The following is a 72,089-nucleotide window of genomic DNA, read 5'->3' as shown; positions in this document are numbered from 1 at the left end:
ATAATCTTGAGCAAATCATTTCCCCTCTCTGAGTCTCAGTTCCCTTACATATCCACTCTGAACACTTATCTCTATAGGCCCTCTCTCCTGGGGCTCTTGTGAATATCAAATTGAATAATGATTTTAAAAAGTACTTTAGAAGCTGTGAAGTTGTATTAGTCAGGTTAGGTTAGGTTGTGCTACAGTAACAAGCAAACCCTGAATTCTCAGTAGCTGAACACATAATTATTTCTTTCTTATGTCAATGTCTCTGGTTCCATCTTTTGACTTCACTCTCTCCATTCATGGCTCCCCAAGTCACCACAGTAGGGGTGTAAGATCAAGGGGGTCCACACCAACCTTTACATGATTTGGATCTGAAATGACACTTGTCACTTCTGCTCATAGCCTGTTGGTCAGAATTAGAATGTGGTTCTGCCTGGTAGCAAAGGGGCTGAGAAATGCAGGGGGCATATGTGTGTTTGGTGAGCTGTCAATGTCTCTGTTGCAAAAGAGTTTTATAATTCAGAAGAATTATTGTTTGCTGTTGGCTTTGTTTTGTTTTTTTGGGTTTTTTTGGCCACACTGCACAGCCTGTGGGATCTCAGTTCCCTGACAAGGGATGGAGCCCAGGCCATGGCAGTGAGTGCCGAATCCTAACCACTAGACCACCAGGGAACTCCCTGCATTACTGTTATTTGGAATGATGCTAGCAAGAGCAACTGTCTCTGACTCTGGCTCATTTATAATGGGAGCGGGAACAAGGATGGTGGAGGAGTAAAACTGCATATAGGATAGGATGAGGATCCTGAATGCTCAGAGCAAGAGGGAAGGAGCCAAAGAAAATACTTGCCCTGTTGTAGACTGGGCAAGTATGGGGTGCCAGGCAGCAACCCACCTGCAATGCCTTCTCTGCTACATGTAAGCCAGCCAGCACCAGGTCACCACAGTCCACTGGTTCTTGCCCAGGGTCTCACTAGTACCCCCAGGTCCCCATCAAAGTAAGCCAGGATCCCTTAGTTGTCAAACTCTCTGTGGCTAGAGACTGGTTTTGTTTTTAATCTCCAACCTGTCAAGGACTTTTGTAAGATATGATAAAAGAAAATTACTAGAGGAGTTAAGCAACCTAGAAATTAATCTAGAAAATAACATTGATAGCCTAGGGTGAAATACTGTAGAAAATAACCCAGCTAACACAAAGATAATTTTGAAAATTTTCTCAAAAATAATAAAATCCAAATAAAGTAATCTAGAAAATAATCTAGAAACTAAAGAAATGAAATAATTTGTTGTGAACATTTGCAAACTATAATTTAAAAAGAAGGATAAGGGGGCCTCCCTGGTGGCGCAAGTGGTTGAGAGTCCGCCTGCCGATGCAGGGGATACGGGTTCGTGCCCCGGTCCTGGAGGATCCCATATGCCGCGGAGCGGCTGGGTCCGTGAGCCATGGCCGCTGAGCCTGCGCGTCCGGTGCCTGTGCTCTGCAACGGGAGAGGCCACAACAGTGAGAGGCCCGCATACCGCAAAAAAAAAAAAAAAAAAAAAAAAAGAAGGATAAGGGAGGGAGGGATAAACTGGGAGATTGGAATTGATATATACACACTACTATATATAAAATAGATAACTAATCAGGACCTACTGTATAGCACAGGGAACTCTACTCAGTATTCTGTAATGGCCTATATGGGAAAAGAATCTAAAAGAGTAGATATATGTATATGTATAACTGATTCAATTTGCTGTACACCTGAAACTAACACAACACTGTAAATCACTATGGTTTAATAAAATTTTTTTTAAAAAAGGATTATTAGGAAAATGAAAAGAAGGGCATCCTGACTTGTCTGCCTCCTGTTCAGTGAGATGAGTCCATTGATCAAGGCCGCAGATGCTGTGCCTATATCACATTGCTATGGAAGTGAAGGGTTCCCTTTGATTTACATACTTATCTCGTGGTGGACCAGTTTCCAAGGTGTGTGGCTCATCACTGATCCCTGAACACACTTCAGGGGCCCTGCTAGATGCAAGCTCTTGGGGGGCAGAGCCTGCATTTCCCTAACAAGGAATGTGTGGGATCACCCAGCTCAGCAGCCCTCAATGTGGGAGATACAAGACCTTGGCAGATGAATCATGGAGACCCCCAGCCATGGCCAGGAACATGCCAAGGAAAATCTCCCCAAACTGTTAATGAAATGTTTACCCCCAAGTCAGAGCCTTGCCCCTGTGGAGGGGTGTGTTTTAAATTTTCCTCTCTCCAGATTCCATGTGTCCCCCTTTGCCATCCCACACCCACCCTCCTGAGTCACTCACACGCATTTATGGCTTTCGACTACTCGAGTCTGTGTTAATTAAAGAGCAGACTTGAGATAGGAGAGCCAAGTGTCTTATTTCATAACCTAGATAATGTTAGAGATTTTAATTTACAAGGAGAGCGGAGACCAGGGTCTGTCTGTAGCAGAAAGAGCCACAGAAAGCTTCTTAGTTTCTGAATCTGATATCTCAAGACTCTCTGAGTTGCCATAAATTCTGATAAAAATGTCTTCCCAGCGGCAAAAGATAATTTTTATAAGCTTTTGGAAGGGACTAATAAAGCAGTAATCTACCGTCTTCCATTATTTAAAGACCTGGCTTGAGGGATGTGATTTGTAAGGGTTTTCATATATAAATATATAGACGTACATTAATTATACATCTCAATCCATCACCCTCTCTGGAAAGGAACTGTGGCAGAGAGCTCTGGTTTTCCCAGGACCGGCCTCTTGCCTCAGCTGGAGCTGGAAAAATCTGTCTCTGAGACCTAGCCCCGCAGATCTCCATGCCTCCAGGAGAAGTGATCAAAGGTGATGGTGCAAACACTCTTCATCCCTCCCCTGGACCCGTGTGATAACCTTAGGGTTACGATTCATGTCTGACAAACATGATTCCACTGTAACAAGGCCTGGTGGCGATGAGGGAGGCTTAGTCATCATCTGACAACAGACTCACGTTGGGGATTTTCCCATCTACCCCTTGCCCGAGTATTCTAGCTCTGGGGTTATCATACAGACACCAGCCTGAGCATCCAATAACAACAAGCTTAAGCTCAGAGCCAGAGAAGGCAGCCCTTGCATCTGACTCCAGGAGGCCGGGACCCCTGCTGGGTAAGGCAGAGCAGATTTTTGAGACTGTGGGATTTGTGTGGCTTATTCTGTGAGAACACTCCATGCCCCTGTAAAGTACTTTAGATGCTACAGGGCAAATGTATGGTCCAAGTCCCTGTTCATCAGCCTCCTTGCCTCAGTCAAGCCAAGAGGCGTTTGGATGGTGGCAAAGAGCTGACTGAAGATGCTCCTTAAAGGGACAGAGGTTGTTCTGTATTGGCCACATTTCCCCCTTGTCTTTTTACAATCTGAGCGTACAAGGGGACCCAACACCAGGAAGATGCCGGTGGGAGCAGTGGTGTTTCGTCCCCGATCTCTTCTCCCTTCAACCTCATGATCTGTGACCCCCAATATACAGGCGAAGAAAGTACAGCACAGATTAGTGAGGTGCAGAGGCAGAACCGGGATTCAAATCTAGGTCTGGCTGACCCCGTATGTTGTGTGGTTTTATCTACAAATATTGACTTATAGATAAGGAGAATACATTTTTAAAAAGAAAAGAGGGAAGGAGGGAGGGCTTGGCAAATTTGAATTGGCCACCTGGATTAGTTGCAGATTGCTGTGTTAAAAAGGAGGAGAGAGGTTGGGGAAACAGCTCACACAAGTGAAGGGTAGCAGCGGAAGACCCTCTGAAGCCTGCAAAAACTCTGCAGGAGACCCTGGATAAGCAGCTGGCTGGAGATCCCAGGGCTGAAGCCAGGAAGATGAAATTAGAGAGAATGTCCGGCAGTCGGTTCCAAAGCAAGCGGTCTCCTCAGCTCCATGGGAGAGAAGCATCCTCCAGGGATGCCTGCTGGCCTCCTCCCAGCCAAGACTGGACCAAGAAATAGTTCCTATATGGCTGGACCTGGAGCCTGGACCAAGTTGCAGGCCTGGCCACTTTAGTTGCAGCCCCTGCTCCAGGAGCCATGTTACAGCTCCAAGGCTTGGGTATTGAGACCTTGAGGGGCATTAGGATCCCCTGAGTAAGATGAGAGAAGGGAGGCAAGGATTTTCTGGTTGTGAAACCAGCAGCAACCAGCTTCGCAGGATGTCCAGACCTCCTCCTGTAAAGCTCGCACGCTGGGGCCACATGCGGCTGAGGTCGCGGGCAGCAGCTTCCTCATGATTCGTGAACGTCTAGATTTCCTGAAAGTCAGGAGCAGCTTTCCCAACCCTTGCTTCCATCCGACCCCCACCACCTTTCAAGAATTGCACCATTTTCCAAGGCGCTGAATTAAAATCCTCCCTCTGGCAAATATCCAGAGCGACTCCTGGCTGCCTGGCCGAACCCTGAGTGAGACAGGAGACCAACTGGAACTGCCTGGCAGGAAGCGTCTATCACACAGAAGAACAGAAACTTAATCCAGTCTTGGAAAACGAAGAGACCTTTCCAAGCCTCTTTGCCCACCTGAGTATACGGACTGATAGTCATAACTTACTACATGTTTTTGAGGTAGTTGTGGTCCTCAGGGTGGTCAGCACCTCCTACCCCATCGCAGGCCTCGACATTTACAAGGGACTTTCTTGGCCACCACTGATCCCACCTGCAAGCCTGCAAGGTGGGCATGATCCCCATTTAGTGGATTAGAAACGTGGGTCTCTGGGACAGGAGCAAACAGAACCAAGGGCTTAGACCCTGCATTAGTCTGCTCGGGCTGCAAACAAAACAAAACAAAACAAAACAAAACAAAACAAAACACCCTGACAGGCTGGGTGCCTTAAACAACAGAGATTTATTTTTCCACGGCTCTGGAGGCTGGAAGTCCCAGATCGGGGCTCGGCACAGTTGGTTTCCAGGGAGAGTTCTCTTCCTGGTGTACAGATGGCATTTTCTCTCCTTGTCCTCACATGGCCCTGCCTCTGTGTGTGCACAGGGAGAGGGAGCAAGCTCTCTGGTGTCTCTTCTTATAAGGACACTAATCCTATAGATCAGGGCCCCAACCTTAGGACCTTACTTAACCTTAATTACTTCCTGAGAGGCTCTACTTCCAAAGACAGCCACACTGTGGGGGACAGGGCTTCAACACAGGAATCTGGGGTGTGGGGGACACAAACATTCAGTTCATACCATACCTCTAGCCTGGTGCTCTTACTATGACCCTAGGAAACTGAATGCATTAGGGAGAGGCATCCAAGGAGGGTGAAAAGAGAAGGAAAAAAAGGTGGAGGTGAAGGTCTTGGCCTAATTTCAGCCTAAATCAAAAAGTCACACTGATCTCCAAGCCTTGAAGCAGACACCCTCCAACATATTGAATCTGGAAAGGTTGTCCACAGGCAAACTGCAGAGGCTTTGGCTTGGCCTGCATAATATCTTTTAGAAATTAGAATTTGTTGCCCATATTTAAAGATTGGAAGACTTCCCATAAAAACCTGGTTTCTGGCTTCTCTTAAAAATCAGAAGGTGACTTCTCACTGGGGCTGCATGTCGGTATAGCAACCATTGGCCCGAGTTCCAGAGTGGCCACTCCTGATGGAGCATCTGACTTATTCCCTTGCTCACCCAGGTCCCCACCATTGGCCTGGGCCCCCCTGGCCCCTCTAGGCACACATTGGCCCCATGGCCCTGGGGAAGACGGGCCACCATGGAGCAGCCCAGCCTCCCTGAGCTTCTTTGCAGAGGTGACCGCACAGCGTGGGTCCTCTTTGACTCCAGGGCTGCTCATCCAATGTCCAGCTGCTCCTTCCCCCATGACAATATCGCATAATTCACATGAAAGCAGATTAATATATGGTCAGGAAATTCAGACACTTGATATAACTTCTAAGGGCCTCTTTATTTGTATGAAAAAAGGGAGCATCCCAAAATATTCACTTCTCCTCCCCTCTGGGGCTTGAAGATCGTTCCCCAAGACCCTGTCCCACCGACCGTTTGGACAATAACCAGAAAATCCTGTGGGCTGAAGGTGGGCGGATTCCTGGGTACCCCATGCTGGCTGCAGGCACCCCAAGCCTTCCATGTAAAGGGTCCGATCTTGGCGTTTATTTATTATTAAAAACACAATCTCTAGCTCTGAATCCTTTGCTGTTTTTTGGCTCTTGCCTGAAGCCTCTCCCACAACCCAGCTTCTCTGATCATTTGTGTCGGAAAGTTTCCTCTCTTGGCCCAGGATGAAGCAGGCCTGTTACCCTACCGTGCTGTTCAGCTCTGAAAAAAATGGGCTGAGGAAATGGTAATGGTTCCCCATCCTCCCACGCGGCTCCCCGCTCCTTAGCTGCGTGACCTTGGGCAAAACACTTTACCTCTCTGAGCTTTTGATCATTCTTCTGTTAAGTGGTGTTTTAAAATACCACTCAGGGAAAAGATCGTGGATGAGAAAAAAAATCTTTGAAAGATATAAAACACTATATAGAGCTTAACCCCAGTGAATTGTTCAGGACCACTGAAAGGAAACAGACAATGCTTCCAAACAGGGTAACAGAAGGCAAGGTTAATGAAAGGACTATTGACAAAGGAGTGGGGTGGTCTGAGGACACTGACAAGGGATGGGGCAGCACCCTGAGGATGTATCTGTGAAGATACAAGCAAAGGAGTAACTGTCCCAGAACCCAGGAGTGGGGCTGTATTAAGAGGGCTGCCTGGGAGGAGCAGTGGCCTTCAGTACAGGGTGCAGCCAACTCATGGTGACCTGGCGAGGGTGGGGGAGGTGGAGGAATAAATATCCCAGCATGCTTCACCCCTCACCCTCTACTGTCCTGTTGGGGTCTTCCATTGGTTAAACCCAACCAGAAGCAAGAGCGTGAGGGAGCTCCTTGCTACTGTCCTCGGGCATCAATCTCTCAAGCCCCAGAGCAGGGTGTGGAAGAGTGGAGTTTGGATCTGGAGGGGCAAACGGAAGATGTTTGGAATCACTTAGAGCAAACAGTCGCTGTGTTTATAAAGTGCACCAGACACCGTGGCAATGCTTTGTATCACCATATCACTGACTCTTCCTACCAGCCCTAGGAGGTGGAGACCCTATTATCCCCATTTGACAGATGAGCAAACTGAGGTTTGGGCAGGCAAATTGACCCCCTCAGGATCGCTCAGCTACTAACTGGTAGAGGCAGGAATTGAACCTAGGAGCCTGGAGGATGCTGCTGCGTGGTCTCTCAGGTAGAGAGAGAGATACTCATTGTATCATCATGCCGGATCACAGCACAGTACTGTATTGATGCTTTCTGCCTTGTTCAGTATTCAGGGGTCCTGTCCTCAGCACCATGGAGATTTGCTGTGTTGGCCTCAAGAGCTCATAACATAACCATGAGCCCTGTGAAGGCAGGAAGCACACCACGAATGCAAGCACATGGGGTGGATGGGATGGGCAATGCAGATGGAGAAGAACATAAGGCTCAGAGGATAATGAAATCAGGGGAGCAAGGAGACAGTCCCCTGATGACCCCAGGGCTCCCCCAGGTTGGAACCTCCTGTCGACAGAAGTAGGGGCGGTGGGGGGTGATGAAGATGAGGGGTTCTTTTTGAGGTGCCTGTAGAACATGCAACTGGACATGTCTAGCCAGCTGTTGGACATGTGTGGGGCTTTGAGCAGGTTATTCAGCTTCTATTTCCCAAGGAACCAAAGAAGCAGGGCTGCCTTCCCTTTTTTTGGTCATCCATGAATTAATATAGAGGACAGCAAGGCACTAGGGAGAGTGAAGCCAAAATATAGAAAGAGCTCAGGTCCCTAATCACTAAGGAGAAGTCATCTAGGTACCAGGCACTCCTGTCTTAGACTAATATGTGAGTCAGCAAATAAATTTTTATCATGTCAAGTCACTGACATTTTAGGGTTTGTTTGTTACAGCAGATACAATCAACTCGCCAATACATGGAGCTTTTCTGTGGATCACATCCTGTTTGTAGAAAGCCTCAGTAGGATGGGAAGCTCAGAACTGCCTCCAAAGGGAACCCTGGCTTCTAAGAGTGGCTTCTTCGGGCAAGATGTGTGACAGGAGAAGCACATCTTCCTCTAAGGAGCCAGCTTTAGCTAAGGTGAGGAGATCCCAGGCTACGAAGGCATTTATTCCCCAAAGCTGGGGGCACCCGAGGGATGGGCTTCTCTTAGGGGATCCGTGCAGCCGGGTCTCCGTTCAGCAGAGACCTGGAAGTGGTTGTGGTCCTGGGGCTCCACATATAACTGCTCTGGCTTTGACAACAGGCTTTGGGGTGCAATGAGGGTCTGTAGAACTCAGTCGGCAGGAAATTTATATCTCATCCCCTCACTTTCTTGTATATATTGATTGAAGCAGTTCTTATTTAGCTTAAAGCCTCCGATGACAGGGTGTTTTTTTCTTTTTTTGGTCTTGGTTTTTTTTTGGGGGGGGGAGTATTTTTTTCCAAAATGAAGCCACTTTCCGTTGAGTAACTGAGACCCATCTTGATTCCTCCCCCTCCACTGCTGGCCCCACCACTGCTCTCCCAGGAGCCCCAGAAGAACCAGTGGGGCGGCAGCCAGGGCTTCCCAAACCATGGCCTAATTCAGTGCTATTTGATATTCCTGCAAACCCAGGACCCACACGATGCTCTGGGACAGTTTGTTTGGAGAACACATTTCTGCCCTTTTGTACTGCAAGCCTGGGACCAAATGACATGCATGTCTTTTCTGCAAATCTGGAGTTTGCGAGCGTGCTGGAGGGAAGACATCTTGCGACCACGTAGACATGCTACAGTTTCTCTATCCATGATATGGGCCCGATGCTACATGGCCTGGCCACCTCAAAGGGTAGTTAAGGAATCGTGTGGGGAAAATGTCTTTGTCAGTCAGGAATGCCAGCTTCAAGGAACAGAAAAGTTTACGACTATGATCTAAATTAATAGGGGTTTCTTTTTTTCCCACTACATGCTATCTGGAGGGTGGCAGTTTGGGGCACTGGCTCGGTGGCTCTGTGATGTCATCAGGGTCTAAGGTCTGTTTCATCTTTCAGTTCCCTCATCTTTGCCATGTTGACTTTGGATCTCATGTGTTTGCTTCCTGGTCCCCAAATGGCGAGTGACTCTCTAGATCCCATGTCAGCATCCAAGGCAGAGAGAAGGAGTCAAGGCCAAGGCTGTCTTCTCATGAGGCCTTGTCTTTTTATTTGGTAAGGTAAGCCGTCCCTGGTAGATTGCCCGGTTACCTCTCACTGGCTGGAACTGGATTAGAGGAAGGAAGGAGGACTGAGTGACGGCTGCTGGGTGGGCAGTGGGTAGCGTCTGTGGCAGAACCACAGACCAAAGGCTAGAAGAGCTGGAGTTTAGGCCTGGTTCTGCGCTTGGGGTGAACTGTGTGTCTTTGGGTTCTGTCTCTGCCTTCTCTGGGCCCCAGTTTACCTTTGGTCCCAGGAGAGAGTTGAACTCAGTCATCTCCAGGGCACTTCCTGTGTCTGTGGTTCTGGGGCTGTGACCTGGACGTGGTGACTGGACTATGGCAACCTCAGCAGAGGAAGCCCCTCCCATCGCAGTGGAGAAGGCCCCACCCACCCCTCTGCCTATTTCTCCTCCTATACTGCAATGGCGCATTCGCCTGCTCTGGGGTTCTGCCTCCAGGATCAAATGAAATGTGGCTGAGAGTGTGCAGGGGCTGCCTGGGACCGAAGAGTCCCCACGTGCATGTTTGGGCTCCAGGAGTGCTGGATTCTGGTCCTAGTGATGCTTCTGATTGGCTGGCTGACCTTGGGCCGGTCTCTGACTTTCTCTGCGCCACGGAGTCCCATTTATTCTGGGAGGAAGCCAGACAAGATGTTCTGTGCTGGGCTTTACAGCTCTGAATTGCATCTGAGGGGTCAAGGAGGAAGATGGAAGGGAAAGCTGAGGTCTGGATTCCTGGGTCTGCAGCAAGCCCTGGAGGGAGAGGAGCAGTCGGGACTGCCGTAGAGAGGAGGCCCCCCTTAACGAGGGGCCAGAGCTTCCTCTGGGCTAATGTCCTAGTTCCAGCCAAGTCAAGACACTGATGGCTCTCAGAGCCTCGGGGAGGGACAGATTCTCTGGCTTAGTTTTTGTTTCACAGGCGTCTCAAAGCATGGCCCAGAGGTGACCCTGTTCTCCCAAACGTAACGTTTAAGGATTCATTATAAAAATACTTGGCAATGACCTGTCTCTCTATACTTCTCTTGTCCCTTGTTTGTCCCTCCCTCCTTCCTTCCTTCCTGGAGCACTTATTGAGCAACTACTATGTACCAGGTGCTAAAGATATAACAAGGAGCAAGGCAGACACAGTCCCCACCTTCCTGGAACTGACACTAATGGAGAGACAGGCACTGAATAAGCATTTACTACCTGTATGTTGGGGGTTCAAGCTATGAGTGCCTAGATAAGAATCAACAAACATAGCCAAAGAGAAGGAATCAAGGAAGGAATCCTGAAGGTTAAGGAGGGCTTAGCCAGGGGTAGTAAACGCTGGTGCACCCACTCTGGATGCTGTAAGCCGGACTCTTAATGGCCCACTACTGCCCCTCCTCCGGAGACTCATCAGCTGGGGGAGCCACTCACCTGGAAATGCCTAAGAGATTCCACGTTCCCCCCACTGCCCTCATGAGGGGGAGGACGCCAGTCAATAACCGATGTATGGGCACAAAAACTCAGACCCCTTGCCTTAAGGAGGGGTGTCCTCACCCTCTAGAGCTCCCCGTGGATCAAGCTGAGGATTGACTCTTGCAGAAGCCACAGCTTTGCCCAGTTTCTTCCCCTGCCCTCTCCTTTCATCACTCTCCTGTAGGGTTCTCCTGGGAACAAGTCCTCAAAAAGCCACTTGTATAAGAATCCCCATGTCAATCTGTTTCTAGGGAACTTATCCTAAGACATCAGGTGACCGACTACTCCAGCACAGAAAACAGCTTACATAAAGCTTTATATAAACCCTTAGTCTCTCCCAAAGCAGACTAAGGTTTGCAGAGCTCCAATCCAGCCTTCTTCCTCATCCTCTTCTCTCCTTTTGAATCAAGTTTATCTCCTCAAAGGTCTTTCATCATCGTTATCTTATGGCCTCAAGACACACCTGTGAAATAGCAGGTCAGAACTGTAACTGCTAACCCTATGTGACAGAAGGGTAAATTGCATCCAAAGAGGTTAAGTGATTTGGCTAAAGTCCCCCAGCCAGAACCCCAATCTCCAGATTCCCAGCCCTGAGCCTCCCGGGTTAGGACTATTAGGAAGTTTTGGGTACGAGGCCAAGAATTCCATATTCGCAGTCCAGGACTTGGCACATCAGCTCTTTGTCTTCTGCTGGAATCTCATTTGAGTTCAGCCTGATCTCAGACTGTCTAAATGAGACGCCCATTCTAATGCTCAGAGAGGCTTCTATGAATAACAATCAGCATTGGGGACATTTTTTTTAAAGTTGCTAATATTAATCTTACAGAAATAAAATCTAATTGAATTCCTCCTGGCTTTCCCCATTAACTTAATGTTATGGACTTTTAACGGATGCTTTAATTAGACATTCCTAGTAATGGGAATAGGGCTCAGTTTTCAAATGAGGGCCTAAGCTGCCAATACTCCCATTTGGACTTTTAATTAAGGTGAGAAAATATTAACCAATTATACCGGGTTATTGCCTGGGCTCTTTGTAGGATGGTGAGGTCACAATAGAGCAGGCACTGCAAGGGCCTTCGGGTAAAGGAGGATGGGTATTGGGGTTGGGACAGCAGGGAAGGGCAAGCCAGGACCTCTGGAGAAAGGAATCCTGTATCAGCTGTTTCTCCATGTGAAGATGCGGATGTGGAACCTGGTTTTAAATATTGATACTTCCCTGCATTTCTCTCTGATTTTTCTGGGTTCGTGGAATACTCAGTTGGCAAATGCATCAACTTGCTTTTGCTGTGTAACAAAACACCTCAAAATGTAGTGACTTTAAAAGCAACGTTTTATTATCTTACAATTCTGTATGACAGCATTTGGACTGAGTTTAACTGGGTATTTCTTCTGGTCTAGGCTGGATTTGGCTCATCTTGGCTGGGCTCATTCGTGTATCTGTGGTCAACTAATGGACCAGCTGGAGCTTGGCTGGATGATTCTGGTCTTGGCTGGGATAAGTGAGGCCTCTCTCCCAGTGGGTGCTCATCCTCCAGCAGGCTAGCCCAGATTACAGGGTTTTAAGAGCTACCAGAGGGTAAACCCCTATGCTCAAATGCTTTTCCAGTCTTTGCTTGAATCTCATTTGCCACTGTCCCACTGGCCAAAGCAAGTCGTGCGGAGAGCACAACCCAAGGATGAAGACTTTAAAAGAGGTATGAACAAATTGGGATGTTCCTGCAACTAAGCCACCACAGCAGGTTAGGTGAAAAGCAGCTGAGACACTAAACCAGAGGTCCCAAATACAAATGCCTGCAGGGCATGACACAAGAGTGAATGAAGCAGGCCTGGCAGTAGGCACTGAGGGTCACCATTGACCACATCCTGACTAAAGGGACTCTTCACTGCTAAGCCCCAGCTGATCACTGCCATGCAGGGACACCAGCCACCAGTGGCCAGAGAGTCTCTGTTCTCTGCTGTAACCAGATGTCTGTATTTTAGTATAGAGTCTCTCAATTTTTGAAAGTTAGAAACAAAATTTTTAAATGCTATACAGCTAGTAGAGAAATGAGAAGAAAGTTTAAACAGGAACTCTACAAGAGGAAATCAAAATGGCCAATAAATATACTAAGTGGTTGTTGACCTCATCAACCATCAAAGAAACACAAGTTAAACCCAGGATGAGGTATAATTCACACCACGATCTCAGACGCTGCTGGTGCGAGTGAAAGCTGGGGCAAGAAATTATGGATAAGAGTTGAAGATCTGCATAGACCGTACACAGAAATTCCACTCCTTGGCACATATTAAGAAGTGTGAGCCCATATTCACTAACTGACAGTTAACAGTGAGCATGGTGGGCTTCCCTGGTGGTGCAGTGGTTGAGAGTCCACCTGTTGATGCAGGGGACACAGGTTCATGCCCCAGTCCGGGAGGATCCCACATGCTGCGGAGCGGCTGGGCCCGTGAGCCATGGTCACTGAGCCTGCATGTCCGGAGCCTGTGCTCCGCAACGGGAGAGGCCACAACAGTGAGAGGCCCGCATACAGCAAAAAAAAAAAAATGAGCATGGTGGCATTGTACCAAACAGCCCAACATTGGAAACAACCCAAATGTCCATCGACAATAGAACTGATAAATACATTGTTGCATAGCAATACAATGAAGTACTTGTATACAGCAGTGAACATGACCCAGATACCAAGATATGCAACAAAGTGGCAGAATCTCACAGATGGGATACTGAGTGAAAGAAGTAGGGAACAAAAGAATGCATACTATAGATTCTCTTTCTAGAAAGTTCAGAAAGGAGTACAATTAAACACCATATTTACATAAGTATGCATAAATGCTAAAATACATTTTAAAAGACACGACAGCATTATGAAAAAGCCTAGACAGTGGTTATCTCCGGGGGCGAAGAAAGGGTGGTGATTGGCTAGGAGCACCCCAGGGGCTGTCGATATTCTCTTTCCTCACCTGGGGGGTGGTTTCATGAGTTGGGAGTATGAGTGGGACTTGGCTGGACAATTCTTTTGCTCCAAGTGGCCTTGCCTGGGGTCACTTGGGGGTATTCAGTGGGTGGCTGCGCTAGTTTGGAGGATCCAAGATGCCTTAAGTCACATTTTTTTTGAAAGACTGCACTTATCTGGACCCCTGTCCCTCCCCATGTGGTCTCTGCAGAAGGGTAGTTGGAATTCTTACATGACTGCTCAAGGATCTAAGAGTAAGTGGACCCAGAGACAGGAGGTGGAAGCTGCTGGTGTTGGAAGGCCTGGGCCTGGAAACTAGTGCTTCTACAATGTTCTATTCATCACAGCAGTCCCAGTGCACCCAGGTTCAAGAAGAGGGAACGTGGCCCCATCTCTCCATGGGAGGGTATCAAAGAATCTTTGGCCATCTTTAATCTGCCATCCTACAACTACATTACTATTATTACTATTATTAGTATTTATTAATTATTAGTATTATCCCAGGGTTAGAAATTTGAGGAGGTAGCAGCAGAACCAAGATCTTCCTACTTCTCTTGCTGAAGAAGCAGCCCTGAAAACCAGCTTCCTCCTTCATCTGGAGCAGGGGCCCTGGATCCTACCCACCCCTCTGTGACTGGTTAGATGGAGGGAGATGAGTGGGGTTTGGGCAGATTTGTGTCCCCCCCTCCAATTTCTCTCCCACTTCCTAGAGCCCACAGTTCCAGTGCCACCTTCCCTTCCCCCGTCCCCACGCCCACACGTTGGGGGTCCTGGCCTGCCCCACTCCCTATTCCCCGGGCAACGGTGCGTGAGTCTCATGGTGAGTCTGCCAAAGGCTCTGCAGCCAAGCGGAGGCTATGTGTGACTCAGCGTCATATCCGTTCCCTTTTCCACCCCAGGATGCGTCTTTTTCATTTCTTATTTATCAAATAGCTTTTTATAGGGTGGCAGGTTCATAAAGAGGTGATACGTCTGCCCTTCGGAGCTGAGCTATCAGGGTTTGATTTTTAGTTCTGCCATTTACTGACTGTGTGACGTTTAGCAGGTTATTTAATGTTTCAATGCCTCAGTCTCCTTGTCTGTCCAATGGGGATACTACTACTAATATACCCCTGGAGTGGGGCAACTATGAGGATGAAGTGAGTTATCATAAAAAGCACCAAGAACAGTACCTGCTTGTAGTAAGGACTACGTAAATGTTTGCCCTGATTTTTATTATTGCAGAGCGAAAAGACACCTAGTAAAAATTATATAGAAGAGCATACAATGAAAAGTCAGTCTGCCCACAATTGTGTATCTTCTGCCTTTCTCCTCAGAGGCAACCTCTGCTAGTAGTTTCTTGGGTCCACAGCCAAAAATGTTCATCCAAGTGTGTGTGTGTGTGTGTGTGTGAGATTTTAAATATCATATATATATATATATATATACCCATACACATACACAGATATATATTTTGCAGAATACTGAATACTTTTAGACACTTGTCTATACTTTGCTTTCTTTCCTTAACTCCGTATCAAGAAGATTTTTACTGGCACATCTGGACTCAAGGACTAGAGCTCTAATGGTAGAAGTTCAGGATATCGGGCCCGTAGGGAAGAAATCCATGGAAGAAAACATCCTTTAGAGGTACCCCCAAATTCTACCATGTATGTAGTTCCTGATCCTGGTTATGGCTTTTAAAGATTTTGTCTCAAATTGACTGTGTAACCTCAGAAAGTCCCTTCTCTCTGGCCTCAGTTTTCCTATCTGTTAAATAGGTACTGGACAAGACTAGCTCCAAACCCTTCTGGAGCAGGACGTCCAGGGCTTCCAGGGTACGAGAAGGCTCTGCCTTGGCGGGAACCCAGAGCCTTCAGGGTGTCAGCCTTCTTTTGAAGCCTAAGTGTTGCCTGGCCCCATTTCATACAGCCTCTGTGAAGGGACTGGGGATGTGTGTCACTGAGGCGTGGAGAGTCGGGTAACGAGGCCAGAGCGGGAACAAGGCAAATGTCCTGGGACTGCCTGAACCGAACCCAGGGCATCTGGAGACGCCAGGCGGGCGGCCTCGGTTTGTGTTGGACGCCTCACAGCCCGCCCGTGGTAACCGAACCGGCTTTTGTTTGTTTGTCTAAATAGGAAGACAGAGGCTCGGGGCTGCCTGGGATGGCTCCACAAACAGCCCCGCGGCCAGAGTGGGCGGCCGTGGGCTGAGCTGGGCAGCCAGAGGCCTCCGGGACTGAGGAGGGGGCGCCTGGAGGCCAGGCTAACCGAGTCTGTGAGGGGATAGTGTGACAGACAGGCAGGGCCGGGGGAGCGGGACGGTCATGTTTCGCTCCCCTTGCAGAAGTGGGAGGACAGGACAGGAGACTCTGGACTGGCCCAGAGTGAGGCCTAGGCTAGGCTGCCCTCCCTCCGCCCGGGCTCTGCGCTGCAGCTTCTGACCTCACCCCAGGGGATGCAGACCTGGGGCCCAAGCCCTGTGTGTGCCTCCGCCTTGCCCATCAACTGCAAGTTAGTGTCAGAGGGTCCACTCATCTCTCCCTTCTGCCGCTGAGGGGATGGTGGCTGGTGAATTAGGGCCTCCCCTTGGTCAGCAGAGGGAGTGGAGGGGACCAGCTCACTCTGAGGCCAGGAGAGCTGGACAGCTATCCGGCGGCCTCCTTGACCCTCGGGTCCCCGAGGCCTTGCTTCCTCTCCATCTCTGGGCAGCCAGGCTCCTAGTTGGGGTGTGGGGTGGGGGAGCAGTACTCCCAGATTCAGAATTAGAGGAATGTTTGTGGGTTTTTTTGTGTGTGAAAGAGAAGGAAATATAGATCTAGATTATAGAGATTCAGTATAGGTATAGAGCTGAGCCATTTCAAAGAGCCATTTTTTATAGCTCAAAAATGGTCTAGGGCTTCCCTGGTGGCGCAGTGGTTGAGAGTCTGCCTGCCGATGCAGGGGACACGGGTTCGTGCCCCGGTCCGGGAAGATCCCACATGCCGCGGAGCAGCTGGGCCCATGAGCCATGGCCACTGAGCCTGCACGTCTGGAGCCTGTTTTCCGCAACGGGAGAGGCCATAGCAGTGAGAGGCCCGCGTACCGCAAAAAAAAATAAAAAAAAAAAGATACACTAGTCATTGTTTTTATCAGACACAGAGAAACCTCACTGACCTCTGCTTTGCCCTCTGTGCTCCCCACTCCACCCCCCAAGCATGAAGATCTTGATACAGTCTCGGGGCCCTCATAGTATAAGGGCTCACTTCAACAGTGGTCAGCGCTCCGGGGGTTGCTGACCAGGACTTCGCCTTGTTCACTCGCTGCAGGGCTGGGCAGCAAAAAGAGAGCTTTGGCATCAGGAGAATCTGGGGCCGAATCCCCACCTTGTAACTTACTACTGGTGTGACCTTAGTTAAGGTGTCATTTCCTGGAGCCTGTGCTCCACAACGGGAGCTCCTTGTCTGTGAATGGGGGCATACAAAGAGGACCGACGTGGCAGAGCCTTTATGAAAACAAAATAGGATGATGTACATCGTGAACTGACCACTGACACGTGGAACCATCTTATCAGGTATTGATCTTCTCACCACCTCTTACCCTTTCCTTACTGGGCCCTTCTTTTTTTTTTTTTTTAAAGAGTTTTCTTTTTTTTTTTTAATTTATTTATTTATTTTTGGCTGTGTTGGGTCTTCGTTTCTGTGCGAGGGCTTTCTTCAGTTGCAGCGAGTGGAGGCCACTCTTCATCGCGGTGCGCGGGCCTCTCACTGTCACGGCCTCTCCCGTTGTGGAGCACAGGCTCCAGACGCGCAGGCTCAGTAGTTGTGGCTCACAGGCTTAGTTGCTCTGCGGCATGTGGGATCTTCCCAGACCAGGGCCCGAACCTGTGTCCCCTGCATTGGCAGGCAGATTCTTAACCACTGTGCCACCAGGGAAGCCCCTTACTGGGCCCTTCTTAGCCAACAGGAGGGAAAAATTGCTTTGGCCCCTGTGCATGGCAGAAACACATGAATATTTTTTATATAAAACTTTTTTTAAATTATGAAAGTAATCCAAGTTCATTTTATGAAATTCAGAGTAGTAAAATAAAAGAAGAAACTAAGAGCCCCTGAATTCCACACTCTGAGACTACCAGTGTTAATATCGTATAATTACGGGGAATTCTTAATTTACATTTTGCAAGTAAAGAAAACTGGAGTCAAACCGGCTTAAGACAAAAGGTAATTGATGAGCTCATGTGACTGAAGTGTTTAGAGGAAGCTTTGTCAGATGGCAGGCACAGGTGGCCTAGGTGTTAAATGATGTCATCAGGTATATTAGTCAGCTTGGGCTACCATAGCCAATACCACAGACTGCGTGGCTTAAATGAGAGAAATTTATTTTCTCACCATTCTAGAGGCTGAAAGTTCATGATCAAGGGGCCGGCAGGGTTGGTTTCTCCTGAGGTTTCTCTCCTCAGCGTGCAGATGGCCTCCTTCTTGCTGTGTCCTCACATGGCCTTTTCCTCTGTGCATATACACTTCTGGTGTCTCTACTTCTTCTCATATGGACATCGGTCCTATCGAGTTAGGAATCCCCCCCCACTCGTGACCTCATTTAAATTTAATTACCTCTTTAAAGGCCCCAACTCCAACTACAGTCACACCAGGTGTTAGGACTTCAACATATGAATTTTTTTTTTTTTTTTTTTTTTTTTTTTTTTGTGGTACGTGGGCCTCTCACTGTTGTGGCCTCTCCCGTTGCAGAGCACAGGCTCCAGACGTGCAGGCTCAGCAGCCATGGCTCATGGGCCCAGCCGCTCCACGGCATGTGGGATCTTCCCGGACCAGGGCACGAACCCACGTCCCCTGCATCATCAGGCGGACTCTTAACCACTGTGCTACCAGGGAAGCCCCAACATATGAATTTTTGAGGGGACACAATTCAGTCCATATCATTAGGGAGCTACCGTTCTCCATCTTTAGCCTGTTTTCCTCTGACTGGCTTCATCCTTTGGCAGGAATGATATCCATCAGCAACTCTAGGCCGACTTCCTAGTTCTTTATCTACAACAGAAGGAGCATCTCTGTCTCTACTGCTCCTACAAAGTTCCATTTGTTTGGTCCAGACTGGGTTATGTGCCCACTCCTGAGCCAATTGCTGTGTTCTGATTGGGCAGGCTGGTGCCACATGTTCACGCGGGTTCTTGGGGATCAAGTCAGCCACATGTGAGCATGTGGCCTGAAAGTGGGGGAAGGGCAGTTCCCCAAAGGAAACTGGGGTGCTATTTTCAGCAGGAGGGTACAAGGATGCCAGGTAGACAAAACAACTCATGTCCACCACACACATGGAATATAATCATATACAAATACATTTTCCTCAAAACAATATGGCCAAAGCTTTGGGGAGCTTGGAGAGGCACAGGTGCTAACCACCTACCCAAATGCCAGCTTTACAGCTATTTCACAGTTTTACAGTTTTACAAGCTATACCTTGGGATTTCTCCCACAGGTGGTTTTGCCTTTATGTCCTTATACAACTACTCCTCATCAGCCCCATCACATGGGCCACCCCTGAATATCAAATTTCCCAACAGACATGCTTCCTCTAGAAAGAATCAAGGTGACTTCAGACCCTGACAAGGCGGAAGGCTCAGGAAAGAGAGACTGGGCCTCAAAGATTTTGAAAAGGAAAATGGCTTCCAATTCCATCTGTCACCAAACAGAAGGTGATCACTGCAACCGTGGGAAGATCAGGATCCAGTTCCGCCTCTTTTCTTACTTCCTCTTTCTGATCCCCAGTGGGCCCACCTGCAGAGGAAGAGCTCTGATCTCAGTAACAGACTCTTTGTGTCCCAGTACACCAGCTCCTGAAGTCAGCATCCTGACTTCCTTCTGGAGACTCACCCGCCTCCCTCAGAGGCATAATTTGGGTGGGATGACAAACTCCTGAGCAGTACCATGCTGTGTGGAAGCCACAGGGCAAGCGCAGTCCTCTCCCCTCCCCTCTGCAGACGGAGGTCGGTCAGGTGTGGGATCTAGGTGTGGCCAGCCAGGTGTTCTCACAGGGACTTTGTTTACGAAACCAGTGACACAAGGCTGAAGACATGGGTGGCCTGCCTCGTGACCAGGTCATTCCTATTGTGACCCCATGGCTGTGCTGGCTGCTCCCCAGGCTCCCCTACCATATCCCAAGCTGGTGATTCCTTCATGTCCTGACCATAAATTTCCTAATGCTAATTTCTTTCTGTTGCTTACAACCCAAGGACCTAAACCAATCAGTGCTTTCAGGGCCCTTTCAGTGCTGAAGTTGTGTGAGGGAACGGCTGTGACAGAGACCGCTCTGGAGCACTCAGATCCACCCTCTCCTCTTGCTCCAACCTGCACCGCCAGCTTGATTTCCCAGCCTCCCTTGCAGCTAAGCAAGACCACGTGACTACATTCTGGCCAATGGGGTGTGAGCATCCTGTGATGTGTGTCACTTCCTGCCCCCGCCCACAGAGCTGCACTGCAATTCTCCACGGCGAGGACTCTGAGATCAGAGGGACGGGTGCTGCCACAGGATGGAAGGGCTTTCCTCATCTTCACTCCCTGCCACCGTTTCGGCGTCACACGAGTGAGAAATGGCGTGTCAGAGTCTCAAACCATAGAGACTTTGAGGTGCTGGTATGGGCCCTATCCATATCTACCTTAATTCTCCTGGTAAGCGGTCTGATGCCTTCAAGTTAGCAATGAAGTCACCCAGCAAAGCCGAGAAGTGACCGCCAGCTGCTGCTTCCCTTGTCAGCCAGAGGGGCAAGCTCCCCTGGACCAGGGCCCAGACCCTGCCTCCTGTAACACAGAAAGGCTTGATTCGGAAGGAGATGCAGCTTGAGGTGGGTCACGCTGGGGCTGCTCCTTTATTGCTCCTTCAAGTATAACTGCCAATTACATGAAGAGTGAATTTCCGTCAGGGACCCAGGGATTTTGAAGCGACTTTCAGTTGTTCTGGAGCCTTCCCCTCAGAGTTCACTGGGTTGGGCTCCTTTCCCCAGAGCACTCTGGGAGGATCCTTTCCTCAGTAGAGGAGCAGATGTTGATTTGCATATATGCATGTTTCTGGTCTCTGATGAGATTAGGAGGTGCATATTTAATCAAAGCCTCCAGCGAGGCTGGGCCCTGGTAGGCAGACTCAAGGGGGGAAGAGGAAATGTCACAGCAAAGAGGGTGGGGTCCTGGGAGAAAGAGACTCTCAGAGCTGAGGCTTGTTTACAAAATCGGAGAGGGGCTGGCTGGGCTCTGTGGCTGGCAAACAGGGCTGAAGATGGAGGCAGACTTGGAAGTGAGGTCATGTGCCCCAGCCCCTGCAGTAGCTCTCTATAAACCCTTGGACAAGTCCTGGCTTCTCCTTGAGGCTCAGTTGACCCTGTAAAATGGAGGGTTGGGGTGAGGCCATTGGACCCACTAAGGGATGGGCTGCAGATCCAAGTCCAGGGGGTCAAGGGTTCTGTCTTACAGGGAAGTACCCTTTTCCCACCAAGATGCCCAGCTTAAGTAGAGGCCGGTGTGGGGTGGAAACTGCTATTGCCCTTCTGATGAATAGGGATGCCTTGCTTTTTCTGGAGGAGAATGCCTAGAAATGATTCCAGGGTGAGACCTGTGCTCCTTGAGGTGTCTATTTCCCAAAGCGGAATACCCTGAAGGGTGAGTTATGTCTACATGTGTTCCTTGAACGCATCAAGTATTTTGCCCCCTCAGAACCTTTGCACTGGCTGTTCCTCTGCCTGAAATGCTCTTCCCTTGTCGTTTACTCCTCAATTTCATTCATGTCTCTGCCGAAATGTTACCTCTTTGAATGGACGTAACATCTGAGGAGGCAACCTGATCATCCTGGCTTCCCACACCATCCCGGTTTCAATACCTCTTGTCCGTGACTCTCTCCCCTACCCCATGGTTTCTCAATCTCTGAACTGTTGATATTTTGCACTGGATAATTCTTTGCCGTGGAGGCCCTCCTGTGCATTTTAGAACATTTAGCAGCATTTCTTGACCCTGCCCATTAGATGCCAGTAGCATCCACCCTCCAAAGGTCGTGACGATCAAAAATGTCTCCAAACATGTGTCCTGGGGGCAAAGTCTTTCTAGCTGAGAACCCTAGTCCGACCTGTTTCATTTTTCTGTATGGGACTTGGCAATACCTGAAATGTATTTTGCAGGTTTTTCGGATCATTTGTTTATCATCCATTTCCACTGCTGGAATGTGAGGTCTGCTCAGGCAGGCACCCTGTCTTACCTTGTTCACCAGGGTGGCCCTAGCCTCAGAGTAGCACCTCACATGTCAAGGAGCCCAGTGAATGCTTGTTAAATAAATAAGCAAGTGAGAAAAAAAGTAGCTTCAGCGAGAGTGTGTTTTAAGATCCCTTTAATGTCTGTGTGCACGTGTGTAACAAGATGCAGAGAGCTGTGCTCCTGTGGCATCTGGTGCAAAAAGCCTTCCAGGGAGAGGCCAGTCTGCACCTGAACGGCACCATTCTTCATAAAGCCACTCTGAGCAGAGCTCCCCGAGGCTTCTCAAGGCCAGCTCCCACCTGGGTGTTTGAAAGGGGTTGAAATTGCTCTGGGTGAGACAGATACAGAACCCTCTGCTGGTTCTGACCACATTCAGAACACAAACTAATGTGTGTAGAATGAAATGCAGAGATCCTACAGGATCTACATCCCATACCTCTCTGTGTCTCATCTCCTTTATTCTCCCCTTTGTGAACTCTGCCCCTGCCACACTGGCCTCCTTGGTATTCCTGGAACGCTGCAAGCCTATGCTGCCTCAGGGCCTTTGCACTTGCTGCTGCCTCTCCCTGGAATACTCTTAAACTTCTCACATGGGTTATTTTCATGGCTTGCTTCCTTCCCAACTCCTTTAAGTATCTACTCAAAAGTTGCCTTTGCAGGGAGACCCTTCCTGTCCACCTCATTTATTTAATGCTCGTGTTGTCTGTCTTCCCCAGGAGAGTATCTGCTCCTCCAGGCGGGAGCTCTTGATGGTTTCATTCTCTGCTGCATCCCCAGCACCCAGATTATTGCTTGGCATGTTCTTGGTCATGTGTGGGTGTGCATGGGTGCATGGGTGTGACTTATTTAACATTGTGACACCAGGGCGGAAAGCAATGGCTGGCACACAGGTGGGTGTTAAGGCTGGGTTCCCCAAGGCAGACCCTGAGATGGAGTCAGGTGAAAGTGATGCATTAGGAAGCATTTCTGGGAACAATCCACAGGGAGTGGAGAAGTGGGACAGGGAAGGGAAGGAGGCCAAGAGAGGGTGTGTATCAAGCAAAGTCCTACAGAGGGGACCTGGGGCTGGAGATAGCATGGGTCATACATCTGAGTTGTCCCTCTCGGGGACAGGTGAGGCAAAACCTTTCAACCCACATCCTTCAAGCTGCTCTAGAAGGATGTACTTTTCCAGGTGCTTCCAGGTCTCTGTGCATGCAGGCAAAGTGTGTTCCAGCAGTTTGAGGGCAGCCCACTGACAAAAAGACTCAGGTGTTGGCTCTTGGGAAAGATAGCACACCCAGAGCTGGCCTCCCGTGTGCAGCAAGGTGGGAGAAGGATCCCAGGGGACTGTGGGAGGAACTCTGACAGCGTCTGCTACAATAGGCCTGCTCCGTATTGTTGAGTAAACGCTCCAGCCTAGCTCAATTGCAACCGGAACATTCTTGTAGCTAAAGAAATGACATCATTTCATGCCCACACCTTTATCCCTTGCAACTCACAACTCACACGAAAATGAGGATACTAGGACCTGCCTGCAGAGCTCGGCCTGGGCTAAATGAGTGGCGTGTGCCCTGCACCCACATTCCTGCTCCCTGAGGCTCAGGCAGAGCTGCTCTAGCTCAGGGCTGGTTTGTGTGCTTTGCATCCTGAGGTGGAGTCCACAGAGACCCTGTCACCGGAACAGACCTCACTTTCATCTGCTTCCTCTGCTTCAACTCCAGTACATTTCTGATTTGTCCTCTCACCCCTCCCTGCCTTTACAGAGGCCGGGCCTCTGCCTGGAACATCCTCCTCGTCATTTTCAACCTTGAAATGCATTTTCCTTCCTTCCCTCCTTCCTTTCTGCCTTCCTTCCTTCCTTCTGCTCAAATATCACTTCTGAAGTGAGTGAACCCACCCTGCCCTCAGCTTCTATCACACAGGGCTGCTTTTGTTGGTCTCCTTGTGTGGGCAGCAACCATGGCTCTGTGTCTCTGGCCTCTGGTGCTTGCCAGGTGCCTGGCTTCCAGAACATGAGCAGCCTTTGCTTAATGAGTGAACCCAGCGTCCAACCACCAAAAAAAGACAAACGGAAGGAGAGATGCCACCTAAACCTGAGTCCTTCTCCATGGCACCTTCTCCGACCCCACGTGGACCTGGGATCAAGCATTGGAAGGCTGCTCTGGCCTTTGAGATTGCCACCGGGGACCCTCCTTTCCAGGGTCCCTCCTCTCCGGCACCTATATTCTGTTCTGTTCCCCCCACCCCAGGTTCCTTCCTTTCAGCTCTCCCGTTCCCCGGTTCCCCTTCCTCCCAAGGGGTCCGCCCAGGTCTCCCTCCCATCCCTAGGGCCTCAGTGACCTCACTCCACTTGATTTCCTGTGCCAGAAACTTCTGGAACCAGATCAGACTCCAGTGCCCCAAGAGTTAACTACCTCAAACTCAGCTCGCACTGTTCATTGTCAAGTGGATTTCTCAGGCCAGCCAGAGTGCCGGGGAGCCCGGGCCGAGCTGGGTCGAGTGGAGGTTTATTTTTCTGCTGACTACCATCTCCCAGTCGAGTATCTTTCCCAGGACAAATCTCAGGCCCCGTTTTCCCTGGCTCTCTCTCCCCGTATAAAAACAACTTTATCTCTAAAGAGCAAATAACACCCAGCACTCATAACAGATGCCAAGAACTGTTTCTGTTTTGATTTTTGAAAATAAAAATTCAACTGTGTTCAATAAAATTCAGAAGCCGCTTCCCTCTGTGGAAATTAAAGGAATCCAAGACGCCGGAGAAGCCACCGACCTTCCTAATTAAAGCTGCAGCAACGGCGGGAATCTGCTTCCTACAACCAGCCCGCTCTTGCTGAGCAGAGAACAAAGCCGACCCCCATCAATATTTCATTCTCTCTTTTCTTCCACGATAACAATGCTGTGTGTTCTGAGTGCGCCCCCCAAAAAAGACATGCAGAGCTATGTTAATTAGGGTTTAAATAATTCACGTCCGAGATCTCACTCTGTTTCCGGAAGTGTGCAAGATGGGTTGTTGGCTCAGCTCATAATTGCATCTGTTCGAAGTCACAGCCTCTGTCTGTCTGTCCAATTTGACAGGTACAGACTTAGGGAAAGACTAGTCCCGGTTCCTAGAAATTGCTTCCATGCTGAGGTTTTGGCTGGTTTTTTGCTTTGAGTTGTAGACTGGAGTCTGATAAGATGTGTTAAGTTGGGGCCTACTCAGACGAGGGGAGGTCTGCACCTTTTCCCGTCCGGGCCACCCCCAGGCCTCTGACCCCATTCTGGGCACCCACTCTGGGTGCCTGACATGCAGGAAAGTCATAGCAAACAGTCTTTCAGTGGAAGAAAGGAGAGAAGAGAGGGAGGGAGAATGAAAGGGAAGGATAGAGAGAAGGAGGGAGAAAGGATAAATGGATGGATGGATTCATGGATAGCTGGATGGATGCATGGATGCATGGATGCATGGGTGGATGGGTGGATGAGTCTTTCCCGTGGGCCCATGGTGATTTATCTCCTCCTAGATGGGAAATTTAAAACATGGTAGATAGTCTATCCATAGGTCCTTACGTGCAGATAGTACCTTAGTACCTTGTTCTATAAACACTGATGAGAGGAGCTGTGGTGTGGTGGTTAAGAGCATGAACTCTGGGCCAGACTATCAAGGTTGGAATCCCAGCTCTGCCACTTACTAGCTGTGTACCTTGGACAAGGTTCTTGGCCTCTCTGTGCCTCAGTTTCCTCATCTGTAAAATGAGGATAATAATAGATAGTACCTACCTCCTAGGGTTAGATGTGTTTACATCAAGTATAAACCACTATCGCTATTCCAGTTGTTCAGTACGAAGGATTGAATTTCAGGCAGCAAAGCAAAGAGCTGTAGGGGAGAAACCTCTGGAGGGACTTCCAGGGACTGCAATACATAAAGGCATAAAGACAGCCAAGGCACAGAGTTTCGGTGGGTAGAGAGGGGACTAAGGCTGCGAATCACTGTGCTAAAGACGTATCGAGCAAGGCTCTTTTGGCTGCTGGGAGGACTAGCAACGGCCCCCTGTGTGGATGGCCGTTCTTTGTGGGGCTCTGCATCTGTTCCCTCTTCTCTGGGTAACTGTTCTTTTTGAAGAAGTACCCGACCCTACCCATCTCCATGTGGTCCTTGTTGGATTAACTCCTCTCAAGCCAGGTCCCATGACCCCAGAAAAGGGAAAAGGGGGAAGGGCCCTCTTTGTGCACTGAGGTTCAGAAACCCCTCGTGGCTGTCACCTTGTTACCCATGGGGAGAGCCTGCCAATGGGTGAGGCCAGCACAGAGTAGAGCAGGAGTCACTGTTGTTAAATGTGCTCCACTGTCCCAAAGCTCAGGCTTCTTCTCTACCTATAATTGAAGAGCCCTGAAGGATGCGCCCACCTTCCTTCCACCTTCCCCAGCGCTGGCCCTGGCTGAACCTCCCCGGGTCCACCCCACACATCTGCTGGTACCAGTGTGACTAACCTCCAGGAACCTGGCCTTTCTTGATCCCTTGCAATGTCCATTAAACATTCATCTTTGGGCCCAGAACAGCAGATAGAGGATAAACATGGTGCCTGGGTCTAAGATGTACACTAGCCTAGCCCAGGAGATTGACACACTCGAGGTCCTACCCCAGGGCCTTTGCCCATGCTGAGCCTCAAGCAGGAATCTCATCTCCCATGTGCCCAATGAAACCTTCCCTATTGCTTCAGGTCCAGCTGAGATGTCACTTCCTCCAGCAGCCCTACTGTGATGCCCCCTTGTGGAGTTCCCCCTCCTCTGGTCTGTCCTTTCCTGAGACACTTAGCTGGTCGTCTTGGTGCTGTCTATGTCTGTCTGTCTGTTTCCTCTGCCAACCCTCCCAGCTGCTCCCCAGGGGTTGCCACTCTATAAAACACAGTTATCACCCACTCTGTGAGACACCTATCCCCAGTTTGAGGTCCCTACATCTTCCTGTCTCGGTTTCGTTGTCCGGCCTCTGGGGGCACATCAGGTGGGACTATTCTCTCATTTCTGTACATTGTCCCAGGACTTCTGATCAGACCTGTCTTTGACACCATTGTGAGGCTGGGAGAGCTGCCACAGGTCATGGAGTCCATCCCCCAAGCCCATTCTATAGATGAGGAAACTGAGACCCAGAGAGGGACAGTGACTTATACAAAGACACTCAGCAAGTCAGGGATGCAGCTGGGCCCTGAACCCAGGGCTCCTGATGTTCAGGGCGAGGCTTTCATTCTCCACGTGGCAGCTGCAGGTGTCACGGCCTCTGGCTTCTCCTGTCATGGCCACTGCTCTCTCCAAGGTCACCTGGAAGTGGCCTTTTTGTTCCTAAATCTAATAAGTACATCAGTCCTTAGTTGGTTTGGAGCCTTGATGGCATGTGGCAGTGTTAATCCCTAGGTCCTCCCTCAAGCATGCCCTTCCCTGACACCTTGCTTTGTGGTGTCCCCACTTCTCTGGCTGATCCTTCTCAGTATCCTTCAAGGTACCTCTTTCTCAGCCCAGGCCCCAATCATCAAAGTTCCTCAGGGCTTGGTCCTTTCTTTTGCTCTGTTCTCCCCTCCCCTCCCCTCTCTTCCTTCCACTGAACCCTCTCCTTCTGGACACCAGCATGGACTCCCACGGGCCCACTAACCTTTTCTAGACCTTCAGTAGAGGTTAAGACCCCTCATCTAAGCCTCAGGCTTGTCTGTCCCACTGCTCACCTGGCAGCACCAACCAGGCTTCTGTCCTACAACCACTTCAACTCAGCACATCACAAGCGGAACAATGCGAAGTGGTCCAGACCACAAACTCTGGAGCCAGACTGGCTGTATTCAGATCCTGGCCCTGACACTTGCTGGCTGTGCAGCCTTGGGCCAGGTGCTTAACTACTCTGTGCCTCACTTTCTCTCTGTAAAGTGGGAATAATGACAGTACCTGGCTCATTACGTTGTAGGGAGGATTAATGACTTCATGTCGGTAAAGCACCTTAGAACAGCCCTGGATCAGAGTAAATGTTACATGGATTTTTCTATTGTTCCTGATATTGCCTCCTCTTCCCTGCAACTTGTCCCTTCCTCAACTTTCCCATCTCAGCAAATGGCACCACCATCCACCCTGGAAACGGGCTGTCTTCCTGGTATCTTGTCCCTTCCTTACGGCCGCGTATGTCATCATCCGATGCAGTGCATTCCCCCTGCTGAATACTTTTCAAAAACGTCCACTTCTCACCTTCCACTGCCACCTGCCTGGCCCTCACCCCCTCCTCTCTCTCCTGGGCTGGCAGCAGTCTCCTAACTGGTCTCTCGGTCTCTACCATTGGCCTCCTTCAATCTGCCCTCCACCCAGAGGCAGATTTATGCCCTCCAGGGTAAAGTCCCAGTGTCTGAGCGTGGCCTCCGAAGCCCCTCGCCATCAGGCTCTGCTGATGCCCCCTCCTCGCCTCCTCCTATTCTATCAGCCACCAGCCGAACTGCTTAATGCGGGCCTTTGGACCTGCTGCTCCATCCACCTGAAATCCACTTTCTCCTCCCATTCTCTCCCCTCCCCTTCTTCCTTCCCATCTCCTCCTCCCCCTCGTCCCCTCCAGAGCCTTCCTGACCCCCCACGACTCCTCTGCCAGGACTGCACTGGAACATCCACAGCCTCCTGGCTCATGCCTGTGCTGGTCCCAGCCCTACTAGGCTGGAGTCGTCTGTCAGCCCCACCAGACTCTGAGAACCACAAGAGCCATGTATTAATTATCTATCACCGCTTTAAAAGTTACCACAACTCAGCAGCTTAAAACAACACACACTTGTTACCTCATAGTTTCCCTGGGTCGGGAGACCGGGCACAGCCTAGCTGGTCCTCCGCCCAGGGTCTCACAAGTCTGCATTTAAGACGGCGAGCAGGCTCCACGATGCCGTTGGTTGTTGGCCGGACTCAGATGCTTGAAGTTGTGGCCCTGAGGTCCTTGCTTTTTCGCTGGCTGTCAGCTAGGGGTTGGGGAGGGGGTAATCAGGGGATACTCGCAGCTTCAAGTGGTCGCCCACAGTTCCCTGTCACATGGCCTTTTCGTAGCCCCTCCCACACACGGCAGCTTACTTCTTCAAAGCAGAGGAGAAATTCTTTCTCTTCAAGAAGGGCCCAGTCACTCTTTTAAAGACTTTTCACCTGATTCAGTCAGGCCCACCAGGATAATCTCCCTTTTGATTAACTCAAAATTAACTAAAAATCCACTGATTTGAGACTTTAATTACATCTGAAAAAAATCCCTTCACCTTTGCCATATAATAAAACCTGATCACAGAGTGAAATCCCATCCTATTCTCAAGGTCTGCCCATGCTCAAGGGGAGGGCATTATACAGACCATGTATGCAGGGGGCAGGAATCCTGGCTGCCAGCTTAGAATTCTGTCTCCCACAAGGGGGAACTTGGCTACCCTATCCACACCATGTTTCTAGCCCCTGGCACATGGCAGGTGCTCATAACCTTCTTTGAACATGTGAATGAATGAATGAATGAATGAATGGATGAGTCAGATGGCTGTGAGGCTCAGACCTTCTTCTTTGGGAAGGAAAGGTAGGATAGAATTACAGATTAGCCTGGAAGGTGACCCCGATTCACCACCTAATCAACTGCTTTGAAGAGACCTTCAGTTGGCATTTGTCCTGGCACAGACCAGGCTGGACACAGGGAGACACAATCCCTTTCACTCCTCAGAGATGAGCTGGTGGAGGTCTCTTGAGTGTAGCCAAGCTACAGAAGCTTGTCCCCCAGGCCACCCCAAAGTGAGAAGAGACCTCCCCTTTGCCAGGAACCAGCTTGCTTGTTTCTTTGTGCCCCCATGTTGGCACACATGGTGTCCAGCTAGAGCCAGTGAAGGATCCCAGGGGACACCCTGACTTTGGGCAGGAATCAGGGATTGTGTGCAGTGAGCTGCGAGGAGCCGCTCGCTGAGAGGCCCGTGGTATCCTTTATTTATTTGCATTGAAATATTTATTGAGGTGTGAGGCATCTATAATAGATTTGTCAGCCACTCGGGCGGGCCTGCTGGGGGACAAATCTGGGTGGCCTCTCTCCTAGGCATCACTATTCATTCAGTGAATAACTCACCTGGAAAACAATTTCTGGGGATCCACTGCAGACCAGGCACTGTGCTATGGAATCAGATTGGGTCACTGCCTTTGCGGAGGAGAGGGAGACGAAGAGGGGGCAGGGGAGAAGCTCGTGTCCATTGAATGCCTACTGTGTGCTAGGCATTTTATACATATCATCTCACTGACAGCAGCCCCATGATGTAGGTGGCATAATTATGTCTCCTGTAGAGATGAAGAAGGTGAGGTCCAGAGAGGTTAAGTAACTTGCCAAAGGTCCCAGTCTCACTTAAAAGTTCAAGGTCTTTCCATCAAGCCATGCTTCCTGAGACCTGAATTGAGAGCTCTTTATAAATTTCAACGACTAAAATAAGTTTGGGGGTGGGGTGTAAAGATAGACAGTGGACTTGGGGTGGAGCACAGGGAGGAGATGAGGGGACCAAACCCCAGAGGAGAAGCTAGTGATGGGAAAATCACTGTGGTCCTCATTGGCTGAACCCTCACTCAGTGCCAGCTGCTGTTCAAAGCAGTTTAGTTCATTCCACCCTCCCAACAACCCTCCAGGGTGGCTATTATAACCTTCATTTTATGGGTAAGGAAATGGAGCTCAAGTTGGCAAAGCAACTTGCCCCAGCTCACCAGGTACAAAGTGGCTGAGCTGGGATTCGAAGCCAGGGTTCTGTTTCTGGGTGCATCTGGGAAATGGTTCATGGAAACAACAAGGCTTCCTGGGTCCTGTCTCTGACCAGGCAGCTGCTCAGAGACCTTTATATGCATTGGTTCAGCCTGTCCTTACAAGCACCCCTGTGAGTGGTGCATTGTAAGTAGCCCCATTTTATGGAGGGGGAAATTAAACGATGGAGCAGTAAAGTCCATCACACGGCCAGGGAGGGACAGAGATGGGATTTGAATCCAGGCAGTTTGGAGCCCAGAGCCAATCCTTGTGCTACCCTACTAAGTGTCGGGGCTTGGCAGTGGCCTGTAGACCAGGGCAAGCACCCCTAGGGAGGGGACAGGGCTTTCCCATAAGCTGGGGCCAGGGGGCACAGGCCCAGCCCCTTGTGCTTCCTGGGATCCCTGCACCTCTGATCCCCTGGCTTCCTGGGATCCTGCCGTTTTCGCTATGCCCACTCTCTGGGATGCCATCGTTTCTGCCGTGCCCTTGACTTTCTTTGGTAAGCCTCTAATATGGGACTCTGCAGAGCCCCAGAAAGATCTTTCCAGGTCCTTCCAGGCTCCTGCTCTCCACACAACACCAAACCTCTGTCCTTTAGTGCTGCTTCCCTGTCCAGAGTCTGGTGGACAGTGATCTGGATGAATATGTCACTCAGGGGCAAACAAACACAGGCACAGCTGCAGACGGCCCAGAGGAGGAATAACACAGGCTTAACCTCTTCGGGGGACTGGCCTGCTTCAGAAAGGAGGGGTATGTGTGTGTGTGTGTGTGTGACTTTATTTTTTTTTTTAATTAAGAAAAAGTATCGGGCCTCCCTGGTGGCGCAGTGGTTGAGAGTCCGCCTGCCGATGCAGGGGACACGGGTTCGTGCCCCGATCCCGGAGGATCCCACATGCCGCGGAGCGGCTGGGCCCGCGAGCCATGGCCGCGGGGCCTGTGTGTCCGGAGCCTGTGCTCCGCAACGGGAGAGGCCACAGCAGTGAGAGGCCCGCGTACAGCAAAAAAAAAAAAAAAAAAAAAAAAGAAAAAGTATCAATGTAATAAATATATGTGGCTTTTAAAGGCAGATGATTTTATGAGGTTTAGTGAAAAACAGGAGTCTTCTGCATCTCCCTCCCCTTTCCTCACCTGCAATTCCCACTCCCCCAAAGCATCCTCTTTCAGCTCTTCAAATTCTTTCTTCTACTATTTACCATACTTCTATATAATATTCAGCTATTTTTGAATTTAACAGCTTTCTTGGGATATAATTGACATACCATAAACTGTACATATTTACAGTACATAATTTGATAAACTTTGACATGTGCTTATACCCATGAAACCATCACTAGTCAAGATAATGAGCCTGTCCATCATCTCCCCAGATCTCCTCTTGCTCCTTGGCCACCCCTCTCTTGTCTCCCTAACTCCCCTTTCCCGCTCATCCCCAAGTCACCCATGATCTTTCTGTGACTGCCAATTGTTTGCATTTTCTAAAACTGTATACAAATAGAATCACACCATATGTACTCTTTTTTGTTTGGCTTCTTTCATTTAGCATAATTATTTTGAGATTTGTCCATGTTGTTGCAGTAACAAGCAATTAACAAGTTTTACTGCTGAGTTGTGTACCATCTTATGGATATATGACTGTTTATCCATTAACTTGTTGGACGTTGAGACTGCTTCCAGTTTTCAGTAATTATAAATAAAGCTGCTATGGGCACCTATGTACAAATGCCTTTATTTCTCTTGGACGAATACCTAGGAGTGGAATAATTCCATGATATGATATGCCTAGGTATAACTTTTTAAAGAAACTACCGAACTCTTTTCCAAATGGTCAAGCCATTTTACTTTCCCATCAGCAGTGTATGAGAGTCCAAGTTGTTTTCTACTCTCGCCAGCACTGGCATGCTTAGTCTTTTTAAGCCATTGTAACAGCTGTGTATCTAATAGGAGTTAGTGGTATCTCATTGTGGTGTTAATTTTCATTTACCTAATGACTAATGATGTTTCATGATGTTTTCATGTGCTTATTTGCTATCTATAAATTTTCTTTAGTAAAGTATTTGTTCAAATCATTGGCTCATTTTTAAGTTGGGTTTTCCATGTTCCTATTATTAAGTTTTGAGTGTTCTTTACATATTCTGGATACAAGTCCTTTATCAGAGGATTTGCAAATATTTTCTCACAGTCTGTGGCTTGCCTTTTCATTCTCTAAACAGTACCTTTCAAAGAGTGGAAGTCCTTAATTTTGATGATGCTCAATTGATCTTTTATGGAGCATGTTTTTGATGCCTTTTCCAAGAAATCTATGCCTTAAGCCAAGGTCACAAAGCTTCCCCCCCTTTTTTTCTATAATTCTATAGTTTTAAGTTTTATATTTTATGTTTATGATCCATTTTGAGGTCTGTGATTAATTTTTATACTTATGGAGAAGTATGGATCGAGACTCAATTATTTGCATATGGATATCCAATTATTCTCCATCATTTGTTAAAAAGACTGTCCTTTCCTCCTTGATTTCTCTTTGTACCTTTGTTGAAAATTGTTTGTCTATATATGTGTGGGTCTATTTGTACACTCTCTGTTCTGTTTCATTGATCTTTTTGTCTGTCTTAACACCAATACCACACTGTATTGATTACCATATTGATTACTTGGTGTCAGATAGCATTAGTCCTCCCACTTTGATCTTCATTTTCAAAAGTGTTTTGGCTATTCCAGGTCCTTTGCGTTTCTATATGAAATTCAGAATCAGCTTGTCAATTTCCACAAAGAAACCTTCCTTCTGATTGAGACTGCATCAAATTGGTAGATCAATTTGGGAAGAATTGTTATCGTAACAATGTTGAACTTTCCAATGCATGAATATGATATATCTCTCCATTTATTGAGGTCTTTTAACACCTTTCATCAGTGTTTTGTAGTTTTTGGGGCACAGATCTTGCACATCTTTTGTCAGGTTTATTCTTAAGTATTTCATATTTTCTAGTACATGGTATATTTTATTCCAATTTTCAATTATTCAGTGATAGCATATAGAAATATAATTGATTTTGGTATAGGGATCTTGAATATTGCAACCTTATTACATTTGCTTATTAAATCTGGTAGTGTTTTTGTGGATGCCATTGGATTTTCTACATTAGACAATCATGGACAATCATGTCATCCACGAACAAAGACAGTTTTATTTTTTCTTTCCCGATATGGGTGTTTTTAAGTTGTTTTTCTTGCCTTATCACACTGGCTAGACCTTCTAGAACAATATTAAATAGAAATGGGAAGAGTGGACATGCTGGTCTTGTTCTTGATCTTAAAGGGAAAACAATCAGTGTTTCACCATTAAGTATGATGTTACCTGTGGGTTGTCATATAAGCCTTTATCAAGTAAAGGTAGTTTCCTTCTCTTCATAGTTTGCTGCAATTTTTAAAAAATCAAGACTCAATGTTGGATTTTGTTGAATGCCTTGCATGTATCTATTGAAATATCCATACATGTTTTTTGTTTTCAGTTTGTTAATATAGTGAATTGCATGGAGTGATTCTCAAATGTTAAACCAACCTTGCATTCATGGGATAACCCCTACTTGGTCATGATGTAGTATCTTTTTATAAATTGTTGGATGCAAATTGCTAAAATGTTGTTAAGAAGTTTTGCCTCTATATTCAAGAGGGATATTGGTTTGTAGTTTTCAAGTAATGTCGCTGTATGGTTTTGGTATCAGGGTAATGCTGGTCTATGAAAGTTGGGAAATAGTTCATCCTCTTCAATTTTCTGGTACAGTTTTTATAGAACTGGTATTATTTCTTTATTACATACTTAGTGGAATTCATCAGTGAAGACTTCTTGGCTTAGAGTTTTCTTTATGAGGAGATTTTATCTGTACTAAAATTTAATTTCTTTAATAAATTTGGCTATTCAGAATATCCATTTGTTTTTGAATGAGCTTTGTAGTTTTTTTCCCAAGAATTTGTTTATTTGATGAAAGCTATTGAATTTATTGGTATAAACTTGTCATAATAGTCCCTTATTATCTTTTAAATATCTGTAGAACCTATAGTGATTTCACCTCTCTCAATGCTCGTACTGATAATCTGTGTCTTCTCTTTATCTAGGTCAACCTGGTTAATGATTTATTAATTTTATTGGTCTCAAAATACCATCTTTTAGTATCAGTAATTCACTCCATTGTTTTCAGCTTTCTATTTCCTTGATTTTCACTTTGATCTTTATTGTTCTTTTTTTTCCCTGCTTACTTTGGTTTCAATTTGCTCCTTTTATTTACTTTTTCCTAGTTTCTTAAGATGGAAGTGGATGTCATTGGTGTAGACTCTTATTCTTTTGTAATATGCATGCTTAGTGCTCTAAATTTCCCTTTATACTTTTTAGATGTATCTCATGCACTTTTATATTTTGGTTTTTTATTTATATTCATTTCAGAAAAATCTAATTTTCCTTTGATTTCTTCTTTGACCCATGGTTTATTTAGAAGTGTGTCATTTAGTTTCCAAATATTTGGAGGTTTTCCACATATTTTTCTGTGATTGAGTTCAAACGTAATTCCATATGGTCAGAGAACATATTTTGAATCTGTTTAAATTTATTGAGACTTGTTTTATGGCCCAGAATATGGTCTATCTTGGTAAATGTTCTGTGTGCACTTGTGAAGAATGTGTGTCCCGCTATTGTTGGGTGGGGTGTTCTGTAAATGCCAATCAGGTCAAGTTGATTGATACTCCTGTACAAATCTTGTATAGCCTTACTGATTTTCTGTCTACTTCCTCTATTAATTATTGAAAAAAGGACATTGAAATTTCCAACTGTAATTGTGGATTTATCTGTTTTTCCTTGCAATTCCATCAGGTTTTTTTTTTTTTTTTTTTTTTTTTTTTTTTTTTTGTGGTACCCGGGCCTCTCACTGCTGTGGCCTCTCCCGTTGTGGAGCACAGCCTCCGGATGCACAAGCTCAGCGGCCGTGGCTCACAGGCCCAGCCACTCCGCGGCATGTGGGATCCTCCCGAACCAGGGCACGAACCCGTGTCCCCTGCATCGGCAGGCGGACTCCCAACCACTGCGCCACCAGGGAAGCCCCTCCATCAGATTTTGCTTCGTGTATTTGGAAGCTCAGTTATTAAGTGCATAAATGTTTAGGATTACTATATCCTCTTGATGAATAGACCCCATTATCTTTATGAAACGAACTTCTTTGTCTCTGGCAGGATCAGAGCAGTGTTTAGTCTAGGGCTCATTATTCCCTGCTATTGAGGCAAGACCCTTCTGAATACGCTACTCCATCCTCTGAGTTATGAGGGGTTTCCACTCTGGCTGGTGGGAATAGGTATCACTGCAGGCCCTGTGTGAATGCCAAATACTATGCTCTTTAATCCTTCTGGGTGGTTCTTTCCCCACTCAGGAAGCTTCCTCGCATGCCTGTGTTGATCAGCACCCTGTGACTCCTCCAGGGGACTGTCTGCAGGTCTCTGTGCAGCTCCCTCCTTTCCTGTACTCTTCCCTATACACTTCAGCTGCCTGGTCTCCCTATATTCTTCACTCCGTCTCCTCACCCAGGGAATCCACCCTGTCTCACCTGGGTTTCCTCTCCCTATGCCATGGTCTAGAAACTCTAGTCAGTAAGCTGGGCTGTAGGCTTACCTCATTTGCTGTCCATCTCTCAGGGATCTGTGTCCTTCATTAAGCCATGTGCAATGTCTTAAAAACCATTGCTTCATATATTTTATCCAGTTTTATCATTGTTTGAGGTGGATTTTTATCATTGTTAAATCTAGTTCTTGCAATTCCATTTTGTCTGGAAGTGGAAGTCTTTAGCTATTTTTTAATCTGTTCATTTTTAGGTATCTGTTTTGACCCATGGCTGTGAAATCTGAGAGCTTAGGTTTCTTACAAAAGATTCTCCACCTTCACCTGCACACCTTTTCCCTTCCCCCAGCCTCCCAATATAGATTTGGTTAAAATAGCATTAAATATTCACATTATGATGACTTTGAAAATATTACTCACATCTAACTCATCTGGTATGCTGGGGCTAAGGTCCTTTCTTTTATTTTAGTTGTCGATAGAGTTAATATTTATCTTTTTAAAAAGCTTGCTTTCTTATCTAATGGCTTATTCTTTTAGTTTAAGAGTTTCATACTCAAATAACAGGAAAGCCACCTGAGTCTGGAGGAAGGACATTACTGAAGGATCTGGGCTACATGGACTGAGGCCATTTTTATGTCTCTGGCATGACAGAGGGGTAGGGCAGGGACTCAGGCTTTGACACACAGTCCTGGCCCTCTTCACCCACCCTACATGTCCCTGGCATATTCTGGGAAGGAAGGAAAACATGGGAATTGGAGTCAATAGAGAAGGTAAGAAGCATGAACACAGAACTGATCATGGGATTCCAGTCTTACCTGTGTTGCTAGTGTTCTGTGTGACCTCAAGTGAACATCTTCTCTGTTGAGACCCCAGCAACATATCTGTGACATGGGCATGAGGTTGAATGATTGCAAAAGTCTCTTCTAGATCTCCAAGGTCATGAAGAGATGGGGGTGTCCATGGAGATATTGGGAGCCTGAGAAGTTCCCCAGGGACCTGCATCAATTCAACCAACACTCAGGCAATTCTTTGCATATAAAAGAGAGCAGACATGGTTGTTTGGAGTCACCAACAGATCTAATGATGGGAGCCACAAGGAGTGGGTTTCAGACCAAGATGGTGATGGATTGAGGAAAGATAAGGCCTCTGTAGGTAATGAGCTCCCCATCACTGGAGTGTGTGAGCAGAGCTTGGACCAGCCTTAGGCAAAGTCCTGCATTCCTCCATTACAATCATCATACTGTATTGTCATTGGCTATTTCCTTCACTGGCTCCCTGACTGGACCACAAGATGCCTGAGTGTCTAGTCCAGTGGTTCTCAACCAGGGCATTTTTCCCCCAGGTAACACTTGGCAATGACTGGAGACATTTTTGGTTGTCCCAACTTAGGGTGGGGGTGGGGAAGGTACTCCTGGCATCTAGTGGATAGAGGTCAGAGATGCTGCTAAACATGCTACAAAGGATAAGACAACACACGGCAAAGAATTATCTGGTAGGAAATGTTAGTGGCACCGAGGTTGAGGAGCCCTGGGCTGGTCTACCACCTCAGCCCACACGCAGCTTGGGATCTGGCACATGGGAGGCGATCAGTACATGTAGGAAGAATGAACAACAATGCTGGGCAGGGGCTCTGCTCGCCCGATGTCCCCTGTTCCTACCCAGGGCCCTGAGGGGAGTGTTGCCCAGTGTGGCTTAGGGGAAGGTCCCCACTCCAAAGCACAGCGGGTGGACTTCTGGTCTGATCTTCCCTTCCCCTGGATTGTGAGCTATCCTGGCCAGACAGGAACTGGGCTGCAGCCCCAGCCCTTCCTTGATCCTTGGCATTAACTCTTCCACTGTCAGCTGAATGAGTCAAGACTCGGGTTTTCTCTCTATGTCACAGGGAATTGCTGGAGCCCATCAGGAGCCGAAGGGCAGAGGGTAGTGGTAGTTCATGGGGGAGTGGCAGAGTTTTGCCTTCCTAGACTCTTCAGAGTGCAACCAGTGGGATGATAGTGCCAGAGGGAGAAATTCCCTCATCCATCTATGCAACAAATATTTATTGAATATCTACTATGTGCGAGGCCTAGGTGTTGGGAATACAGCACTGAATCAAACAGAAATTCCTGCTCTCATGGAACTTACGTTTTAGTGGAAGAGATAGACAATTCAAAACATTATGATAGAAAGAGAGAAAGAGAGAAAAAGGGAAAGGAAGGAAGGAGGAAAGAATGAAAGGAAACAATAGGGCATACACATCCAAATTTTCCAAGTTTGTTAAATTGAATAAAATTTACTGTTATACTATAGGCAATTTTAATATGTTGAAGAAATTCTCCAATTCATCACTTTCGAAAGATCCATTTTACCTCCCTATTCCTCTCGTGTCCTCATACATTTCCAGAAATCATTTTGGTATCAACTTCACTGAAATCCCCTCTATTTATTTATTTATTTATTTATTTATTTATTTATTTATTTTGCGGTATGCGGGCCTCTCACTGTTGTGGCCTCTCCCGTTGCAGAGCACAGGCTCCGGACGCGCAGGCTCAGCAGCCATGGCTCACGGGCCCAGCCGCTCTGTGGTATGTGGGATCCTCCCGGACCGGGGCACGAACCCATGTCCTCTGCATCGGCAGGCGGACTCTCAATCACTGCACCACCAGGGAAGCCCCCCGACTCTAATTTTGACCATTTAACAGATTTCATATACTGTGTTAAATGCTGGAGATAATGAAATCGATGACATAGTCTCTGCTGAAAAACAAATATGATAAGTAAATTATAGAAGATGACACATTATGATATAAAAGAAAAAAAATCAAAACAAGGCCCAGGGGATCAGGAGTGAGTGGGGTGAAGAGGGGATGAGCCCTGTAATTTTAAGTGGGGTAGACACAGTAGGCCTCGTTGAGAAGGTGACATCTGATCAGAGGCCTGAATGAGGAGACAGAGGTGGGAAGGTGGATATGTGGGAAAGAGTGTCCAGGTGGAGGGAACAGCCAAGTGCAAAGACCCTGGTGGGAAAAGGTAGCTGGTGTGCTTGAGGAACAGCAGGGAGGCCCGTGTGGCTGGAGCAGAGTGAGTGAGGCTGGCAGCTGAGACTCAAAGGTGAGGCCAGGAGGGAACAGGAACACACAGCACACCGGGCCTTGTGGACGCCCTGGCTTTGGCTCTGCACTGGAGAGCCATGGAAGGGCCTTGAGCAGAGGAGTGGTCTGGTCACACTTGGAGCTGTATGACTTTCCTATTGCTGTTGTAGCAACTCACCACAAACTTAATGGCCTACACCCTCGTGAATGTATTCTTTTATGGTTCTGGAGACCAGAAGTCCAAAGTCAGTTTCACTGGGCTAAGGTCAAGGTGTCTCCAGGCTGGTTCCTTCTTGAGGGTCCAGGAGAGAATCATTTCCTTATCTTTTCTAGCTTCTGGAAGCCACTTGGCCCCCTTGGCCCATGAATTTGGCTCACATCACTGTGCCTTTTCTCCCCTTGCTCTGTGGATACATCACTTTCTTCTTCTTCTGTAGTTGTGTTTCCCTCTGCCTCCGTCTTAGAAGGATGCTTGTGATTACACCAGCCGCACTAGCCTTCTTGATGTTTCTTAAGCACACCAAACATTAGCACCTTTTCCTTGTCATGGTAAAGGGGCCGTGGAGAGCATGAGTGGGTGAGGTTGACCTTGAACCCCCAGCGGGTCAAATCTCCAGGATCCCCTGCCAGCTCTGGGTGCTGCCCCCATGGTACATCCCCTGCCAAGCTGCAAGATGTGAAGTGCTTGTTTAAGGAAACTTTAGACCTGCTCTGGTCAGGTACACCCAAGTGGGTCATCCCAGCTTCTCCCCTTACAGAACCATAAGGATTTTTAGACCCATGGTCCCGTAATTGAGAAGGGTGGCTATCATGTTGCAATTTCAGGTCTGGTGGCAATGCAAGGGAAGTGAATTATGGCTGGGTGGCTCCGCCACGACAGAGGGGCTTCCCTAGGCCATGGGAATGGATGCTGAGGACCTGGGATGCTGAGGTCCATCCCGGGCCACACCGGAGTCTGGCCCTGATATGACCTAGCCCTGGGGTAGAGTGGCTTAGGAGAAAGAAGTCTAGCAGGTTGTGGCCTCCGTGGGCCTGGGGTTCAAATCCCAGAGCCGCCTCTTCCTATCCCTGAGACTTCCTGTGCATAAATCAGGTCTCACACTTTCTTTGTGCGACTGTTCTGAGGATTAAATAAATCAGGAAGTCCCACCAAGTGCCTGGCACACAGTGGGCACCCCAAGCCCCTCCCTGTTCTGGCCTTTTCTTCTTACGAGCCGCCCCGAGACCCTGTCTTCACTGTCACAGGGATAGTAGCCTGACCAGCCGGCCCATCCTCTACCCGGATCAGCCTCTCTGCGTTTGAAAACTTTCAAGGCAGGAAAACTTCGTTTCCCAGGCCGGCCCAGTCTCTGCTGCCACCATGAAAGCCCCTCCGCCTTCCCCCCACGCGCCTGCCGCCGTCGTAAGAAAAACCCTCATCCCCTCTGCCGGGTGCGAAATCGTCGCCAGGAAAGGAGGGAGCCGAGGGGGACGCACTAATGGGGGACGCGTCGGCAGAGGAGAAGACACAATGGATAAAAGAAGAAAGCGCATCCAAACACGAGTTCTTGTTCTCGAGAAGAAGGGCCAAGTCTGACTTTATAGCAACAGCTTTGAGAGCAGCAGCGGTGGGATTTCATGGCAGAGGTTCCGCGGGAAAATCAATAAGCGGGGCCGCTGTTTGGAGAGGCAGCAAGAAAGGCCACTAACGAGGCCAGATTGTAACAGTTCTGCGAGCAGCCACAATGCTCACCTTACACGGCGCGGCCGCGCGTTAGTAAATAATAAATCACAGCGGCCGGCGGCCGGCGGCGGCGGCGGCGCCGGACAGAAAGCAGCGCGTTTGACTGCAAAGCAGACCCGGGGCCATGAATTATTCACCGCCGCGCGGAGATAAAACACGGCAGCGGGAGGAGGCGCAGCCCTGCAAACAGGTGCCCGGCGCGGAAATCTACATTTTGATTACGAGCCTGGGCTGGGGCTGGGCCGGCCGGGCCGCAGTTCGGGGGCGTCGGCGCTCAGGGCGCGGGAAAAGCTGGGATTAATCAGGGGCGGCAGCCGCCGCCCAGCAAGAGCGATTTGCCAGACTCCGGAGCTGGGAGCAATTATAGGCGGGCGCGGCAGGGCTGGCGGGAGGGCCCGCGAGGGCTGGCCTGTGTGTGTGTGTGTGTGTGTGTGTGTGTGTGTGTGTATGTGTGCGCTTGCCTGCGTGCACGCATGTTCGGGTGGTTAAGCGTGCAGGTACGCTTAAGCGTATGTACACCATGCCTTTGGGTGTGCGTGTGCATATGTGCTGTGTGTGTGTGGTTATGCATGCACGTATGTTCCATTTGTGCACTGTGTGCACAGGTGCCGTGATCCACGTGCATGTGTGCACATATGTGAATTCTGATTATGTGTACCTGCAGTGTCTGGCTATGCAGACATGCATGCACACTTGTGCAAATGTGGTGCATTTGCCTCTGCATACAAGGTGTGTGTGGGTATATGTGAGATTACATATTCATGTGGGCATGCCTGCGCAGTGCATGTGTGATTAATGTGCTATATGTGTGTGTGCGTAAGCAAATCTGCGGGGTTATTTCTGCATATACAGCATATGCAGACATGCGTGTGGGCATATGCAGGGTATGCGTTTGTATTAGCTCATACCTGCACGTGAGGTGTTCGTGCATGCATACAGGGTGCCTGTGTGTGCCTGTGTAGTATGTGTGGCAGGCATCTGATTGTACAAATGTGGTGCACATGTGCATGTGTGAATGTGTGTGGTTGTACACACATGTGACCCTGCACAGGGCACTTGTATGTGTGCATGGTGCATGTGTGTATTCATCCGTGCTTTGTGAAGTTTTAAAGGTTTATGGTGTGCATACATTGTACATGTGTGTGCTAGTGGATAATTATGCACACACACGTAGGTGTGTGGCAGCATGTGTGCAGAGGTGCTCAAGTGCACTGTGAGTACTTATACGATGTGGTCTTGCATAGCTGTTTGCTGGCGCCAGTGTACATGCACGTGGCTGTGTCTACAGTGTGCAGATGGGCACATGGGCCTCAAGGTGTATGTTTGTGCACACGTACATCTCATTGAAACTGGGTCAGCTACGTGTTTGAGGCAGCCACGTTCTCTCCTCAGTGCTCCCCTACAAGGAAGTCTTAAATGTCATTGCATCCACAAAGCAAAGCCCATCACAGAGACATCTGCAAAGCACTGATGAATAATGTGCATTCTACTCTAGGTTGCCTGGGGAGATTGAGAGAAGCTTTATACCTTGCATTGCACTTAGAAATTCTTTGAAAGCCACCTTAAATGACTCTATCTTTTTCCAAAGTGCACCATGGAGCTGTCTCATCTTTTCCTTCCCTCAACTCCCTTCTCCTGGGAGCCTGGGAAAATAATGTATGTGAGACCTGTACACCAGCCCCTAGGACACACAGTAGGAAGTAGTTGGTGCCCTAATACAAGGAAAGTGTCAGAAAGCTCACAGAAGGGAGAGATACCTCACTGCTGGAGAACCCAGAGGTCTTCCTGGAGGAAGTGGCACCAAGACTCAGAAGAGTGGAGAGGATTTAGCTGTACCAAGACAGAGATGTGGATGGGGGTTGAGACTGAGCTCCTGGTGGAGATGAAGGGAAAATAAAGGCCTCAGGGATATGTCTCAGTCAGGATCCAGTTAGGAAACAGAAACCACTCCAGATATTTGAACAGAAAGAATTCAATATAAAGAATTATTAGCCAGGTATTAGAGAACTGAAAACGTAAAAAGAAGACTAAGTTTTCATGGAGTTTGCAACTGCGGGAAATGACTGCCAGCCCTAGAGCCAGGAAAACAAAGAGAGGAGATTGGAATTATTAACATTTAGAAGCTTAGAAGGGGAGCCCTTTGGGCCTGGGATCTAGATCTCTGAGGAGGGGACACCAGTTGGCTGGAGTTAGTGTCTCTGGGGGAGGGCCTCCAGGCGTCAAGGATCCAGCCTGCTGGAAAGGGGGCACTGTCACCTGGTGCTGATATCTCCGAGGGGCTGGTTCTACAAGAATTAGAAAAATTGTAAACTGGGCTCAGCCATTGCCTGGGAAGGGAACTGCTGCAGCCAGGGTGAAGAAGCATCCCTGGATGATGCTCGCATGGACCACTAGCGGACAGGAAGTAATCCGGAAGGAGCCAATCCCTTCCTCCTCCTCCAGCCTTGCAGTCTCCCTCTAGCGACCCTATTGGCAGAGCTAACATGAAGCCAGAAGTGTGGCTTGCAGAGCCCCAGCGCCTGCGTCACAAAGCTGAGGATGGAAGGGCCTCTTGGAGCTGAGAGGCAGTAATCTAATTAATCGACACAGCCTGCCCCTGTGGTTACCTGGCAGGGGTAGGCACCCTTTATACCGATTTGAAATCCCACACAATAACAAAACAACTTTGTGTTTCTGCCTAACTCGGGTTTTATTTGTGTAAATATAAACCTGTTCAGCTTCTCCCCGAAATAAGGAGGCGCATTCTCAACGGACATTGTATCCATCTCTGCAAGATAGTGAGAGGGTGGGAAAAGAGGGGTCATCGTGGGAACAATGAGAAATCCAGACTGACCTTCCTGACTTGAATCCCACACAGAGGCCTTGGGGAGGGGTCAGCAGATGGCTTAGAGAGGGGTCTGTCCACCCAGTGGGACAGAAAGCTAAAGCCAGCTCCGTGGACCCTAGAGTCTATTAGTGTTCTGGGTCCTACAAGTTTTGTCAAGCCATTTCCCCACGTTGACTCTCAGCTTTGTCTTCTGTTAAAGGGACTGTCTGCCTGCAGTGAGAGCCCGAGAAGGGTGTCAGCCGTAAGAGCAACCTGTGGGTAGTGGGATGGTGGGTTCCAAGGCCGGACTTCCTGTCCACTCCTCTACCGTTGATGTCTTGTGTTCTGACCCCAATGGCTCCAATTTAAAATGGGCTTAGTAAGGGTGTCCATGGGTCCCACTGTGGGGAGTAGACCAGGTCTGGTGGGTCTGGGACCCTGAGCCAGAAGAGGGATACCACCCTAGCCAGCACAGACACACCCACGCCTTGCAGGAGGGAAGCAGAGAGACTGATCCCCTCTCTACTGGGTTGAAGAGGGTCTCCTGCGTGTGTCCTCAGAGCCGGGGCACAGAAGCAGAACAGGGCCGTGGAGAGTAGAAGTGGTCGCCCCTTGCCATCTCCTCCCTCATCCTCTGCCTGTGCCCAGCTTCATTCTAATGATGCCCCTATGAAGCATGGTCAGATCTGTTGTGCCTTCCCCACCCCGAGGATGACTGCCTTCTTATAGCTACTCCAGAGCCTGCTATGCTTATTATCCCAAGGAACAGGGGGCTGAGGGTAGAATGTCAGGCATCTGCAGGGCTGCCATGTGCAGTTGTGCAGGCTGTGCACTGCCAAAAGGCTCCTGGCCAAGGAGGCAAGTGGGGGCTGAAACCCATTCTGAAATCCTTTCTGAAGGTAGGGGAGCCGTTATGTAATTGGTACAAAAGCACTTTCCGGACTAGTACTGGAGGTGGATATTGAGGTACCCGGGACAAAGGAAATCGCCAGAGTTTTTCTGCACGTGACTAGGCTCCCAGGCACTGAGCAGTCCTCACCCACTAGCAGATCTCCGAGCAGGAACGATTCACAGCTGTTATCACAGCCATCTGTCCATCTGCCTGCACATAGCAGCACTGAGGCCCCAGAGGCTCAGAAAGTAAGAGTGAATCTCAGGCTAAAGGCAGAGCTGAGACCAGACCCCAGTGGGAAGCCCTGCCCACTCCCTCAGCTCCCAGGTGACTTTGAACTCACAAGGAAGAAAGACTTTCTTATCTTCACAGGATACGGGCAGTCCTGGCAGTCAAGCCCAGCCACCTCTGTGCAACTTTGGGCAAATGGCCTAACTTCTCAGTGCCTCAGTTTCCACCTCTGTAAAATGGGGATTATCATAGCTCCTCCCAGAACGACTGGGAGGATTAAATAAAGTGGTAACAAAAAGGGTTCTATGTGAACTATTCCAAGTTTGGGAACTATCAGTAACCCCATTTTAGAGATGAGAAAGCTTGGAGAGGTTAGGTAACTTACTCAAGGTCACAGCTACTACGGGGCTGGGATCTGCACCCAGGCAGGCCCTAACTATGGCGTAAGATCATATGAGGAAACCTCCCAGCCCAGTCCCTGGCACACATGAGTCCTCAATAACTGTAGCTATTATTATATTTCTTGAATTGCAATAGGTCCTGCCTGACGTGGGTTATCTCTGGAAGCCACTGTGTCAGCTGTTGCTATGAGTCCACCGGCAGGGCCCAGCCTCCCATCCTTCCCAATGCCAACACCTGTGTTTGCAGGAACTCCAGGCCCTGGTGTCCCCAACTCTCAGACCCTCAAGCCTGGCTCTGGCCCTCCCTCCTCGGAGGCAGCTGTAGGTCTGCAGTTGACACACACTTAATTAGTCCCATCACTTGCTGAGCCCTGGCAAGGGCATTATCAGTCTCTCTCTGTCTCAGGCACTGATGGGCTCCCCATAAGCAGCTTTAGAAGGAGATGGTGGAGAGATCTGAGGTACAGAAACACATTTTCCCCTTCCTGCTTGCAGATAAAGTGGCAAGTAACCAAGCAGGCTTCTTTCTGGAGGAAGGCCTCCAGGCTGCGCAGTGGTGCATAGAAATGATTTATTTCCAGCCAGGCACTTGGGGCTTGTCAGGGAAAGTTCCCTGATTCCCAGACCTGTGGTCTCCAAGTGCCACCCTGGATGCAATGAGCTTTGGCTAGGTGGAAGGGCCTGGGAGGGGAGTGATGCACATGGCCCTGGCTGGATGCTCCTGATCCTCTGAGCTGGTCCTATCTCAATCGGGGGGACAGGTGTGTTCCCTAATCCAGGCCTTCCCAGGCTGCATTCTGCTTTAGGCAAGCATGTTGCCTCCTAATTCAGGATGTGCTGAAAATCTCCATCACTTGGATGAGTGACGTTTTGTACATTAACCATGAGAGGTAGTATTGTTTTGTGACAAACTGGCTTTGAATCGGGGTTCCACCACCGACAAGCTCTGTGACCTTCAACAAGTGACTTGACCTCTCTGTCCCTCAATTTTCCAATTTATAAAATGATGATGAAAATATCTATCTCATAGGATTACCATAGGGATAAAAGATTATCATAAGGATCACCTCATAAGGTTATCAAAAGGAAAAAATATTTTATTCCATGTGGAGTACCTGGGACAGTGTCTGGAACAGTATTTCCCTGGTGCAGAGTGAATACTTAATATCAATGAGTTGTCATTGTTACTTGACTGTTTTCCACACTATACACCATTTATCATAAAGTGTGGTGATCTATTTCCCTCAGCCGTTGAGGGGCTCTGCTGTAGCACCGCATCTGGACAGGGGTTGCCATTGACCCCATGAGAAGAGGGCCAGGGACAGAATTTCTGGAGTGAGGGCTCACTCTTCCATGGGATGATTGATTAATCATGGTTGCCCAGAGCTTTGTGCATGGAAGGATTCTGGAGCCTTGTCTGAGCCCCAGAGGAACAAGCAATGTGATTGATTAGTGATGTCTGTGCCAGGCATGAGCTAGGCAAGAAAGGGCTTTTAGTTGGCTTCCCCCCACAGGGGGCTGAGACAAGACAGGTGCAAGGAATATACTTGGGAGGTGATGCCAGGAAGCCCTGTAAGTGGGACGGTGAGACAGGGAAGGCAGAAACCCAGTGAAGGGGGCAGTAGGGGGAGGGCTACTGCTGGGGCAACAGGAGGGGGCTCATTTCTTCCGAGGACCTGGTGGAGACTGTAGCGCACACCTCGGCATCACCCCACTCGGGGGCAGGGCAGCTGGAGTGTGTAGCTGCCAATTCTCATGGCTCATTCCTGGAGAGTCGCTCTTCTGGCCCTAGTCCCTTGGCATTTGCTGCCAGTCCTGGATGTAGTCTGAGCACACATCCACAGCCAGGAAATTGCCTTCGAGTAGAAAGATTCAGTAAGCTGGAAGAGAGGCCAGGAAGGGTTGCAGCGACCTTTGGGTGGGCTAGGGGTGTGGCTGGGGCACCGGGTACACAGGTCATGGATGCTTTGTGTGTGTCACCACACACTGCAAGACCAGAGGAGCTGTCACCTGCCCTCCCTCCTCCCTGCCTTTCCTTTTCTTTGCCCTCCCTCCTTCCTTTTGTTTTATTTTCTCTTCTTCCTCTCCTTCCTGCCTCCCTTCTGCAAATATTTTCTGTGTGTCTTGCCAGGTCTTATGCTAGGAACCGAAAGTAACAAAATAAATAAAAACTCGCCTTTGCCCTTTAGCTGTTCAATCTGGTGAAAACGGCAGAGACCTCCCATCTCCCTGGAGGGGGAAGAAGACACCCAGAGCAGCTAATAAATGGTTTCAAGTGGTTCCTTTTCAGGCACTTTCATTTTTAAAAGCAGGGCCCAAGGGCTGCCGGGACTGGCAATTAGAGGCTGCCTCTCTGTGTTTGAGAAGAGGCGGGTGTGAGGAATCTGGACACTTGGAAAAAGTAAACTTATTAGGCGGAGGAGGATCTAACAGGGTATGAAATTTACAAAAGCCTCATCCGAAGTAACACTAATGACAGGCCACTTTATTGATGTTTAATTCAAAAACAGAAGCTAATGCAAGTGCCCTTCCCTCAGAGTGGGAAGGAGGCGGGAGACTTTCTTCCTAATAATTTACTTAAACTGAATTTCATATAGAAAATTAAGTTGCCTGGAATAAAAGCAAGACCTCACTCCAGGAGTAAGAAGTCACCTTGAATGAGTCTATCCGCACAAGGGCAGCTCACTGTCTTCCAAGCCCAGAAAGTTCCATCTGATAGGCAGGGCTGGGGGTAGCATGACTATATTTTGGGGTCTTTGGGGGCTGTATGAGTTTTCTATTACTGTGTGACAAATTACTACAAATTTAGCTGCTTCAAACAACACCAATTGATTATCTCAGTTTCTGCGAGTCAGGTGCATGGGTTAGCTCAGGTCCCATAAGACTGCTATCAAGGTGTCGGCCAGGGCTGGGGCTTATTTGAGTCTCAGGTTCCCTTTCCAAGCTCATGCAGGTTGTTGCCAGAATTCAGTGCCCTGAAGCTGAAGAACTCAAGGTGGCTTTCATCTTCTTCAAGGTCAGCAAGGAAAAGGTATTTTGGACCTTCACCTTCACCTGATTAGGTCCAGCCCACCCAGGATGATCTCACTTTGGTTAATGCAAAGTACACTGATTAGAAACCTCATCACAGGACAGAAGCCTCAGGGGAGGGGGCTGGACAGGGTGTGTACACCATAGGGTGGGAATCTTGGGGGCCCTCTTAGAATTCTGTCCTCCACGCAGGCAGAGGAGCTGGATCCAGCTGAACCTTCATGAGCTCTGAGACTGTGGACAAACCATTTCCTGCTGCTTGGCCTTTGTGTTCTCACCTGTGCAACAGGTTATCAATCCTAGCTCTTCTGACCTGAAGAGGAATAGCAGAAGTGTCTTAAATGATTAGCTGGGTAGTAATTCAGTATTCAAAAATGACAGTGGAAATCATCAGAAATGGTATATACTTGTTGCAAGCATTTTAACTTAAATTTGATAAGTAAATGCGCATTTGCTGATTTTTTTTCACATAAGACCAAGGCAGTTTTGTTGAACGTGACCCTTCCCCATGGAGTTCCAGGAATCATTCTTACTTGAATTAAACCCATACCATTCCACCTATAATTTCTAATGTTCTTCAGTGTGGAGTGAGAACTTTGCACATGCAAAGCAACATGTATGCAGAATCTGTCTAGATATTCACAACTTCTGCAGCCTTTCCTAATTATTTAATTCCCTCCTTGTTTGACACACATTTTCTTAGAAAACTGCCATTCCTGTAACCTTCCAAAGCATTCACTTCCTTGGTTTTGTACTCCCATTTCATTGGTTTATGTAATATTTAAGGTAATTATGTAAGTATAAGAACAAGCACAACTGGCATATAAACAGGTTTGGGAATACATTCAACCAACTTGGGATGAATTTGTCTGGCTCCACCATGGCATACACACGTGTGCGCACACTGGAGAGGATGTGACAGCTGGGACATTTGGCCTAGAATAGGCAACAACCAAGCTAATTTGAGAAGAAATGGATAATATTGGCTAATCTGGCAAGTTAATTAGGAGAAGGGTGGTTTACTCTGAAAATGGGAAATGCTTTGGCAAGTGTGAAGTTTGGTGTCAGTCTGAAGGGTGTTGGGGACTGAACCTACTGTCCCAATGCCTCTTATTTATTTTTTATTTTTTATTTTTCTTGCGGTATGCGGGCCTCTCCCGTTGCGGAGCACAGGCTCCAGACGCGCAGGCTCAGCGGCCATGGCTCACGGGCCCAGCCGCTCTGTGGCACGTGGGATCTTCCTGGACCGGGGCACGAACCCGTGTCCCCTGCATCGGCAGGCAGACTCTCAACCACTGCGCCACCAGGGAAGCCCCCAATGCCTCTTATTTATTTGACTGCCTTGAGGCCAGGCCTCCTGCTCGATGTCACAGGGCTGGGGGTTAGGACCTCAGGTAAGGAAAGGCCATCCCATGAGTCACAGATCTAGACACCGAGGCACAGAGATGTCAAGCGATTTGCTCAGGTGATAAAAACGATGAAACTGGAATCCAAACCAAGATCAATTTGACACCAGAGCCATTGCTCTTAACCCTTCAGAATTGGTTCTTGGACATTAATGTGCAAAGAATCCCATGGGGGATGGGGAGGGAGAGCTTGATAAAAATGCCACTTCCTGGGGCCCTACCTCCACTGATTTTGATGCAGTAGGTTTGGGTGGGGCCTGGGGATGTGTATTTCTAACAAACGTCCCAGGTGGCCTGAAAGCCAAGAGTCGGGGGCTGCACCGTGCAAAGCCATGCCCTCCAGTCGTGCCCTTACCTAAGGCCTGGCCTGCTGAGTTCAAGAGAAGTGAGCCGATTCTGAACCCAGTCCTGAGTCTGCTGGGGACCCTGCCCAGAGAGAAATCTTGCCTGCCCCAGTGGAGACCTCCAAGATGGCCCCATCGAATGGGCCAGCAGGCGCAGCATGACTTTCTACCAGCTGCACAATAGAATCACATGGAAGCTTTAACAATACCCATACCTGGACCCTTCCCCAGAGGCTCTGATTCAGAGTTTCTGACTCATGTCAGCTGATTCTAAGGGACAGCCAGGATTGAGAATCACTGAGCTGAAGGAGAAAGATTTCAGACCTTTCTATTGTACCGTTTAAAGCTGTCCGGGACAGGGAAGGCTGCCTTGGGAAGTAATGAGCTCTCCGACTTAGAAGCCTGAAAGACAGAACTAGATGACTGCTACTTGTGATGGAGGATTAAGGGGCACTGGCAGGGGTGGAGGCTGCCACTGGGAAGCAGGTGGAGTGAGTGCTCCAGCCTCCAACTTGCTGCCGTCAATGAGCAAAACAGAGTGGACCAGGGACAGGACGTCAAAGGAACATGGACGCCAGATCCTTCCCCATCAGCGCTGTCGTCATTATAATGATATCACTCACAGTCACAGGGTGCTGAGGTCTGTCCTGGACCCTTTAGACCGTGATCATGTGATTCAGCTGCTGTGAACAGCCTGTGACGTTTGTGATGCAGCCTCTGGGGAGTTTAAGTCCCAGTGATGTTAAAAAATCTCGACTCAGTCACAGAAGATTTGAGCCCAGCTGGTCAGATACTTTCCGCCTTTCTATTCAACCAGGCTGCTTCCCTTCTCTGAGGCAACACACACACACACACACACACACACACACTTGTTCCCATACACTGTAGCGAGAGACTAGCTCAGCCCCCATGTCCCTGTGTCTCTGCCTCGTTCTCCTGTCCCCCTCCTGTCCTCTGCTCTGTCCTTCTTACTTTCTGCGTGTCACACAGACTGTCCAGTTTGAACTCTCCTCTGAGATTTCCAAAGAAGCCCCATCCACCTGCTTAAGATTTACAGTTTCCAGTGAGATGTGCCAGAGGGGCCACCAGCTCCAGCCTTGAAGGAATCCTTCACCAGTTTGGCTTGCAGGGGAGGCCAAGCAGAAACTTCTAAATGCATGAAGCGTGGCCGGAAAACACCCTGGTATTTACAAATTGTTGTTGAAGCCAGGAAAACCCCAGGGAAGACGATGAGGTAGGGAAGCAGTGCAGAGATCAACTGCGAGGCCTCAGCCTGTCCAGGCGTGGGTCACCAACATCTACTAGCATCCAGCAAGCCTGGAAGAGGGGATGGCCAGACAGCATTGTCCCCATTGTACAGAAGGGAAGACTGAGGCCAGAGAGCTCCAATGATGCCATTCAGTGAGCTGGAAGTATCAGAGGCAGGAATCAAACACGGGACCTGAGGTCATAGAACGTGCAGCTGAGAATTCAGTGGAGAACTCAGCAGGACTCACCATCCATGGGTTTGTCTAGCTGTGTCCATTCTGATTGGCCAGTGCCCATACCTTACTGATTATCCAATTCCTTCACTTAGTGAATCCTACTCTGGCCCCAGGCTGGGCATAATTGGGGGCTGGCAGAGATTGGACAGAGAGAAGCTGGAGGTCTCTGGGTCGGCCACAGAACTCTGAGAATACTTCTGGGCTTGGCTTAGTTGATGAGGTTGGGGGACCCGAGCCCAAACTATTGTACACAAGTTTCTTCACCAGAAGTTCCCACCAGTGGAAAAGGCACTCTCCCCTCCACTTTGCATTTTCTGTCCCTGAAAATTGACTGCATTACTTGACTCCTTGGGCCATTTTCCAAGCGATCTCCCCATCTGATCTGTAACTTGGCCTCTGATGGATTTACAGGTCCAGCCTTGGTCCCGATTTTTCTGTGCCTTCCCGTGTGCCGCTCAGCACGGATGTCTTAATACGCCAGCTGAGACTTCTTAAATCCACATTGAAACAACTGTTGGGTTTTTATACCGTTGTAAAACTCTTTGTAGGGTATTCATAGAAAATGTTTTATTAATTGCCATATGTTTATTGATTTCTCTTTCATGTCGGTTCTTTTGTTCTTTCTTTGTAGTGGCAAAAGATCTCTCTGCATCATCATTTGCAAGTTATCTAAAATGTCAAAGGTGTTCTTTTGAAGTTTATTACAGATCACATGCCATAAGGCCCGGACGTTGGGTATTTACAGCAAGGGGGGAATTCCTGCACGGACTTTCAAAGCTCACAAAAGAATTGAGATCATATTGGTTTAAAACAAGACACACACACAAAACCCCAATTTATCATTTTTTTACAATTTTTCTCATTTTGAGGGAGTAGGGGTGGGTCGGCAAAGACATATCAACCAGGAGAAGTGAACAAATGTTCTGGCCTATTCATAGCATGGGTCTCCCTCTCCGTCTTGCAGTCTCATTGTGGTCCAGGTTATGGACTTGCTCCCCAACCTTCAACCTGCAGCCTAGCAAACTTTCACTTGGAGGTCCCCTCAGCTACCCTGCATAAGGGGGATAACCTGCCACTTTTCCCAGCAGGCCAGCTTCCACCTTCCCATTTCAGTAGAGCCTGCTCCTGCGGAGGTGCTCAGGGGGGACCCCTGTGAAGAGAAATCTCCCCTACAGAGCGGAGGTCCTAGAGGTACCTGGGCTCTACCTCCAGGATCTAGGGTGGGGGATGGATGGGGGAGGGCCAGGAAAATGAAAAAAAAAGTGAATAGTGTAATACCCCAAGTTTTAAGGGAGCTATTGATGTCTAAGTCAGCAGAGCCTTTTCTTTTGAAAACCCCAAAAGTCATATTTTAAAAAGCCTAACCGGGAAAAACTCGCACTTTGATCTAGATGGGCTATGAATGAGATCCACGCACTTATCAGGGAGGCATGAGGAACTATTTTCCAAGCTCCCTCCCTTCCCAAGGGAAGGATGGCTCCAACAAGCTGGAATCCAGTCCAGACTTGCACCCCGTCATGCTGGTGCCCTTGGGTGGCTCAATGACACTGCAGGAGCCTCGACTGCCTCATCTTTTTTTTTTTTTTTTTTTTTTTGCAGTGTGCTGGCCCCTCACTGCTGTGGCCTCTCCCGTTGTGGAGCACAGGCTCCAGACACGCAGGCTCAGCAGCCATGGCTCACGGGCCCACCGCTCCGCCGCATGTGGGATCTTCCCGGACCGGGCCACGAACATGTGTCCCCTGCATCGGCAGGCGGACTCTCAACCACTGCACCACCAGGGAGGCCCGACAGCCTCATCTTTAAATGAGTATAATGATTCCTAGTTGATCTTGGTCTCCAAGAACTCATGAGGGTCCACTGACACTTAGGAAAAGGACGTGTTGTCTGGAGTTCCTTCCTCCTCGGTCTCCTTTACTAATTGCCAGTGTCCCCCTGGCTTCTGGTCCCCACTGCTTGGTTGGGAATTGGGGCTGGGGGCGGGGGTGGGATTCAGGTTGAGGACTTGATGTTCTGTTGCTAAACTCATAGCTGTGCCTTTCTCCCTCAGACTGGGCAAAGAGTCCGTAGCTGGAATCTGGCAAAAGAGCTAAAAGGGGACGGTGCCTGGGGCCCTGAGCTGGCTCTGCAGCAAAGGGAATAAGAGAGACTCCCTGGATGGGGAGGTGGAGAGGTTTGGGGAGGGTGAGGCCAGAGGCTGGGCCAGAGACTCCCAGGGGAGAAGTGCTTGAGAGAGGCCTGCTGGAGCCTCTTTTGCGCACTGTCGCAAAGCCACCATCCTGGTGGGGGCCTGAGCACTGCCCTGCTTCCCAGCAACCATGGGTCTGGTTCCCAGTCCTGCCAGTGTCATGCTTTTTGCTCCTGGGTACTTTACACCCTGTGTCAGAACCTCAGTTTCCTCATATATGAAACAGGAACAGGCTGGGACTAGGGTGAGGCAATCCAGGTGCACCCTGGGTACACGATTTAAGGAGGCACTCACTCACATGCTCGAGCAAGTGCAAGGTTGACACCTGAGAGTGAGTGCCTCCTTAAAATTGGCCTCCCCCTGTCTTGGCCCTGAATGGAAACTTGGCCATGTCCCTGAGGTTTGTGAAGGTCTGACGGGCCAGTTACTGGCTGCATCTGTGTGTGTGTGTGTGTGTGTGTGTGTGTGTGTGTGTGTGTGTGTGTGTGTGTGTGTGTGTGTGTGTGTGTGTGTGTGTGTGTAGAGGTTTGCATCCAGGCTCTAGAGACACATCCTGGCCTACCACTTTCTAGCTGTGTGACTTGGGCAAGTTACTTAACCTCTCTGATCCTCAGTTTCTTTGCACCTGAACAAGAGGTATTATTAGTTTCTTCTTTGCAGGTTTGCACTGAGGTTTAAATAAGCTAATAGAAGTGAAGTGTCCAAGACAGCGGCTGCTGCATAGCGAGGTCATAGTTAAGTGCCAGCTGTATTAACACCTGCTGCTGGGAGCCTAGAGTCCTTCCTTGTCCCTTCCCCTCTTCTTGCCACAAGAAGGAGCTTCTACCACTACCCCCTGGGCTTCCTCAAGACCCTTTACTCACCCTGTCTGGGTGTTATGAATGGGGCTGTGCCCACCTCTCTCCCCTCTGAGGCCCAGGAATTGCGGTGAGGACAACTTTTGGGAAGGTTTCTGGGGCTCCCTCCCAAACTTCAGGGTCGGCAGAGGAGCCTGGGAGGGAGACTGTCCCCAGGCCGAATCAAGCCCACGTCCACTCACATAGCCTCCCCTGGCCTTTCCCCAGCCAAGAGCTGTCTGTAGACCCGGAGAAGAAAACCAAGCTTTACTTATTCACACATTTGTCCTCATCTGGGCCCGGCTCTATCTGGCACTGGGGACCCAGAGATGACCCCGGCCCTGGCCCCAGCCTCCAGGAATCCCCAGTCTAGGCCAGAATGTCTCCTGGTGACATGCTGGGGGGAGGGGCATGAGGCTTGTGGGGTGTGCAGGGGTGAGTACAGAAGTAGTGGCATTAGGGACACTTCCCAGAAGTGGTGACCTTTGAGCAGGACCTTAGAAGGGGAGGGGACCTTGGCTGGAGAGAACTTCGCCAGGCAAAGGGGTGTGTGTCCCTGGCAGAGGGAGTCACCTGCACAAAGGCTTGTGGGCAGGAGAGAGGCTGGGAAATGATCGGGTAGGGAGGCCTGGAGAGCATCCCAGAGACCCTGCAGAGGCAGGTTAGGGCAGGGCCGGCCAGGGTCACGGGGTTAATGGGCAGGGCTGGAGACATGGCCTTTGGGGTACAGGGCCTGCCCACCCTTTGGGGTATAGGGCCTGCCCCGCGGGGGCTAAAGCCTGGCTGGGTCCACGTTCCATCTCTCCTACCCTTCACAATGGAGAAGCCATTTTCAAGGTCCCCAGGGAAGGATCTGCCATCCTCTGGCCATTTGTGGACATCGTGGGCAGCTCAAGTCCCAAAGAAGTGCTGAGGTCTGGTCTGCCTGTGGGGTCTTTCGGATCACCAAGGAGCAAGTGGGAGTGATTCTTTGATATGGCCCCGTTGGAGAAGCCTCAGATGGACTCTGGGCTCAAGAGGAGTCCACTGGAAATAGTGCCAAGTCCCTAAGCAACCAGGTGGCCTAACAGAGATGCTCAGCTCCTGGGGGCTCTCCTGGGGCCTCCTGAGGGCAGTGCACAGTTGCCAGGCTCTAGATATTGGTCACTGCGTTTGAACTGGGAGGCACATGGAGAGGCGGCCTGGGCCAAGTTCCCGGGACTCTGGCCATGGTTCCTTCCCCCCTTTCTCTGTCATCTTCAGTAAGAGAGCCTGCTGGCCAAGAGCCACAAAGCTGAGTTCCAATCCCAGCTCCACACTTTCCAGCTGTGTGACCTTGGGCAAATGAATGAATTTATTAGAAGAGAAGCTCCACACATCTTTGTTTTTTTCACTCCTCCATCCCCAGAGCTGAAAACAGAGTGTGGCACATAGAAGGTGCTCAGTAAATATCTGGAGCTCTTAAAGTCTTAAATGCCTTAATTTTCTCATGTGTGTAAAGTGAGCAAAATAATAGTACTTATCTCAAAGGTTAGCTGTGAGTATCAAATACAATATCCATTAAAAATGCTAAGCCTGGACTGTGAGATCACAGTGTTATCGCCATTGTAATCATCACCACGGCCACCTCACCTTTTAGAACCTCCCAAAGCACTTTCAGTCACATGACCTCTCAGGAGTTTCTCAATACACTAGAGGTGGCAGGTGGGCTGCACTGAGGTCCAGAGAGGTAAAGATTCTTCCCCAAGGCCACGCTGCTCCATAGTGGCGGGGCAGCCTAGCTCCCTGACCACCCTAGCGTGTCCTGGCGCCCATCTAGAGAGGCTGACCTTGACTTGTCCTTTTATATACCATCCCGAGCCCAGTGCAGCGTCCGGTAGGGGAGTCGTCCAGTAGGCTCCCTGATCGAGTGGTGAACTAGGTGACTATAGCTTGCTTGCGCCACCACTTTATTTGTAGCTGGGACACGGTATAGGAAACTTTATGGTGTAAGGCAGAAGTCAGCAAACTTTCTCTGTAAAGGTCCAAATCATAATTATTTGGGGCTTTGTGGGCCACATGGAGTTTCTGCCTCAACCACCAATGCAGGACCAGGTAGCACAAAAGCAGCCTTAGACAATACGTAAGTGAATGGTGTGGCTATTTCCAATCAAACTTGATTTACAAGACGGGCAATGACTGGGTTTGGCCCATAAATCACAATTTGCCAATTCTTGCTGAAAGAGGACAAGCCTAAACCAACAGTGAAAACTCGAGTCTGGTTTCAACCTACTGGCTCCCTTCCTCTGGGCCTCAGTTTCCGCATTAGTTCAATGACAGGGTTGAACTAGACCAAGGATCTCACATTGAACTTCCTACAAGGGCAGGCAAGTGGGACAGGAGTGTGATGTGGCCCGGGGTGGGAGGGGGACAGCTGGAGGCAACCTCTCTCATCTTGCGCAGCTACGATGTAGCATCCGTTGATGGTGGTCAGGTCTCCTGAGAATCTGAGCAAGCAGAATTGTATGCGAACTGCCGAGATTTGTAAAAACTTTTTATTGACATACAACACGTGTACAGGAAAGTGCATACAGCTTCATTATCCAGCTTGATGAATTTTCTTAAACTGAACCCACCCAAGTAACTAACACCCAAATCAAGAATAGAAGCTGACCCGCACACCAAAAGCCTTCTTTGTGTCAACCCCAAGGGAACCGTTTCCTGACTTTGTCCAATTTTTAATGTGGCATCTAGTTCTCTCTCTTTTTTTTAAGCTCTGTGTAGGCTAAACGCATCGGCGGGCCACTTCTCAACGGCTGGCTCGGACGTTCCTAGGGCTCAGTGACTTGTTAGTGATGACACTTCCAGGCACGTAAAATTGCAGGCTGCTTGCTGCCCAGAGCCGGCCACGCAGAGCAGACAGCAGGTGGGCAGCGCCCCGGGAGTGAGTGGCCGGCGTTTTTGTTCCCCTGAAGGCGTGTGCAGTGAGCAATCAGAGTGACAATGCGGCCCAAGGGGCATCCTAAGTGCCTTCCGAGGAGGGCAGTGGGAGGAGGCCGGGCCGGGCCAGCGCACTCGGCTGGCTTATTAAAACGACTTTGATCCCTGGCCGCTTTGATATCCCGGGTCTTATAAAGAATTCACTTTCAGGGGTAAATATAGGTAGTTCAGAGAGATTTTATGACATACTGTACAGGCTCCTCTTCGAGAGACTTATTTAATTACTGCGGTCGGGAGGGCTGGGGGCAGCAGAAATGCTGACAGAGAGTGGCTGGGCCTCCGTGTCATCTGCTGCCCACCAGCGGCACTGCCCGGCTCCCCTCCCGTAGTCCCTGCCATTGGAGGGATCGTCTGTGTTGGCCTCTTCACCAGGGGTGCCCAGGAAAGGCCTAGGCTGGGGAAATAGTCAGGGCCCTGCTTCCTGCCGTTGAATCCGGGGCATTGGAAGAGGAACCAGGTGGGACATGCGGGATGCGGGGCAGTGCTGCCCAATGGTCATTGCTTGTCACAGTGAGACCTAGCTTCGAATGAATGCAAGCTCTGCCAGCGAGTCACCTTGGGTAAGGGGCGCTCTCAGAGCCTCAGTTTTGTAAAGTGGGAACAAAAGCAGTGCCCACATCCTAGGGTGGGTGTGAGGGGTTACAGTCATCACGGCAAGGGAGGGCCTGGCAGTGCTGAGTATACCGTAAGCAGAAAACCCAGCTTCACTGGGACCCAGACCGTGCCCTTTGATGGACCCCGGGCCCGGCGTCACTCCTTCCAGGCTGTAGAAGGAGATGCTGTGCTGCTGAGGACCCTGTCCTGAGGGCTCTAATCCCTCCTCTGTCTGGGAGACTTCCCCACCCACACTGGTCCTGCAACACAGGACTACAGAACAAGCAGGACCTGTGTGGGGTAGTAAGTACCCATGGCTAGAGAAGTAAAAAGAGGCTGGGTAGGGAGTCCCGGGCTGCAAGAATAGACTAGAACAGTGCTTCTCACGCTTAATTTTTCAAAATGCAGATTCTGATTCTGCAGATGTGGGATGGCCAGATTCTGCAGGTCTGCAGCATTTCCAAGGCTGCTGGTTGCCAGTCTACTCTGAGAATTGAGGGCCTAGGTGATCCCTGGGGCTTTCCCACCATGCCTTTGCCCCAAAGCACATTCCTGTGTGGGTCACTCATGGGGTGCTCAATCCAGAATAATTCTCATTCTGTCAAGTGCTCCAGGATTTGAATCATCCAGAGAGGTGACACATGTAAAGAACTTAAAATAGTATTGAAATTTTAGTAAGTGCTCAACAGTGACAATTGAAATTGTTATTCTATTCTGAGGACAGAGACTCAACATCATTAGTATCTATAAAAGCTTCTATGTATTGACCATCTCTGCATATTTGATCCTCTAGGAAAAATCATGAGGATAATAAGGTGTCGGTGTAAAATCTCATAAGAAATAGCTATCATCAGCACCATTTTATGGATGGGAAAACTGAAACTCAGAGAGACGAAGGGATACATGCAAAGTCCCAGAGTTGATCAGTGACTAGGCAAGGATTGGAAATCAGTTAAGAATGTCAAACCCAAGTATCTTCTGCTACATCCCCCCCACAGTGATTTCTCCCATCTGCTACACACACACACACACACACACACACACACACACATGCACGCACACACACTTTGGGCCTGCCACTGCACTAGGCACATAGAACTCACGTATCCTTCATTACCTTGTAGAGTTGTTATTTTGTTTTCATGCCAAATGTCCCATTAGCTATAAACTCTTGACAGGCAAGAGTCACATCTTCCTCATGGTTGACTGTCCAGAGTCTAGCGCAGGTGCTGGTATACAGTGGGTGCTCCACACATGCCTGCTAAATGAAAGGATGCCCAAGACATGAAATGAGCAAATTTACTAACCGTCCTTTGAGAGGGCCAGTGAGTTTGTTGTTTTTCCTGGTAACCAGCTAAATAAACTCTCCCATCCTTCTTCTTGTATCTGTAGAAACACTGCCAGGTGGCAGACAATGAATACATCACAGAAAAATGGTGTTTTAAATCTAGAAAATACCCGCTTTTGCTATCATGGCCTGCTAGCTAATCCCCTGTTCTCTCCAAACTGCAATCATAGAAGGATTAGATAAAAACAAGATGTCAAAGCAGAGTCGACTCCAGGATGGAGGACGAGGGGCCTTCCTCATTCCAGGGGCCCCTCAGTGCCCTGGCAAAGACCTTACACATAGTAGGTGCTTAGATGCTCATGGAATGAATGAGTCAGTGCTGGCTATTTCAAGCAGGAGAATGGGATAAATGTCCCCAGGTCTCTTCACCCCAGTCACACACACATACACACACACTCACACACACACATGTATATGCACACATTCGCAAGCCCTTTTGGCATGGGGGAAGGAACCTGCTTGGAGGTTTAAGGGACCCTGGCATCCATCCGTCTGGGGACAGGAGCCCTGGAGCTGAGGCAGTAACTAATATTGTTTCCTGGCCTAAATAGATAATTGCCCTTCTGGCTGGATGAAAGATGTCTCGCGGAGCAGAGTGAAATATCATTAATAAAAGAGACTGATTTACTCAGGAATTCCTCCAGAAGTGAGATTAATAAGCCATCCCCTGGTGTTAGATATAATCTTCAGTTCTCTCCTCACTGCATGACTTATTTTTGCAACAACTGCACTATTCTGTCATTAATCATTAGAGGAGGCCCACAGTTTATCTAGGCTAATGGGCCTGATACACAAACACAACAACTTTTTCCTCCCATTTGACAAGGGAGAAATTCAGAGGGAAAATTAATCAACTGTGTGTTTCTTTTTAAGGAAATAATCTACCACCTTACCCAGGGTTCAGAGTATATACACGCCGTGGTGTAAATGAATATGCCATATGACTACAGATGGGTACATACATATGGAGTATGACTGTGAATAGATAAATATGGGGCATGGCCATGTGATTCTGTGTGTGCTTAAAATTGTATAAGCTATGTTTGTGTGTGAATGTATATAGGGTACAAATACATATATAAAATATCAGAACTTGTGAATATATTGTATGGGATTATGTGCTCAGCTTTACATGTAAACAGACAGGTGACATGAACCTATGTCTGTGGAAATGTGCATGGCATATGCCTGTCTGTGTAAATGTATATGCCCATATATGATGTCGTGTATGTAACTAACTTATGATGGAAAATTTTTAGCATGTGTATCCCAGCTAATGAATGTCTGCTTAATAAATGTTTCCTATACTAAATTGAAAGACACAAGTCTGTTCAGTGTGAAAAAAAATCAACAAACCTTTAACTTACCCATTCCTGCTCCTTGGGATTTTCTGTCTGGCTGGCTATCTATCTATCTACCTACCTATCTATCTATCTATCTACCTATCTATCTATCCATCCATCTATCTATCCATCCATCCATCCATCCATCCATCCATCCATCCATCCATCCATCTATCTATTTGCTGTCTTAGTCTGGGCACCCTAGAAGCAGAATCAAGACAGGGATTCCCATCAAGTGATTTATGGGGTGGAGGAAAGGCTGACTTCCCAGCATTGAGGCGGAGGGCCATCTCTACAGAAAGTCGCAGCTGTGAGCCGTTAGCATCCAACACTCCCAGCAGCTGGGGATGGGCACAGTTGCCCAGAACAGGGGATCTGGGAGTGGCACCTTAGCATATAAGGTACCTACCTGGTCTAGATTGGAACTGGACTGGAAGAGTTCTTGACAACCAGGCTCTGGAATTTCTTAGACTCAATTTTGTGGGGAAGGAGCTACTGGTAGGATTCAGAAGCTCCAAGATCAGAGCTGGGCTTCAGGACAACAGCCCTGGGGACACTCAGAGGCAGGGCTGTGATGCTCCAAGAGAGACCTGGGGCATTAATGGAGGCACTGAATCCCCAGGCCTTGCTGCCTCCACCCTGGTCCTTCAGGGGTTTACAGGGCCACAGCGCCCGGTGGGGTCCCAAGCCCGTAGGCACAGAGCCCACGGCCGCCCTGCCATCCCCTCCCCGAGCACGCGGGCAGTTCTAGCCACTGTCAATGACAGCATTCAGCCAGATGGGTTCCTGTCCCTTGGCCAGAGAAATGCCTGATCCCAGTGGGAAGGTGAGAGGCCGCTGGGTGCTTATTTATAAACCAAGCTCCCTGTCCTTGTGGCAGGCAGTGAGGCAGCGCCCACGTGGGCAGCCGGCCCTGAGCCTGAGCTCTGACAGAGCCCACGCTTGTCTGGGCGGCGGAGGGCCGCCAGCCTGGCCCCCGTCTCGGGCGGAACCGGGCAGCAGCCCGCAGCTTGGGTTCCATCCTTGCCCCCTCCCCGGGCCACGGAGGAGTCGGGTGGTTACACAGGCATTTCTGATGTTGTCTCATGAAACCCGAGTGCTGAATCCTGAATTATAGCCACGCTCCACTTGGTGACTCGAAGGAATGTGAAATGGGGCGATTCTGGCCGCCCTTGCCAATTGTAGTTCAGAGAATGTGGTATTTGTAAATGGAATTAGAGGCGGCTTTCATGTTAACAAACTGAAATGAGCAGGGTTTGGTTTTGCAAAATAAACTCCTCTCGGCCTGAGCTGCCTGGTGGTGGCCCAGGCTGTAGACACCCCATCTGACACCCAGGCACACACTCTCACAGCCACGCCATGCAGGCCACAGTCACACAGGCGTGCATCGGGAGAGAGGCACCTCTGTCCCAGCGGTTTAGAGCTCGGAGCCAGGCTGGGTTCAAAGCCCAGCTCCACCACTTAATGAAAGAGCCGAATGACCTTGGCCAAGTCCATGGCACGAAAATGTCTTGACACTTCCCTAAAATTTGCTTATATTCCTTTTCAACAAAGAGCGAGTCCCGCCTTGAACTTGGACCTTGAACAGCCACAGTAGCTAGCTAGAATGGAAAACTGCCTTCTCTGTTCACTGTGCCCATTTTTATCATTATCTGCTTTTTATGCCAAAGGACCTTGATTTTTCCATTTCTGGTAGCAATCAAAGGTTTCTTTTTTTTTTTTTTTTGGCGGAACGCAGGCCTCTCACTGTTGTGGCCTCTCCCGTTGCGGGGCACAGGCTCCAGACGCGCAGGCTCAGCGGCCACGGCTCACGGGCCTAGCCGCTCCGCGGCATGTGGGATCTTCCCGGACCGGGGCACGAACCCGTGTAACCTGCATCGGCAGGCGGACTCTCAACCACCGCGCCACCAGGGAAGCCCCAAAGGTTTCTTTTAAAAGTAAATTTAAGTTCACAAATGAGTCAATTTAATGAAAAAAAATATTATAACAAGGGATGGATGGTCAAAGCAGTCTGTGGACTGGGGGAGCACGAGTGAAAGAGCTCTTCCAATGACTGCAGTGTGGAAAAGGCTTCATTTAGCTTTACTGCTTCTCCAGACCTGGGCGACCTGACCCCCTAGTCCTCTCTGTGGGAGTCTGAGTGCTGGGGCAGCCTTAAACGGATTCCGCCAGGAGAGTCAGTGAGGCCGGGACCTGCCCATGGCCTTTGCAGGGTGGGGAGCCCCTTCCCTGCACACTCCGGATTGGAGTCACTCTCTAAACGGCCAGCATAGCCTCCAGCCCTCAGCTGGAGCTCTAGAAATTCAATAAGACAGCTAGCTGGAGGGGAGCCCTGTTTCAAGGGTCCAAATGGATACAGGGTGCTATAGTACCTTCCTCAAGTGAGACTCCAAATGTGGAAGGAGAGAAAGGGAAACACAGAGGGAGGGACCCTGTACATACACACACACACACACACACGTGCACGAGCAAACACACACAGGACACACGTACATGCAAACACACACTACACACATACATACAAGATACATTCATGCAAACACATGCATGCAAACACCCACATGCAAACATGCATGCCAACACACATGCCTGCAAGCACAGACAAATATACACATGAACATGCATGTGCAAACACACACAAACCACTCACACAACTGCTTCCTCCCCCTGAGGACAAGATCCTGGGGGAGGCCAGTGCAGTGAAGAGACCAGCTCTCCCGGAGGCCTGCTTGCCTCTGGCCCAAGGTGCTCTTCCCTCCTCCCAGAATGGAAGTCATGAGTAACTCCGCACAGCGCCTGGCAGAAAAGGTATTTGCTCCATCCTGGCCTAATTACAAGGGCCATCCTGGGCCTGGTCTGGCCAGCTCAGCCTTTCCCTGCTCCCCTGCCCATCTACTTTCCTGTGTGCTGGGGAATCTCTGGCCAACCCGTTTCCCGGACATGGTGTCCATTAGGCCTCAATTACCTGGCAGGGCCATGGCCTTTGAAGTGGCTGCAGAGACCGCTGGGAGGCTATTTTTCTCTCACCTGTCATCACTTATTTTCCTGGGCTCCTGGCCTGTGGCCTGGCATTTTTAACTAATGGGGATTAAATAATCCAGCTGTAATACAAATGCCCACTCCTGGCCCCTGGGTCCACCTTGGAGTCATTAAGACCTCAGATGGAGCTGGCAGGCGCTCCCTCTGGAAGGGGTAAGGAGAGGCCGGGCAGAGCATTCTGGATTTTTTATTGCCGCCTCTTTATAGCTATTATCCACAAACACAACCGCTAATGAGAGGGCTGAGGAATCTGGGAGAGGAAAGGTTTCATTTGGGCTAGAGAAGGAAGCCGTCGTCTGCCCTGAAATAGCAATGCCATGTCTGAGAGTGCCTCTCCCCCAGCACCCCACAACCCAGGGCATGAGCCGTGAAACTATGGGCAGAAGGGGGCGGAAAGAGACCTGCAAGCTGGGCTTCTAGTACCTGAAAAGAAAGGGATGCCCACGTCTCACTCGTGGGCTTGGCAATATTTGCCGCACACAGCCAAGTGCCCGGGTCTGCATTAGGGCTGTGGAGGGACTGTGTAATTTATCACACAAACCAAGACAGCTCGGAGAGTGAAAGGGAGAAGCTGTAACAGTTTCTCCAGGACAACAGGCATAAACCAGGAACGTCCTGGGCCGGGACTAGGGTGAAACATGCAAGGCACTCACCTCGGCTGCAAAATTTAAGGCTATGTCCAAATACTCAGTCCTCAAGATAAATATTTTAACACGCTGTTTTTAAAAAATCGAACTCAAGTCCAAAAAAAATTCCAGGCACATGAACTGATGCTCAACATTGCTAATTATTAGAGAAATGCACATTAAAACCACAATGAGATGACACCTCACACCTGTCAGAACAACTATCATCAAAAAGAACACAAATAACAAATGTTGGTGAGGATGTGAAGAAAAGGGAACCCTCGTACAGCCTTGGTGGGAAGATAAATTAGTGAAGCCACTGTGCAAAACAGTATGGAGGTTTCTTAAAAACTAAAACTAGAACCACCATATGACCCAGCAATTCTACTCCTGGATATATATCAGGAAAAAAAGTGAAAACACTAATTTGAAAAGATACTCACGCACCAATGTTCACGGCAGCATTATTTACAATAGCCAAGATATGGAAGCCACTTAAATGTCCATCAACAGATGAATGGATAAAGAAGATATGGTATGCACACACAATGGAATATTACTCAGCCATGAAAAAGAATGAAAATTTGCCATTTGCAACAACATGGGTGGACTTGAAGGGCATTATGCTAAGTGAAATAAGTCAGACAGGGAAAGACAAATACTGTATGATATCACATGTGGAATCTAAAAAATAAAACAAACTAGTAAATATAACAAAAAAGAAATAGGCTCACATATATAGAGAACATTAACTAGTGGTTACCAGTGGGGAGGGCGGTGGGGAAAAGGGCAAGATAGGGGTAGGGGATAAAGAGGTACAAAGTACAGTGTACAAAATAAATAAACTGCAAGGGTATATTGTACAACACAGGGAATATAGCCAATATTTTGTAATAACTGTAAATGGAATATAACCTTTAAATCTGTGAATCACTATATTGTACACCTGAAACTTATATAATAGTGTACATCAGCTATACCTCAAATAATAAATAAATAAACAAATAGAAGAATTTAATTCCAAGCAACTTAAAAAAGAGAGAAAAGAAAAGAAAAAAAAGTTCATGGACTAAACACTCTAATTAAAAGGCAGAGATTGTTAATGAGAATAAAGGTCATTGTAAGACCAGAGAAGCCATACGGTTGAATGTAGGCCTGATGTTTACCTTGTAGGGGCTGATGCAGCTTACTGGTTGTTAGAAATACTTCCATACCAGTTGCTAACTAGGCCTGAGTGCCCACTTCATCCTAAACCCTAGCCCTTCCCTATGAAGCCCCACCTCTACCACCCAGCATCTCAATGCTTCATGCCTAGCACAGGACAAGGACCCTGGGACCCTGCTCCAGCATGGAAGCCATGATCCATTCTATTTTGACATTTCCACTGCTGCACCAGTTGGCAATCTTTTGAATATCACCCCTGGCTGAATGTCAGAATTTGAAATCAGGGGTTACAAATGCCTCACCCCTGGTCTTGCCAACCTCAGCATGTGATTCATTTCAGTATTTTGTTTCTTGCGCGCATTAAAAAGAGTATCCTGATTCGCACTGAAAAAGTTTCAAACGATAAGAGTTTTAGTTTTTTGTTGTTCACAATCCAACTTGCAATCTCAGAATATACTTCATTTTAACAAAGGCATGCGGAGAGATTTTATTCCAAGGTGTTCCCACCCCCAAATATTAAATTGGCCGTATGCAATGCAGCAATGATCTCCAGCAGATTTAAATTGGGGAACAGACCTTGACATGTCTTTTGATGTTTTAAATTTTCTGTAATATTGTTTTTATTATAGCTTTTTAGATACTTAAAACTATATAAAAATTTAAAATTGTAATTAAACGTTTGAAACGCTAAGGGTTGTATAGAATTTACTTTAAACTCCTCCTGCCTGTCCCCGCTCTATGTGTGGGTGCGTCTGTGTGTGTGTACACATGTGGGTGTACACGTGTGAGTGTGTTGTAGGTGTGTGTACGTGTGTGTGCTACGTGTGAACCAGCACTCTTTCACAGGCATTATCTCCCAGGTGTTCACTAGTATTTGAAGGAGGAAGGAGAAAGGACGGCTCCGTTTCCCGGCTTCTGCCCTCTGCCTGGGGGCTTCATCTGCTCAGCCTGGAGGATGGCACGTCCCCTCCACGCCCACCAGTCGCACCCAATTCCCATCCCGCCTGGCGACGCTGGTGGCTCCCTGTGTCTGAGTGCAGAAAGGTCAGTGATGGGGTTTTGGAGACACTCATGATTACATCCTGGGTGACCTCGGAGACGGGCCATTTGGGGGCTGACACCTTTCTAAACATAGCACGGGGGAAGGGCTGACATCCCGTTCGTCACCAAAGCCACTTACCCGCCCAGACAGGCCCACACGCCAACAGGAGCCACTTATAGACACCTTCAAAAGGGCCCAGAGTGGGTGCAGTGCCCAGGGGAAGGGAGGGTGTGACACTGTGGCCTGAGGCCTGTGGACCAGAGAGGAATCTCTGGAGCATGACATTTAGAGAGGCCGAGGAACCTGCGTTCAAATTCTACCTCCGCCCCTGCCCGTGTGGGATCTCGTCACTGCTCTGAGCTTCCTTTGTCCCATTGGTAAGATGGGGATATCGTTGCCCTGACTGTTCCTAAGAAGCAGAGCTTGCTGCTGGGGCTGAGGCCTGGAACTGACCCCCCGCCCTACCTTTGGCCTCTCCGGCTCAGAAGCTGGGGAGAGAGTCTTGGCTGGGGCAGGGGCAGCTGTGGGCATGCGGGTATGCATAGATGTCCCAATTCAAAGCCATACGCGCTGTGTGTCTTTGGGTGAACCGCTCTCCCTTTCTGAGCCTAATTTCTCTGAGCTGCCCCCTGTCCTTCCAGACCTATAGTCAGTCCTTCTTGAGCCAGTGGTCTCTAACGTCTGCATAAAACAGACTTCATCGCAAGATGGGCTGGTCTTCATTGTGGTCTAATTGCCCCAGAGCCGGCCCAGCCCTGGGTCCCCACGAGGGCTTGGGAGCCACCAGTAATGCAGAAAAGGCCGGGTGCCCTTCCTCTTGGCACACAATCTCATTTTTACCAGGGGCCCAGTAGCTTCCATGTTGCCCTCAGGCTTCTGTCAATGCAAATTAATTCACTCCAAGGTGGCAGAGACTAAATGTGTCTCCAGACTCATGGCTTTTTCAAAGAGGAGCTGAAAAGGTCCATGCTTAACCCAGCAGCATGACTGGGCGTGAGTGGCACCTTAGAGGTCCACGGGGAAGATGTCTAGAAGCAGAAGCTCCTAAAGTCATAGGTCAGCGCTAACAGCCGTGTCCCCCACGGGGCCCGGATGAATAGGATTCTTCAGGCCTTCCTGTCTTGTTTGTCCCAGTACCACTGGGTGGCAGGAGAGATGGGTTCCAGGGGACTGGATGCAGGTGGACCTCCATCCTCAGGCAAGTCCTGCTGGGGTGGAGGGGCTGCTCCTCTGCCCATGGGCTCAACTTCCCAGGACATTGTGCCCTGAAGCAAAGGGCACCCCAGGAGGTGGTGCTCCTGGCTTTGAAGTCAGAGAGGCCTGCACTTGCATCCTGTATCTGCCCCAAGTGAGTGTGCAACTTTGGGTAAGCGTTCCCCTTTCTGGGCCTCAGTTTCCTCATCTGGAAAATGAGGCCAATGTTTCCTCCTGCATGGGCTTGTGCGGAGGCTTCCAGGAGCTGAGCCACGGCAGGCTCCAAGCGCAGAGCCTGGGGCAGGATCCAGCTCTCCACAGACGGAGGCGTCGGAGGTGCTGGTGACCGTGGGGAAGAGGAGGAAGAGGAAGAGGACCGCATTAGAGACGGTGATGGTTCGGGAAGCAGGCCGTCGCTCTGACAGCGGGAGCTAGGGGTGCTGCGAGCTCCTCTCCCTGCCAGCCGTGCTCTTTGCCATCAGCGACATCTGGCTCTCTGCCCTGGATGTGTATTAGGAATGATTACGTGTCCCTTTAAATTCTGGGAGCTGTCGCTAACGGGTGCCGAGGTTTATCTGCACCGTTTATTTCAGCTCCCTTGCAGCCCCTGCCCTACTCTCCTGAGAGGGGCAGGGGAGGAGAGACACCTGCTCAGTGTGTTTAATTTCCATGAAAAGCGTGCTTCCTGAGAAGGAGGCCCTTTGAAGTGCTCCGGGTTGCCTGGAAATGAGTCCCGAGTGACAGCCCCAACCCCAGACATGGGGCTCCCCCTTTCTGGAGATGGAGAGGAAGAGGAGCCCTTTCTAAAGGGAGAATCAAATTGGTTAGAAATTAGGGTGGAGGAGGAAAATGATGATGAGCCCGACCTGGGGCTGAGGACAGGGCAGGGATTTGGGCGGGGTGTGGCAGGCCTGGGCTCCTGTCACACGATAGTCACATGCTGGTTGAGTTTTGGGGCACATTTCCTAACCTCTGTATAAAAAGGAAGAGCTGAGCCCCATCCCCCAAACACACACACACACACACACACACAGCCGGGAGGATTAAATGTGCTAGAAAATGTTGGATTCGAATTGCAGAGGTTGATGATATCACAACCACCCAGAACATTTGTGGAGCCAAGGCCAAGCAGCCCCCCTTTTAATATTCCTCCCCCAACTGCATGGCTCACTGTGTGGGCCCCTCACAGAGGTGTGTGGACCCTCCAGCCCAGCCATCCAGCCCTGTCCACACACTGCCACTCCTCGGAACCAGGGACATACAGGCCGGCTGCATAGCTCACCTTTGGGGGATTGGACTCACTGAAAAGACCCACAGAGTCCTTGAAAGGACGATTTGGGCAAGAATTCACGAGTCCCAGGTCCCCAGAGCATCACCTAGAAACGGGAATGCAGGCTCTGAGTGGGCAGCCCCCTTTAACCCTTGACCCTTGCCTCTGAAGGCTCCTCACCTCGTGGGGGGAGGTGTGGCTGCAGGATGGACAGAGCTGGGCTTCTCCTGCCAGGTCTCCGTGGAGTAGACATCAGGAGCTGGGGAGGATGGGAATAAACATCTGCCCTCAGCCACTAGCCGTGGGAGCAGAAGTGGGCACAGCTATTTTGGAGGGCAATTTGGCGGCGGCTGCTGAAATTTCAAATGCACATAGATCCTATGACCCAGAAATTACACCTCTTCGTGGCCACCCCAGGAAAAAACATCACTGTGTCCAAAGAGGTGTGTGCAGAGGTCACAACGTGACGTATAAAAGTCATACTAGGTGAAGTAAGTCAGAGAGAGAAAGACAGCTATCATATGATATCGCTTATATGCAGAATCTTAAAAAATTATAGAAATGAACTTATTTTCAAAACAGAAACAGACTCACAGACTTAGAGAACAAACTTATGGTTACCAAAGGGGAAGGGTGGTGGGGGGAGGGACAGATTGGGAGTTTGACATGTACACACTGCTATATTTAAAATAAAATGCCTTTCCATGAAAACAAAAGAAAAGAAAAAAATAAAAATAGGTACCAGGATTCTTTTGGGGAGCATAAAAAAGTTCTAAAATTGGTTGTGGTGTTGGTTGCACAACTCAGTGAATATTCTAAAAGACATTCAACAGTACACTTTAAATGTATGAATTGTACAATATGTGTTGTACCTCAATGAAGTTTTTTAGAAGAACTATAAAAAAAAGTTGAAAAAATAGAAACAACCTAAATGTCCATCACGAGGGGAATGTTTAATTAAACCACAGAGTGGCCACACAAGGAACACTGTGCAGCCATTAAAAAGAATAATATAAGTCTGTACGTTCTCACAAGGGACAGTCGTGAAGTTGTGTTGTTGGTCAGAAAGAAGCATGGTATTTTGAGCCAATTTATAGCAAATCAAAATAAAACACCACCATATATGTCCACGAGTATTACACATGTATGTAAACACACAGAAACACGTCTGGAAAAATTCACAACGTGATACCAGAGATTTTCTCTGGGGAATGGATTAGGGGACCAGGATGGGATTAAGTTCAAAGGAACTTTAATCTGTAATGTGTGAATATCTGCATATAGTCATGTGTTCCTTGTGTCACTAAAATTTAATCTACATTTTAGCTGAGTGGACACTCGATTGAAATCCATCTGTGTTTCCTTTCCTTTCATCTTTAGAGCACGTGACAGTCTCCAAAGCATTTCTCACCCAGAGTTTGTAAAGCAGCAGAGCCAAGAGAACCCCATTTCACAGATGGGAAAAACAAGGTTCGTTACAGGGACTGATCAAAAATCTCTAGACCCCTCCTAGTGAGGACTCTACCTAGGAGCATTAAGAGGGTGGCGCATAAGAAAAATGTCTAATTTCTTTAATGAGATAGAAAAAAAAAGAAACCTGTATTCCCCTTATCATTATTCCTTAGCTGATGAAATGTGGTCATCTGAGTGTCCTGCTTCTGCTATGGCCTCTGCCTGGAACCCCTGCCTCACCCTACTTGTGTTAATCCTTCCCAGCATAGCTGCACCTCACCTCTTCCAGGAAGCCATCCCTGACTGCCCCAGCCCTATCTACCTCTCCTTCCTCTGCTTCTGCGTCTGCGAGAATAGCACTATGTATCCACAGGAATACTTATTCTGCACCTTCTATATGCTAGTGGCATAAAACATTTTTTAAACGCACATGAAATATTAAGGAAACAACTAAATGTTAAATCATATGGCACCGGGAGTAAGTTATTCAAAGTTTAATTATTTGGAAACCTCATTAGTCCAAAATACAACTCTAGAACATTGTTGCTTTATCCGTACATTTTTACTTAAAGAAGAGTCCCATGAGGTCCTACTGAGGGCTTAATTACTCTTATGTGACAAATTATTCTAACAATCACAGTGATGTGGTTTCCAAATCTGAAGAAGGAACACAAATTAGAACGGGGAGAGACATGGCGTTTCAGCAGTTGTACATCAGGAAACAGGAATGACATCCCCACATCCCGACAGGAAAATGAGAGAGAAATGCTAAAAAGCAGACAGGAGACTTGAAAAACCAGAGCCCCTTGGGACATTCAGTGCAAGGGCAAACAGTCCTCCACACTTGGGTGGGTCTTGAGCACATTCTCGATGTATTAAAACACAGAAAAATAATGACATAGTTTAAGTCATCCATAAAAGTCAAATAATGTTCAGAGCTCTCTAAGAAAATAGGGATATACATGATTTATTTTAGAAAATATTCCCCTGGAAAAAATTTAAATAAGAAAAAGTTGTATCTAGAAAGGGCAGCCTTCAATTGTCTAAAAATTCAAATATGTGAAAAAGCTTTGTTGCCTCATGCTTCTGGGTAGCTGAGGTGGGACAGGTTACAGCTGATTGTCCCGTGAGTGCTAGTCTCAGTTTCCATGATCCACGGAAGATGCATGTTCTGTGACCGCACCAATGTGGCCCTAGCATGAGGCTTGGCTCGGCAGAGGAAAATGCCCACCGGATCACAGGCTTACAACTCAGAACTGACTTTGCATTCCAGACTCCTGCCCAGCTCTGTACCTGGCATGCAGTTCTGGCTCTAAGACTCTGGTGGGATAAGGGTGAGCTGGAAAAAAGCATATGAAATAGATGATGATAAACCGGAGGGGTGGGCATCTGTGGTCTAAATTAAACAACGCCTGAGAGGAGGAGGGAGGCGGATATATAGACATGAAAGAGATGGAGTGGCTGATTTACAGATAAAGCAACAATGTTCTAGAGTTGTATTTTGGACTAATGAGGTTTCCAAATAATAAAACTTTGAATAACTTACTCCCGGTGCCATATGATTTAACATTTAGTTGTTTCCAGGACTTTGTGTGTCAGAAAGCCTCAAGCCCA

The sequence above is a fragment of the Mesoplodon densirostris genome, chromosome 19 (genome assembly GCF_025265405.1).
Source record: "Mesoplodon densirostris isolate mMesDen1 chromosome 19, mMesDen1 primary haplotype, whole genome shotgun sequence".
In the NCBI taxonomy this organism is placed as follows: Eukaryota; Metazoa; Chordata; class Mammalia; order Artiodactyla; family Ziphiidae; genus Mesoplodon; species Mesoplodon densirostris.
Note: the sequence above shows the minus strand (reverse complement) of the source record.